Source organism: Chenopodium quinoa, unplaced genomic scaffold (assembly GCF_001683475.1).
Source record: "Chenopodium quinoa cultivar QQ74 unplaced genomic scaffold, ASM168347v1, whole genome shotgun sequence".
Classification (NCBI taxonomy): domain Eukaryota; kingdom Viridiplantae; phylum Streptophyta; class Magnoliopsida; order Caryophyllales; family Amaranthaceae; genus Chenopodium; species Chenopodium quinoa.
This window is the reverse complement of record NW_018742204.1, coordinates 9,276,396-9,348,484: the sequence shown is the minus strand read 5'-3', so window position 1 is coordinate 9,348,484 and position 72,089 is coordinate 9,276,396. Positions and strand designations below refer to the sequence as shown.

Genomic DNA, 72,089 nt, shown 5'->3' with positions numbered 1-72,089 from the left:
AAGAACGCAGTGCCAGCCAACAGAGACCGTTGCCGCAATATAGCCCTGTCGCCTGGCGACAGAATTGTTGCTCGGCGACAGAGCCATATCATCGGCGACAGGCTCTGTTTGCTAGACACCAGTTCCTCCATGCCTCAGCAGCTTTCTGTGTTCGATAAAAATTTTCCAGTTTTTCGCAGCATTATTTCGGTTCTAGTTGTGAAAGATATTCCTCAAATTTCCTACGTGTAAAAAATCCTATGTTTTTAACTCATTACAGATGGTCTTTCCAATGAAACCTTTTTTATGCATATGACAATAATGTTAATCAAAATTACGCACATGAAATACTTAGAACTTTTCGAGTCTTATCCACTCATTCTAAATCATTGCAGAAATAAATTTCAGGGATAAAAATAGAAATCCTCCCCAGTGGAGTCGCCAAAAGCTGTAGGGAATATTTCAAGCATTACCCAAACATGAACCCCACTATGATCATACACTTAAGCATGGTGGCATCTAAAGGGAAGGAGGCTAGAGAAAAAGAGTCGCCAACAAGTTTTAGGAACTTGTAAACCGTTCACAGGGTGAAGGTTAAACCCCTTAAAAATCCATGAGATCGTTACCTCCATTAGGTCTGGAACCATAACTAGAAGTTCGGGGATGAACGTACAAATCCAACCTAAAAGAGATTGAACGTGCCCTAATAATAGACCTCTACTTTATTCTTCTAGTATTCATATGTGCTTTCTGACTAACATGCAATCATTAGGTTTACCCTAAACCTGTTTATCTATGTTGGTTGAATATTAATGCATAAATAAATCTATTATTGGTGATCACTTGAATTATAATTAAATTAGCCCTAAACAAGATTATTAATATCTTATTAAGCGTGATCAAGAAATAGCAATAAATATAATATCAAGCAACATAATAATCATAATAGTAATAATAATAATCATAATCATCATTGTAATCAAAATAACAATCACAATAAAAATAATCATATCAACGCTAAAGCATAATAATAGCAAGATCCTATGCATGATACTAACAAGATTAATAACAAAACCTAGCATGTCACTAAACATTAAAGATCAAATATATATCCCTAACATGATACTAACATGAATATTAGGAAAGAAAATAGGAAGCATCACAAAAATCATAATTGACATTATATTCTTAACCTAAACATGATACTAGGAACTTATTGTTGTCATTCTAAACATCAAATTAAGAAAAGCATCCTAACATGATACTAGGAATCAAAATAACAACCTAGACATGATTTCTATATCATAATATCAATTAAACAAATCAAGCACTTACTTGGACGTCTCGTATCTCTTTCTAATAACAAAATACACACGTTAGTAACTTCAAGAAAAATAATAAAATCAAACAATCAAATTACATAATAGGGATCTAAGAAAGTTTAGACTAGATTTGGGACCAAACCTTCAGAAATATCAAATCTTTCACATCTAGGGCAAAGGCAACTTTGAATTTGGCTAGGTGTGTCTAGATCTTGTGAATGCGGAATTTTGTATTTGAGAGGGCTAGTTTAGAAAAAGAGAGAGAGTATCAAGTATTTCTTGATGAGAGTTGGTCATTATAATTGATGAGAATTGATGAGAAGAATTGATGAAATTGATTAAAAACGGAGGTTTTAGGAGGCTATTTATAACGAAAATCAGCCAGATTATTATAAAAAAGAATCAGAGTTTCGTAAAGAATAAAACACGACTGCAGCGTCAAACACGCCCCTGTCGCCAAACGACTGAGCCTGTCGCCAAACGACAGAGCCTGTCGCCAAACGACAGTCTGTGTTGCGGCGCTGCAGACAGTTTTTTCCACGCGTTTTCTTATTTTGATAAAATTTAAACGTACGAAGCGGTAAAACTGTAATTTCCTTAAAACACTTCTTTTATTCTAAATAAAACTCTTCAAACTCATTTATCAATGCTAATCAAATTAGGATTCATTAGAATCTTCTAGAAGATTCTAGAAGACTATAATCAATCCTAATTTCATTAAGAATGATAAATCATAACAAGCCCTCCTCTAGATCATTGGGCCGTACATCAAACCGGGCCCAGTTTAGTTATTTGGCCATAACTTCCTCATTATTCATCGGAATTGGGCTTATAATATATCGTTGGAAAGCTCATTTTGAGACCGATTCAACTACACTATTATTAGACCCATTCCACGCACCAAACTAAATTAGATTGGCTATTATCATAAAATAGGTTTTTAAAAACAGAGAGAAAGAAGAGAATTAAAAACTAACCGCAACACTAGACCTTCCACACTTTCACTTCATTCGATTATGATTCGACGTAAAAGGTATTCATCACTGGGTTTGGTTTTGGGGAGACACATTTGGGTGTCTACAGTACCTCTTTCTAATAAAAAAATACACAGGTTAGTAATTTCAAGAAAATATATAAAATCAAACAATTAGATTAAATAATTTAAATAGAGATTAGGGACCAAACCCTCAGAAATATCAAACATTTCACGTCTAGGGAGAAAGCAACTTCGAAATTGGCTAGGTGTGTCTAGATCGTGTGAATGCGGAATTTTGTTTGTAAAAAGGGTTGGCTTAGAAAGAGAGGGAGAAAGAATCAAGAAATTCTTGATGAGAGTTGGTGAGAATTAGATGAAGAATTGATGATTAAAAACGGAGGTCTAAGTACGCTATTTATAATGAAGACAATCCAGATATGATAAAAATAATCAGAGTTTGCAAAGGAATAAAACACGACGTTGTCGCCGCAGCTGCCCTTGTCACAGCGCGACAGGGCTTGTCGCCGCGCGACAAGCCTGTCGTCTGACTCTGCAGGACATTTTTTGCGGATTTTGTTTTTATCTTATCTTTTGATACAGAAGTCCAAATAAGGCATATAATATGTCGTTGGAAAGCTTTTGAAGTCTTATTTCCATCCCAATTAAAATCAGATTAAAATATTTTTTAGATAAAAAGATATGGTCGAAATAGTGGAAGGGTGTTAGTTTTGGATAGAGTTTTGTATCTCATTTGTATCTTTTTCGTTATCGCTTGGATTTAATGTTATAATATATCATTGGAAAGATAATTTCAAGATCTATCCAACCATATATGATATGGTTAAATATTATGACTCACGAAAATTATATCTGAATATATTCCATTTCGCATAGAACAAGGATTCTCAAAACGAGTAGTTTTAACCAATTTCAAACTCTTTGAAACATAATTATCAATCCCAACTCCATTAGGATTCAAAAGAACCTTCTAGAGTATTCTATAAAACTATAATCAATCCTAATAGCTTTAGGAATGATTATTAATAATAGGCCCTCCTCTAGATCATTAGGCCGTATGTAAAAACCAAACCGGGCCCAGTTTAGTATTTTGGTCATAACTTCCTCATTATTAATCGGAATTGGGCTTATAATATATCGTTGGAAAGGTCTTTTCAAGACCCATCCAACTACACCATTTTTGGACCCTTGTCATGGACCAACTAAACTAGATTGGATATTTTCATAAAATAGGTTTTCGAAAACAGAAAGAAGAGATTTTTTTATAAAACTAACCGCAACACTAGACTTTCCACACTTTCACTTCATTCGATTATGATTCAATGCAAAAGTTATTCGTCACTGGGTTTGGTTTTGGGGAGACACATTTGGGTGTCTACAGAAGCCCCCACTTTGACTGAGTTAAGAGAAACGCAAGTTTCGAAAAACAAAAGTCAAAATAGCGATAGGGACGGAGAATGATTCAGAATGTTCTGTGATCCTAAATCATTCTTGTAACGTTGATACCTGCAAACTAGCGTTAGTTAAAACAGATAAGAGAGTTAAGAAACTCCTATCTTGCACCGTCAAGCACACGTCTCTGGGGGTAACCGATTTGTGTTGCATTTTGACAGGGGAATAAACGCGTCGTCAATTGTCTATCCCTAGATCAAATACAATTTATACAACCTAAACAAACCTAATACGAGTATAAGGCAAGCATAGGAGTCGAACCACAGAGAACGGATAAACACCACCAAATGTTATCGACAATTAAGCTAGTCCGGAATAAGAGATAAATAAACTAATGTCTAAATATGCTAAAACAAGAAATAAAACACTAAGGGAAATGGTTTAGATATCGAAACAAAGGATCCAATCTAGCCGCCTTCCGGGGTCAATTGGCTTCTCCTAACATAGCCTCTATGTTTCCACATTAGAACCATATACTAGGAGGTATACTATTAAATAACAATCGATAGTAATGAACCTTAACTAAGTCAACTTCCGTTTCTTGTTAGCAAAGATTCACCTTTAATCAACCAACAATGTGCACTTGCAATAAGATTAAATAATATCAAGCATATAAAGACTTCAATAACAAATAAATCAATTCTAAACCCTAGAACATGCTCAAGGTCCAACTACACCACAACCATCCCCTTAATGGGGGAATTACTCACTAAACATGCTAATAACAAGATTAATTAACAAACAATCAAGAATAAACATGATTAACAAGAAATACCAACAACTAAAATAATAATCAAAATAAAGCAAATAAAAATAGAGGAGAGAGAGTTATAGATTCTCATTGATTGAATGTGAAAATCTACAAACAAGATGATCAATCTTCTTCTTCAATATCCAAGCTCAACAATGGTGAAACCCTCACTTTCTCTCTCTAAACTACTCTAATCCTAACCTAAACCTAGATAGAGAAGCTCTCCTAAAAACTAATTAGAGAGTTGAATAAAATGGTAATTGTTTTTTTCTTGTTTAATTACCCCAAAAATGGGTATATATACAAAGATTATAAAAAAATACTAAGTAAATAAAAAGAAAAGAAAAGAAAGTAAAAAGAAAAAATAAAATAAGAAACTCAATATAAAAATAAAAGAAAGAAATAAGAAAAAGGGAAAAGAAAAGAAAGAAATTAAAAATAAAAGAAAAAGAAAATAAAACCCAAAAATCCCCCCAAACCGTTAGACCCTGTTCTTCTTCTTCGAAGTTGGCTGCTTAAAAATGGGATTCATTCCCTTACTTCACACCCTATCAAAATCCATCATCAATGCTCCAAATCAATGGCTATCATCACCAATTGCATCATCATCATCATTATTACACCGGTTGAACTTCATTAAAATCACGTGTGATGCTCGTGAAATGGTTCGATCGAACCATGGGATAGTGTGGCCGAACTACGGGGTTGGTTCGGTCGAACCATAGGTGTGTTCGACCACACCCCTTCAATTTACAGAACTTCGAAAGCTTCTGACTCTTTTTGCATTTTGATCGAACTCCTCAATGGTTTACTCTAAATTGGGGCTGTTGCTTGGGCGATTTGGGGTTGCAATTGGTGGCTGATTTGTTGTTGTAAATTGGTGATGCGGTTGTTAACGGTTGGTGATTGAGAATTGTGGTGCGGCTGGTGGTGGATACGGAGGTGAGGTGATGTGAGAGATGATTAAGGGCAGTAGGGGTTGCTCCTGTTGTTTGGCTTGCGACAGAGATTGATGCGGGCTGGTTTGGTTGGTGGTTGCGTGGCTGGTGATAGTGGTTGATGTGAGGGATGTTGCGGGGTGTTAGTTGCGTGGAAGCTGGAGTGGAATTGGTGGGTGATGGTGGAGGTTGGGTCGATTGGTGGCTATTGTGGTGTAGTTGCGTGGGAGCTAGAGTGGCTGCAGTTTGGTGGTTGATTGTGGGTGAAGGGCTGGTGTTTGATTGTGGGTTTGGTTGTGTTGTGAGGGTGAGTGAAATTGGTGGGTGATGGTGGAGGTTGGTGCGGTTAATTGGTGGGCTGATTTGGGGTTGACATTAGCTGGGCAATGCTGCTATGGTTGGAGGTTGGTGGTGGTTGTTGTTATTGCTAGAGCAGGGGAATTGGTGGTCAGGTAGTTGATTGGTGCGTGAGGGAGCAGGGGAAATGGTGTGGTGGAGGATGATAGGAGGTGGCTGCGGTGGTGTTGGTGGCTTATGCAGTCGGCAATTAACTTTTGACAAGAATTCGGAAACCGAACTCACTTGACTTAAAACCCGAACACCTACACACAAAACCGAGGAAAGGGATTAAGAAAAATAAAATAGAACTAAGTAATAAAATAAAACTAAATAAACTAAAATAGAAAATGAGAGAATTAAAACAAAAACTAACAAAATTAAATAAAACACAAACAAATAAAATATGAAAAACACTCCAAACTAATTAAAATAAATAAAATTAAAATAGAAATAAAAGAAATAAAACTAAAACTAATAAAAATATAAAACTATACAAGTAAATAAAATAAAATTAAATAACAAAATAAACTTAAAACTAATAAAAACTATGAAAGTAACAAAGAAAAGGAACGAAATAAAATATGAAAATAAACTAATTAAATAAAGAAATTAAATTAAAACATACTAAAACTAAGAAATAAATTAGAAACTTTATTAAAAAGAAAACAAGAGAATAAAAGGGAAAATAAGAGAAAATAAACACGAAAATAGCTCTAAAACTACTCCCTAAGAGTGACATAAATGTCACTCATCACATTTACTGTTGTGACAACCTTCAACAAGCTAGGGAACGCTATCTTGCTGTTTTGATGTTCACTCGTCTCTAATCAATGGAGCTTTTTTGGATATGTTCACGCGTCTCTAAAAAAAGAGCTTTTTAATGATATGTCCACGCGTCTTTGAGCAAAGAGATTCTTTTTTTGTTTAACGATCCTCCTCAAGTTAGGGGATACCGCCTGAAGACTGCTACGCCTGTAACCGCCTCCAATTTCCGCTATGATAGTCTTCTGCAAGCCAGAGAACACTATCGAAGACTGCTTTGCCTGAAACGATCTTCAGTTGTTGCGATAATATTCCGAAGAAAATTTTCGAAGATCAACGCCTGTTGATCCTTAATGCTGCTTGAACTTTGCTATCGATGCTTTGGGTGATGACAATCCTCTTTCTTCAAGAACAGTTGCTAACACAACTCTTGTATGATGTATGACAATCCGATTTAGGGAAATTTGTCAATGCCACGTAACAATCCATCCTTGGAAATGTTGCTATAATGAAGCGACAATCCGTATCTCGGAAAATTTGCCAAAATCCATTTTTGGGAAAAGTTGCCAACGTTTCGTAACAATCTGTTATAAGAACCTTGCACGATCGACAATCCACATCTTGGAATATAACTCTTGAAAGCAATTCGCCTTGGAAATTTTCCAATGCTATGCGACAATCCTTTTAGGAAAATATTGCCACAATTGACAATCCACGTCTTGGAACATTTGCAAAAAAGAGTCGATCAACAATACACTTCGGGAAAATTTGCCACTTACTGAAATGAATGACAATCCACGTTTGAGGAACCTTTGCCGAATTTTATGATGAATAGAAACCTACGACAATCCTTTGGGAAATTTTGCCATAGGGAACTATGTGTATGACAATCCAATCTTGGAAAACTTGCCAACGATGACAATCCGAACTCGGAAAAAATTGCCAAACAGAGAAGGAGCACGACAATCCACGCTTGGAAACTTTGCCAGAGATGATAATCCAATCTTGGAAAAATTGTCTTTAAGAAGAATGCGCAACAATCCATATTTTGGAAATATTGTCAGTTGGGGATGACAATCCAATCTTAGAAAAATTGTCGTATAAGTGCTTGCTTTAATTTTGAACCGATGCTTTGGTACTTGTAATGAGCCAATGCTTAGGCGCTTAAGCTAAGTGAGACGATCGTCGTCAGGTCAATCACTTACTGCGATTGTAATCGAGCCGAATACTAATCATGTCAATTTGCTTATAGGGGCTAACTGGCGTACCAAGGAACCCAAATTGTCGTATGAGGTCCGCATAATCCAATATGGGACCACGCATCTCGTCAATGCACCGACGCTTGCTAGAACATATTGTCGCTGCGTTCTCGCTCTGTCGCAAGGCGACAGCCTTGCCGTCTGATGCTGGAGTCAGATTTTCATTAACGGTTTTTCAAAAAAAGTTCGGGAATGTTCTTGCTTGCTGGAATGTACCTACATTTATATTTTGGACTATAGGACTTTACTTATCTTTCTTTAGGGTTGACCTAAGACTTAGTGTTTCTTGACTCATTGATTGAGGTTAGCTCAATGTGACTGGCTGACTTGAGGTTGACCCAAGGTGAGTTGACACGTGTGACTCATGACTCGTGTGTGAATTTTATTGTGATGTGCTTGACTCAAAATGCAAAAAAGAAAAATTTCCGTCATTTTTTTTGTGGAGGGTACCGACTTTCTCCCGAAAAAGAAAGACACAAAAAGGAAGAAGTTTTTTATGATGCATGTTGAATGAGCTTAGTCAAATCTTGTTTGATACTATCTCTCAAGGTTCAAGGATTAATTCATCCTAGGCTATCTCAATTGTTAACTCAATGATGAAAGTATTTGGGTAACTTAGGCATGGAGACTAAGCACTTCATACTTTGTTATGCAATGATGATTGATGATGATATGACAAGGCATGCTTCAGTATTGTGTTTAAGATTTCATGAAAAAAAGTTCCTAAGAGAAGTATATTTGGTCCTGTATCTGTGCAGTGTGTGAAAGTGACACTAAGGTTAGGCCTCAAAGGCTAAGTGTGTAGAAAAGTATATTGAAAAAGAGTCAAATTGTGGTGACTCTTAGGTTGGGTAGGCTAATAATGTACGGATCAAGCCCCTAAGTCTAGCTCTAAGTGAATAAGGATGAGCATAGGAAATTCATTGATATGATCAATTATGAATGCAATTTTTAATACCACAGCACCTCTATGTGAGGTTGCCTACGTATCCGTTAGGAATCAGGCCGAACGTAGCTCTAGCCGAACCTCGCACAATTATGTGTATACCTCAAAGAAGTATTTTAAGGGTTGTAACATGGTTAGGCTAAAGGTTATAGAAGAAAGGGATAAAGGCTCAAGACCCTAGATAAGCCCCCAAGGTGTGCAACCTTGCTTATGAATCTTTATATTTTTATGCTTAAGGCTTTCTACTCTTGTTTAGCTCTCTCTTTTGCTTTAGCATTTATTTTATTTTTATAAGTGTGGGCAATCCCGATCATGCAGTCTATCACTCACTTGGCATTCATGTTTCTCAGGCACGGTACCGAGCACTCGATAAGAGACTCAATCTAAGACGTGTTCATATCAAAGACATGTTCATGTCAAAGACATTGGAACACTTGCCCTTTTGTACACTTTTATTTATTTTATTTATTGCTTTTTTATTTTTTAAAATCGCTCAACCTTTTGAAATTGCATAAGTTACACACCATCCCATCCCAAGGTTAGGTTGATGTAGGTTGAAGAAAGAAAGGTCTATCGTTAGACGAGGCTCAAAGTGGTTTATCAAGAAAAGTTTGTATATTTGAAGGGTGAAAGGTAATATGATGTGGCTAGAAGGGGTGCCTCAAATCATTAGTATACATTGTGCTTAGTTCGACATTTTTTTTAGCGATGTAATGAAAGGATCATATGCAAGAAAATAAATGCTCATTTTATTAAAAGAGAAAAAGAAAAAATCTACAAAGTAAATCTAAGGAAAAAAAGGGGCCTATGCTAGACTCATTGGGGAAAAGAAGAATGAAAAATAAATAGAAAAAGAGGTCATGAAATCTTATTGTCAAGCTCGCCTTGTGTCTTGTTCTCATCATCACCCGGTCTTCTTGCTAGCCAGAGGCAATGGGATCTTGTTTGCTTCTATGAGATCTTGAATGAGATTTTTGAGTCTGTAACATTCATCGGTAGTATGACCATTTCCTCGATGGTACTTGCAATAAGAATTGGGATCCCATCTTGAAGATCGCTTTTCTGGTGTTGGGTCCTCGGTATGGCTAATAGGTTTGATTGATCCTCGATCATAGAGACGATCAAAAGCAACATCATAGATCATTCCAATGGGTGTAAAATCTCTTTTGGGCTTCTTTTTAGATCCTTGATTATCCATGGCTAAGACACCGTTATGATCAAAGGTACTAACATTGTTACTAGAGTGGGCGATTTTGGAAGAAGAAGGATTGTCGTTCTTCTTTCCTTTCCAGCCATTGTGGTTACTATTGTTAGTATCTTTTTGCTTTGCGAGGTCATCTTCGATCTCGATGCCTATGTAATAAACGGCCTTGAAAGTATTCAAGTTGTGTTGATATTTTTAAGTGCTTTGAATACTTTTCTTGTTAATTTTTTTGAACATCCTCACGGATTCTTTTTCAGTAGGGACTTCGATCATGTTAGCGGAATTTTCCCTCCACTTGTTGAAGAAGGAGGTGAACCCTTTGTTTTCTTTTTGTTTTAGATTTCAAGTTGTCTATGGTCAGTTTTGATTTGAATATTACACTTATATCTGTCAATGAAAGCGTTTTTTATTCCATCCCAAGTAGAGGTTTTTTCCGTATCAAGAGAAAAGAACCAATGTTGACAAACGGTTTCTAAAGACATTGAGAATAAAGAGTGAAAAATATTCTTATCAATCCCTTAATGTGCATTATAGTTTCAAAGGCCCTTAAGTGGAAGTAAGGATTATCTGTTGCCTTGAACTTAGGGATGTCATTGGCATTGAACTTCTACGGAAGAAGCTCCTTGTCCATTGAGACCCCTTGTGAGCTAATGCCTTGGAATCTATAGTCATTGGATATTTTTCTCAAGATTTCTTGCATGAGCTTCATTTGTTGTTGTTTCACAGGGTCATTGATTTGGAGGGTTAAGGTCTTTAGCAACTCAGTAACACCAGCCATTTTCTTCTTGAGCTCATTGACTTCTTCTTGACTTGCCATTGTCTTCTTAGATTTCCTTTTCCGACTGACTGGTTTATAAAAAAGTTTTACTTGAATAAAGGTGTTGTCCTTGATTAATCGCCCTTCTCTCCTTGACCAAGAACTGTGGAAAGGGAAATTAGGGATATTTAATGTTAATTATTTGACTTAAACTCTATTCAACATGCATGGATGGAAGAAAGTAGGAAGAATGAAAGTTGTGATATGGAGAAAGCATGTAATGGAAATATGATGTAGAAGGGGATATATAGAAGAATTTAGGAATAAAGTGGACCCTAACTCAAATGACGGAAAAAAACCGACTTATGCATGAACCTAAGACGTGGTCAAGGTGTACATACATATTAGTGTGTGCTTTTATTTGTGAGTGCAAGTGACATGTTTTCACTCTTGTGTAAGACCATGGGACTAAGTGTTTAGACTAAAATAAGGACTAAATAAGATTATTTCCATTAACAAAATAACCAAACTGATTAATAAACTGTTTAATTAGACTCGTCGTGATTACGTACTCGAGCAAAAATTTGAACTGTCGCCGCACACTGCAGTGCAACGCCAGACGACAGAGTTGTCGCTCGGCGTTGCACAGCAGCGTTTGGCGCTGCAGCCCAAATCTTTGCGCCATTACTGAAACATTAATCTGGGACTGCTTTCAGTATTTTTACTCTACGGGATAGGCCTAAAGTCGTACTAAGTCAGTTCTGATTAATTTATTAAAATTTAATTACTCAAATTAATTATTTAATTAATTAGGAAAAGTCGTATTAGTCATTATTAGTTTATTTAAGGCTTAAACAAAAGTCAAACAAATGGTTAGGAAAAACACATAGAGTATGCACAACAAATAATGCACAAATAGTCAAGTAGGCACAATATGATGCAATGAGTTTGCAACCTAACCATAGCTCTAGTTCTTTAAAGTTCGGGATATGGGTTAGTCAAAGAAGGTCCATGGTTATGAGTCCGGATGCACCGCACGGAAGCCTTACCTTTGGAAGGGTTGGCGCGAGTGGATGGGACCCCACGAGTTAAAATCGCTTCCATGGTTTGGTGAATTCAACATTCTCGGATGTACCCTTTGTTGCTTAGAGCGTTCAATCAGGTAGATTGAGCATGAATTCGCAGAGGGTTATGTCCATATGTAGAACACACATATTTCTGGCTCAGTAATGGAAGAACGCAGCGCCAGCCAACAGGGATTGTCTCTGCGATAAGAGCCCTGTCGCCTGGCGACAAAGCCATATCCTCGGCAACAGGCTCTGTTTTCTAAACGCCAGTTCCTACATGCCTCAGCAGCTTTCTGTGTTCGTAAAATTTTTCAGTTTTTCGCAGCATTATTTCGATCCTAGTTGTGAAAGATATTCCTCAAATTTCGTACGTGTAAAAATCCTATGTTTTTGACTCATTACGGATGGTCTTTCTAATGAGAACCTTTTTTATGCATATGACAATAATGTTAATCAAAATTACACACATGAAATACTTAGAACTTTTCGAGTCTCATCCACTCATTCTAAATCATTACCGAAATAAATTTCAGGAATTAAAATAGAAATCCTCCCCATTGGAGTCGCCAAAAACTATAGGGAATATTTCAAGCATTACCCCAAACTTGAACCCCACTGTTATCATGCACTTAAGCATGGTGGCGTCCAAACGGAAGGAAGCTAGAGCAAAAGAGTCTCCAACAAGTTTTAGGAACTTGTAAACCGTTCACAGGGTGAAGGTTACACCCCTTAACAATCTAAGAGATCGTTAAATCCAATAGGTCCGGAACCATGACTGGAAGTTCGGGGATGAAGGTACAAATCCAATCTAAAAGAGAAAGAACCTGCCCTAATAATAGGCCTCTACTTTATTCTTCTCGTATTCATGTGCGCTTTCTGACTAACATGCAATCATTAGGTTTACCCTAAACCTGTTTATTTGTGTTGGTTGAATATTAATGCACAAACAAATCTATTATTGGCGATCACTTGAATCATAATCAAATTAACCCTAAACAAGATTATTATATCTTATTAAGCGTGATTACAAGTACAAATTCCCTTTAAACATGCATAAAAGGCATGATCAAGCAATAACAATAAAAATCATCAAGCAACATAATAATCATAACAATAATAATAATAAATAAAATAACAATTATAAATAAAATAATCATGTCAACGCTAAAGCATATAATAGCAAGATCCTAGGCATGATACTAATAAGATTAATAATAAACCCTAGCATGTCACTAAACAATAAAAATCAAAGCTTTATCCCTAACATGATACTAACATGCTATTAGGAAAGAAATAGGAAGCATCATAGACTTTACCCTAGATATGATACTAGGAAGCAATAAAAACATCCTAACATGATACTAGGAATCAAAATAACAATCTAAGCATGATTTCTACATCAAAATATCAATTAAAAAATTAAAGCACTTACTTGGATGCCTCGTACCTCTTTCTAATAACAAAATACACACGTTAGTAACTTCAAGAAAAATATAAAATCAAACAATTAAATTAAATAATTGAAATAGAGATTAGGGACCAAACCCTCAGAAATATCAAACCTTTCATGTCTAGGGAGAAAGCAACTTCGAACTTGGCTAGGTGTGTCTAGATCTTGTGAATGCGGAATTTTGTTTGTAAAAAGGGTTGGGTTAGAAAGAAAGAAAGAAAGAATCAAGAAATTCTTGATGAGAGTTGGTGAGAATTAGATGGAGAATTGATGATTAAAAACGGAGGTCTAAGGACGATATTTATAATGAAAACAGTCCGGATATGATAAAAAAGAATCGGAGTTTGCAAAGGAATAAAACACGACGTTGTCACCGCAACTGCCCTTGTCGCCGCGCGACAAGCCTGTCGTCTGGTGCTATAGGACATTTTTTTGCGGATTTAGTTTTTATCATATCTTTTGATATAGAAGTCCAAATAAGGAATATAATATGTTGTTGGAAAGCAGTTGAAGTCTTCTTTCCAACCCAATTAAAATCAGATTAAAATATTTTGTATATAAAAAGATATGGCCGAAATAGTTGAAGGGTGTCAGTTTTGGATAGAGTTTCGTATCTCATTCATATCTTTTTCTTTATAGCTTGGATTTAATATTATAATATATCATTGGAAAGATAATTTCAAGATCTATCCAACCATATAATATTTGGATAAAGATTATGAATCAAGAAAATAATATCTGAATATATTCCATTTCGCACAGAACAAGGATTTTCAAAAGGAGTAGTTTTATTCAATTTCAAACTCTTTGAAACATAATTATCAATCCCAACTCCATTAGGATTCAAAAGAACCTTCTAGAGTATTCTAGAAGATTATAATAAATCCCAATAGGTTTAGGAATGATAATTAATAATAGGTCTTCCTCTAGATCATTGGGTCGTATGTAAGAACCAAACCGGGCCCAGTTTAGTACTTTGGCCATAACTTCCTCATTATTCATCGGAATTGGGATTATAATATATCGTTGGAAATGTCTTTTCAAGACCCATCCAACTACACCATTATTAGACCCTTGTCATGGACCAAAATAAACTAGATTAGCTATTTTCATAAAATAGGTTTTCGAAAATAGAAAGAAGAGATGTTTTTATAAAAACTAACCGCAACACTAGACTTTCCACACTTTCACTTCATTCGATTATGATTCAACGCAAAAGGTATTCATCACTGGGTTTGGTTTTGGGGAGACACATTTGGGTGTCTACACTATGGATACTGCCCTTTGTCACACACTTTTAGAACCACAACAAGGCTTGTCCCTTTAGTGTGGTAGGGAAATACTTACACCAGGTGGCCTCGCAACTCGTTTGTAAACTCATTTGCGCGGCATACACGGCTAAGTGCTCATCTAGATCGATAGTTCCAGCGAAAGGCTTTATGGTTGGCATCTTAACCTTGTCCACTTTTGGGGTATTCATCAACTCCTGACTCAATGAAGTTAGTGGCGCAGATAAGTGTGATGGCAACCGTTGTGGCTGCTCATCTTGGTCTCGATTTCTTTCTTCACCCCGAAATCTATGGCTTGTATGGCGTGATACGAGACCTTTCTCAGACCTGTCCTGCCTTGGTTGATCTTCCGAGTCCCCTACATCTTCCCTACGAGAAGGTGATCGATGATCAGGCGACCTAGGGCTTCAACTTTGCCTACGACTTCGCGCCCCATTCTAGTCATTTTCACGGGCCTGGCGTTGCTTTATTACGCCTGTTAATGAGCTCTCGGGCATCCATCTCTCGTCGGTGTAGGCTCATTTCGTCAATGAGTTGCCTAGCATCCGGGTCTCTAACATGATTAGCTGGTTCACCGTCCCTCCGACGTTGACTTGCAGTAGAGTGTTGACTAGTCTCTATGCGGACATGTGATATGACGGGTCGATCTTGGGGTGATCGACGACGATTTCCAGACCTACTATGGACGGATCTAACCACGCCGATAAGCTGTGCCCTACGGCTATTTCCTCCACTTCGTTGGGGACCATCGTGGGGTTGTGCCCTTTGATTGTTCCGCGACGCTTGGCGTCCATGGTCTTGCAGCGACCAGTGAGAAAGACCTGCCTGGATGTTTTTCATAGCTTCGGTAAATTGTTTAAGGGTGTCTTGGAGAGTTGTGTTGAACTGTTCCGTCAGCTTTTCCAGTTCTTGTCTGATCACAGGCTGTTGATCTTCCTAATCAATGGGTTGTTCAACCTCCATGTTGTCACCTTGATCTACACGATTGGATAGTTGGTTATTCCGCGGCTAGCGAGGTGGGCGCGATTGCTCTTGGGTTTGATTTTGCCCACCAGCGTTTTGAGAAGGATCGGTTCGACGGGTGGTAACCATGACTTTTTGCTTGACGAATCCCCACAGACGGCGCCAATTGTTTCTGCAAAAGAATTACAGGATCTGAGTTGTAGGGGAGCCTGCTCGCCTGGTTAAACCGAGTATTGCAAAACAATGAAAGTCAACTGCCTCAAGGGGGTGTTCTCGAGAAAGCCCCTCCGACGGTCAAGTCAGTCAACTGTGTTTAGAGAGAAAGTTTGTAGAGAGAGTGTGTGTGGAGAAAATTAATTACCTCGCTAATATGTGAAGTTAGTATTTATAGGAGAGGATTAACTAACTTGATTGGGGTTAGGATTAGGGTTTCTGGTCGTCTGGGCTGTACTAGGCCCTGTTGGGCTATGTTAGGGTTTCTTGGGATGCGTGATGTGCATGATTAGTTCCCGTTTAGGGTTTCGTAAGGGCATTTTTATAATTTCTGTATTTAATGAACATGGGCTCACAGGGGGTTCAAACAACCCCTTCCCCAAAATCAATTTTACCTCTTTCCAAATAATTTTCTCTCCCTAATTTTTTTCAATCTATCATTTTAATTTCCAAAAAACTCTATATCTTCCAAAATTAATTTCACATTTAATTTGGTTTTTAAAAAAAAAAGAAAAATTTACATTTAAGTATTGAGTAGAGGGCCCTATTTTTTAGAAGTTGAACAAGCTAGCTTAGGCCCCATAAATAATTTTTAATTGTAGCCCTGGCACTACTCTAATAAATTCCTAAGCATGCTAAAAAGATGTGTTACATTTAAAAGAAAATAAATAAAGTATACAAGAGAAATTATAGTCATGTAAGTAATTGTTGGTTTTGTCATAATTTAAATTTTTCGAGAGTGAGGGATAGCTCAAGTGGTTAGAGCTTCCCTCCCGATTCCAGGAGATCTTGGGATCGATTCTCACCCCCGCCCTTGTGGCTCTCTAAACACCAAAAAAAAAAAAAAAAATTCGAATATTAATTTTTTATAATTTATAATCATGGTTGCTAAATACAACCTTCATTTACTGAGCACACCCCCTAAAAACCCAAATATACCCTCACTCTCTCAAACTCCCTCTGATTTCTTACGTTCTCCTCTCTTTCAACCTAAAACGCTAACCCTAAAATTTTCTATCAAAAAATTCATTCAATACTCAAATCAATTTGAGTACTTGTGCTATCATTATTCAAACGAAATTTGTCGCTTGATCTTCCCTACAAATTGTTCTTTGTGTTGCCAAGGTAATCTTCACAATCTCTCATAATATTTGTTGCTCCATTTTACAAATTAGTTTAGGGTTTAATTTCGATTTTTTTAACGCTTGAGTATGATGAATTTTGGGGTTTTTGTATACTCTTTATTCTATTTGTGGTTTTTTAATCTTTGTTTGGATCAAATTTTCATTCAATTGACAAAAATCGAATTGGGATTGGGTAGTATTACCGTATTAGAGAAATTGGCTAATGCAATTTATCCTATTTTGGGTAAGTGGTATGCAATGGATTTCGACTGTTTTGTATGGTTGGGCTAAAACAGAGGAATTTGTTTTGTATAATTGGGATGTAATAGTAGTAGTTGCTTTGTATAACTGGGATATAACAATTCTAGGTGCTTTGTATAACTGGGTTGTAACAGACTATTTCTTAACAAGTATTGTTAGTTCATATGGGTCATTCGAAATTGCTATACTATTGCATTGAGTTCCCAATTTTAGTTGTTTTGAATCCCTTGAAATTCTTTAATGCATGGTATATAATATGCACCTATGTTCCTATTATGCATGGTATCTAACTTTTATTTATTTGAATAATCCCTTGCTTATTGTTCCTATTGCTAACAAAGTCATGTAGCCTACACTTATATCATGAAATTGAGGTTGATTGGTTGCTCCACTCGGGAGGGAAGGGGGGAAACAGCTCACACCGCAAGCTGCCCGCGACTAGGCGAGTGTTGTCGCAGCCTGCCTGCAGCCTGCTACCGCTCACTTGGTCATGGAGCAGAGTGCCCCGCAACCACCCTGCGGCCGCAACCCCCCCGGACCATGTAATGATGTAAAGATTGATTATTATATTAGCATGAATATATATATATATATATATATATATATATATATATATATATATACTCCCTCCGTTACGAGTTACTCGCAACAAAGGGAGGAATTGCGGACTCCTAGGCGAAATATCTTAAGTGTGATTATTGAAAAAATAGGGATGTGCTTAATATTAATTCAATAAAAAAAACAAAAAAAAAAACTAAACACCCAGCACCACAACCACGAAACCACCACCACCTAGCAAAACCACAACCACGAAAACACCACCAGTCAGCGCGCCACCAACAAAACCCAGCACCACCACCACCCGCGAACCCTTTGCGAAGCCGCCGAACCCACTACAACCCACCACCACCCACCCCGAAACCAACAACCCACGAACCTAGAGCCACAACCTCGAAACCCACCACCACGAACCCAGACCCACAACCGCCGAACCCACTACAACCCACCACCACCCACCCTGAAACCCATAACCCACGAACCCAGACCCACAACCCCGAAACCCACCACCACGAGACCACCCACGAATTCAAACCCAGAAATTCGAACCCACAAAACCACCCACGAAATTCAAACCTAGCACCACCAAAACCTGAAATTCGAAACCATAAATTCGACCCACCAAGCACCAAACCTTGAAATTCGACCCACCAAGCACCAAATCCAGAAATTCGACCCACCAAATGCACAACGAACTCAGAAAAAAGTTAGATCTAGAAAAGGAAGAGAGAGAAAACAAAGGTGTCGACAGGGAAGAAGACGACGGCGGTGATTTCCGGCGTTAGGAGCGATCGGTGGTGGTGGTGGTTGTTGCAAATGAAGGTGATGGTGGTGGTGGTGGTGATGATGAATTTAGATGGGAGGTGATTAAATCAATGTTAGGGTTTAAGTTAATAAGATAAAATCAATAGTTTAATTAGGGTGTTTAGGAAAAAAAGTAAGGGTAATGTTGTAATATCACACAAAAAAACTTACCATAAAAGGAAAGAAATAAGTTTGTTGCAAGTAATGTGTACCCGCTATTTTTGGTAATTCGTAATGGAGGGAGTATATATATATATATATATATATATATAAATCAGCTGCTCCAATTAATAGGACTTGAAGAACCATACAACTTGATACTATACATTTGTATGAAATAGTGCTTATTGTTTTGTTCAATATGTATGAAATTTAGTGTACTATTTTGTTCAAGATATACAAAATAGAGTATACTATTATGTTCAATATGCACAAAATAGAGTATACTATGTTGTTTCAATGTATAAGAAATAGAGCATCGATTTTGTTCAATTTAGCCGAAATAGATCAGCCTGTTTCACTCGTTCAGCAGGATGAGTACTCAAAAATAATAACAAAAAAACGAAAAACTTACATCAATTATGAGTTCTTTTAGGTCAAAATTGTCATCCATTGTAATCTCAATTAGTATTTTAAATCGAATTTGGTACTCTTGTGAGAAAAATTTTAAATGTATTAATATGTTTTACCAAGTTGAGAGAGGAGGAGAAAAAAAAATTTTATATTTCTATTCGGGTTATAATATAAGGGGAAAAGGGTTGCGTTAAGCGTTAAGTAAACCTAGGTTGCATTTATTAAATACTCCCTCCGTTTTTAAATACTTGCTCCATTTCTCCATGCGCGGAGTTTCAGGAGAAATTGAAAAAAGTAATAAAATATGGAGGTAGTGGGATAGTTGAGAAAATAAAAAATTGTAAAAAGTAAAAATAGTGGAAGAATAGAAAGAGAAAGAGTATTATGTTTGGTTTTAAGTGTGAGAAATGAATTAAATATTGTAAAAGCTTTCCAAAAAAGGAAATAGAGCAAGTATTTAAAAACGGCCGAAAAAGGAAAGTGGAGCAAGTATTTAAAACGGAGAGAGTATATTATTGTCTAATATCTATATTGACATGCGGGCCCAATTATATAGGGAAGGACAATAACTGAAAACAGATGTTATATTTTTCACTAGTAACTTTTACACATATGAAAATGAATACATTTTACCGTCAACCACATCAAATAACGAATTACCGATCAAAACACCCTACTTTTCAAACTAAATACCAAATCAATTTATTAGAGGATTTAATTGACTTTTATGGACAACGGTAAAAACACTAAAAAGTCAATTGAAAGAATCTTTAAGAACGCATGTATGCAGTCCTAAAATTGCGGGCATAAGCAGGCAAGTAGCCAACCCGTCAACCTGGGTGGATGGGGTCTACTCTGGCATTGTCATAATTACATCATTTGACATAAAAGAAGACACTTCCAAAAGGCTTCCTCAAAGTCAACTCTTTTTCACTAAAAGCCCACCACCACTACCTATTATTTTATCCCTTTTTTAATCCTCAGCATTACCTTTCTCTGAATTTCAGCAAAATTTTATCAGTCTTCAGATACCAAAACGTCCATATCATGTACACATGCGCAGGATAAGGACATTCTTTCTACATTTTAATTTTTATTTTACTCCTTTTTTTCAGCATCTACTTTCATTTTATTGCTCCACCTAATAGAAAACTTACTCAAACATCATCGGTTGCATTGTCTAAACCTCTCATAAGTACCACTATCACTCATATTATAACTATGAACCCATTATAATTATAATAGTATATGCCACTATAAATTCCGAATAAAGTGACACATAAGTGAGAGTACTGAAAGGTTGTTTACCCTGGCAGTTGTGTCTCTGAATTCTATAATACTTCCAATACTGTTAGACTTTGTTTTAAGTAAGAGCTGCTTTTGTCATCCCATCATCATATCTCTCACTTCTCTCTGACTCTCTCTCCTCTCTATTTTTCTACTTCAAAAATGGAGGGTCTTCCCTCAGGTTACCGTCCGAACGTCGGAATATGTCTTATAAACGACGATAATCAGGTACTTTTCCGATAAACTAGGATTGCTTATGCATCACCTTGATGTAAATTGCAAAAATTATGCAATCTATCTTTGGTAAAATTTATATATGCTAGCTGTTTACATATTTTTACGAGATTAATCTGCAATTATATAACTAATTAGGTAGGATTGTTATGTTATTTTTTATGGTGTTGCTAAAACTGTTCTCTTGAAAGATCAGTTTGTCTATAAATAAAATTTTGGATTATATTGTTGATAACCGCTACGGTAGTTTGTCAAAGTCTTGGGCGGTGGTACCAAGACATGAGATCAAATCCCGTCTATGTTTGTTCTTTGTGGCGTTTTATTCGGCACCTATATATTTTCTTGGATCATAAAAAGAATGATAAAATCATGTTTCAATTTTTTTTGTAGCTTCTAAAATGGAAAATCAAGATTTGATTTAAATCTCATTGGTATAATCTATATGACCCTGTTTCTTTTTTGTTTGTTTTAATATATTTTTTTTTTATTCGTCGTTTTTAACCATGGATTCTGATTTGGTCTTATCGTTACATGTTTATCAGATATAATCATTTAAAGCCTAAAATAGAAAGCCATTGCTTTTATCTTTAGTTTCAAAAGTCTAGCATATGGTTCTTTAATGAATGTGGCCATATGGGGTTTCCAACATAATTTGAAAGCAATGGCAGACCTAGGATTTTAATTCATAGAGTCGCAATTATACATAATTAAAAAAAAAAGTGTAAAAGAATTAATTTAAAAAAAAAAAAATTAAATATGAACCCATTTTGGTTCTTGTTAAATAAAGTGGAAGTTGTTGGACATAGTTTTATTATGTATAATATCATGTTGACCAAACATTAAATACTGAACAAACTTTCCTTACATAAAATTGATTTCCAAAATGACTTAAATGCATGTCTATCTTTGTAGATTGCTATCAAAACAAGTTCTGATAGTAATAGACAATTAGACGGTGAGTTCTGAAATCTGAATTCAGATAAGTTGATTATAAAGAGAACATATTTCTTTGCTCTGTAAGTGTTTGTACATGGTGTTCCCTCTGTCTGGAATCAATAGTGACATTGTCTAAGTCATTTACAGTTCCTCCTTTGTTATTCAGAGTTATCCATGAGTGGTGAATGCATAGACACTCACTTGATTGGAGAGTGTCGTCGATCACTCCCACATACTTCATGCACTATGTCACTTCCCTCACTTTCATTTGTTCCTATCTTTCACATTATTGATCAAGTGTCATCCACAACACCTAACAGTCTGCGCTTATTATACACTGCAGTACTGTACTGCACTCTCCTCGGGGTTAAAAAGATTAGTACCTTAAGCTTTATTTTGTGATGATGTGATCCAAGTATTAGTAGTGGATATAATGGTGATCTGATCAGTCTCCTAGAGAAAATCATAACTGCATTTATGCTACGGCTATTTCATGTTTAACTTTCATCTGTAGATTTAGTTTTTGTACTAATGATAAGTGACAAGGACAAAGAAAAGTGGGAAAAAGAGAAGATTCGAAGTTTGTGGCAATCAAACATATTATTGGAGATTGGAGAATATATATATTTATCAAATTTGTTTCGAAGTATTTTTGCCCTGCTCAATTGCTGCTCTTTAGTTTTGTTCTGTTTGAGTTTAACATCGTGATTAATATGTGATGCAGATTTTTGTGGCATCAAGGTTAAATGTCCCTGGAGCATGGCAGATGCCTCAGGTAAATATACTTTTAACACATTTCTTGTAAATTTTTTGGTAGATTGTTAATTGTATTGAATGCGGCACATCAATGTTGTATTGGCACTGCATATGTGTTTTGTCACAAACTATCCTAGAAGCTCCTTTTAGACAGTATTAATATCATTTCTTTGAGGCTGCAATCAGTTTCAATTCTAACAATGTTCAGATAAGGTAATATGCTTTAGCTTTTGGCTAACAAATGTTTTTAATGTGATTGTAAGAGTTGTTATAACTTACTAATCGAGTCAGTGACTTATGTTCCATCAAATGAATATTCAAACCGTTATTTAGCACACCTCTTCACAGACACCAAAACATTATACCAAGTTTTATAGCTTCTATTAGAGTAACCACAATAATCTCTTTACTTTTGATTCTTTTTCTTCCTTTTGGCATAAGTAGCCTGCAATACTGAAATATATCTAGAAAGTTTAGTATTGATCTTTAATTTTTGAATAACTTCTTGTTTTACTATAGGGAGGTATTGAAGATGGTGAAGATCCTAAGTCTGCAGCCATCAGAGAATTACGCGAGGAAACTGGGATAACATCTGTTGATATAATTGCTGAGGTGCATTTCATGAATATTTTTAAATTCTATCATGTTCGAATCATCTTATTAAATATAGTGCAGATAGGCTTGCTCTTTTTTCATTCCGTTCTTATTCTATATGAAGTTACAAAGTATATATTTCTTAACTTTTGCTTATCTATTTGCAGGCCCCAACATGGCTGACTTATGACTTTCCTCCTCCTGTGAAGGCAAAAGTGAATCGCTTGTGGGGTGGAGAATGGCATGGCCAGGCACAGAAGTGGTAAACTATATCTTTTTTTTCGTTGTTATTTGTCTTACCTCTCTTTTAGTAGTTGTAATATAAGGAGTCTCAAGGAAACATATTATCACAGAATTTATTGAGTCCTACGGGCCTACCCAACGACTTCGTGACTACATCCTTAGACTGCAAGCCTGTAGATACGCTTTTCTGGCTACATTATTGTGCTAAAATGTTCGTAGGACTATGAAAATTGAAAACACATTTTTCAAGTCACTTTAGATAAAAGAATATATTCCTGTGCCCTGTCTTTATTACTCTTGAAGCTTTTGCAAGAGAAAATATATTCTGTGCATGCTCACAGTCTATGGGACTTTATGGTGGTGAAACACTTTAACCTTTATTACCATTTATTTTAGAGATAGAAGAGGAAAATGCACATATACATGAAAAGTAAGATGCTTAGTTACATTAATAAACTCTGTGAATGAATATTGTTATAAAAGGGGAAACGAAAGAATGATCCTCAAAGACTTTGCTCATAAGTAAACCTGTATTACTGTATTCATGATTAAGTTATTTGCTGTTAAATGGAACAGATGTATAACAACAGACTGATATCATAATATTCTTCATTCTTATGTTTCTATAGTCGCATACTTTTCTAAGAGGTCTCATACTTTTCTGCTAGAGGTCTCATACTTGGACTACTAATTATATTACATACTAACCAGTAAAGTAATTCTATAACAGAGTTTATCTAGCATCACTTCTGTCGGTTTCAGAACATGCTGTCACTGTTGGATGTACTTCTGCACATTTTTTCTAGTTGTTAGTTTAGGCTTACGTCTTGGTTATTATTGATCAGAATTGATGACACGTGAATTTCAACATGGACAGGTTCCTTATGAAGTTTACAGCAGATGAACGTGAGATCAATTTAGCAACTGGAGAAGCAGAAACAGAATTTTCAGAGTGGAAATGGGCAACCCTTGATGAGGTCATTGATCAGGTATAATAAAACAATGATCTTCAAGTTGCTTCAATTTCGCCGTATTTGTTGAACTTCGAGTAGGATATTGAATTTACATTTCAACAGGCTGTAGACTATAAGAGGCCAGTATATGAGGAAATTATGAACAACTTCAGGTCATATATTGACATCAACCCGAAATCTGCTAAATGCAAGTCAGCTAAGTGGTAAACTATACAGCCTAAAAGTCTGTAATTCACCAAGCCTTCTTAATTTACCTTATTAAATCTTTATGTAAATCTTATGTCAGTCTTCTGTAAATTAATATAGAAGCTCTTTTTTATTTTTTCATTTGAGAATTGACATTGTGTAAAACTTAATGTTTGAGGGATTCCTAGACTGCTAATGTTAGCGCAGCTCGAAAGTGTAATTGAGGATCTGTTCTCAGTTTTCAGTCATTTGATTCTGCTAGTAATATTACCAGAAATGAAAGGAGTAAGAATTGAACAAAATTTCTATCTACTGTATTAGTTTCAATATGTAAGAGGGAACACCAAACAAGTGTTCATTTAGGCATTACAGATTGAGTTGCAACTGCTGAAAATTTTAGCTTGATTGACTTCTACTCTTATTCAGCTATATGTCACTTGTCATTTGTCGCAGACATATACATTATTGCATATATCAATGACACAACTTGTAAACAATTGCGAAGTATATTTAGTTAGTATTTTTTTTTAGATATATCACATTTTGAAAAATCCGAAACCGAATTAATTCGAATTGGATTTTGTTTGGCTATAATCCAAACCGTAAATTGAACTTTCACTACTAATATTTATGGTTCGATACACAGCATATGGATCAGAACATACATCATTTCATCATTTGCCCTTGCTTTTTCAGCACTTGTCTAATTTACCAAATAGCCTTGAATATTCAAGGGATATACCAAAATACAGAATGATGAAGCTATGTTTGTCCTTATTAATTACTACCTCCACCCACGATTATCTGCACCAAATGTATTTTTTTGCGGACTATTAGGCAAAACTTTTAGTGTAATTTAATTTTTGAGTGGGTTTAATTAAGTAAAAAGGAGGAAAATAGGAGAGAGAAAGTGGCTCCATATGTTTTAAGTGTGATGGTGGGTTAAAGTGTGTGGAGAGAAAGTGGTCCCATATGTTTAATTTAAAAAGGTTAAACAAAATTAAAACAAAAAGTAAAAGTAAGATGGTTGCACATAATAAAGAGCATCCATTTATGGCAAATGTTGCAAATAATTGTGGGCGGGGTAGTATGTAATATGACTCCCTAGTCATTTGTTCTTTGTGAGACTAATGAATTTCATTTTCTTTTTTTTTTTTTTTTTTTTTTTTTTTTTTTTTTTTGCGAAAATGAATTTCATTTTCAATTAGATAACGTTTTCACGTTTTCCAGTCCATATGAATAACGCAAACACTTGCTGACCACCAAAGGTGCCTTGTGTTGAATCCCACTAAATACCTCTAGGCGGTAGTCGCTATCGTTGAAGTTTATCAGTATGTTTTCTTTTGCTAAAACTGGAAGTGATGCCCAACTATATGAGGTTTGAATGGAATTTCATTTACATTATTGTTATTTGTGATTTTATCTATACACAAATGATTGATTTTGAAGATAGACTGAACAATTATTGCTTCCTGTATTTTTATTATTATTTTTTTTAATTTTTGTATAAGGTATCCTTTCCATAATTCCATTTCAAACTTTTCTTTTACCTTAAAATTTTTTGTTAAATAATATTGATCAAATTAGAAAAAATAAAATGAAACGGAGTGAGTAATATTTTAGTATTGCTGGGTGGAGAAAGTCAACAAATCTGTAATAAAGAGCTTTGATAAAGAAATTTTGCGCAGGTTAAAAACACAAAGGGTAGTAATTTGGCAGTTACTCTAGGGAACACATTCTTTTCATTTGCCAAAATTTCTGTTATAAGTCACTAATTTTCCTCTAATCTCATATTAATACAAATATACAATGTTGATGAAGTTGCTATATGTAGACAAAATTTACTCTATTTTTTTTCCATTTATTTATACATGGAGTATAATTTTTATTGCTGAGCCGTACTAGGCTTCATTGTTTGTCAAAAAAAAAAAAAAAATGAGACCATACATGTAAAGAGGAAAAATACCACATAAATAAAATAAAATAAAACAAAATACCATACATGAAGCGGGTGTAGTATATATTCCCTTTGTGCTTTTTTTTTTTTAAAATGTTACACTTTGACTTTTTCACTATTCATATAATGGTTATGACTTGATTATATTTTACTTACATATAAAAATATATTATTGTATAATATATTGTTGGATTCGTCATAATGTATACTTTTATAATATGAAGTATTAATATTCTATAATTTACTACTCCGTAACATATAATTAAATAATTTAATGGTCAAAGTTATGTCTCAACATATGTATTTGGTCAAAGGTGTTTCTCAATAAGTGTATTTGGTCAAATTTGTGTCTGGACATATGTGTTTAATCAAAGTATAACACTAAATAAAAGAGAGAGTAACAACCATTCTCTAATTCTTAGCTAACGAATTACTTCCTCCGTTCTTTATTACTTGACCCACTTTGACTTTTACACTATTCACCACCCCTCTTTTGACCGTCTTTTGTGAATAATATGTAAGAAAAATATATTCATGTATGATTTTTTTGGATTCGTCTTAATAAATACTATAATAATATATAACTTTTATAATTTTTACTTACGGAGAATTTAAGTTATTGATCGTTAAAATTTTGTATTGGCAAGCGTGATAAAAGAAACAAGTCAAGTAAAAAAGAACAGATGAAGTATATACAAATTTTGTGCTTGTACACTTTTTCCAACCAGCTCTTGTGCAAACATGTGTTACTTCAGTGTGAAAGAAGCATTATGCCATTATGGTCCCTATCTTATCTCCCAAAAAAGGCCCTAGTTGTAGGGCTATATGCCTATATCCCTTGAAGAGAGGACAGGAAGGCTTTGTATAATTGTATACGGGATAAGTGACTTCACAAATATTAGAAAAAATCCGATGTACAATATCGTTATTGTAAATGGCTCAACCTTTACCTGAACAATGAGAAAGAGTGAGCTAGAGAAACAGTAAAACCTCAACCCAGTGTTCCGGCTAAACCCCCCCCCCCCTCCCGCCGCCGCCTCCACCTCTCCCTTTACCTCCGCCATCACCACCAAAAAACCCAATGTGTGTTGGAACGCGATGGTTACTGGTTTTATATGCCATGGATCATACATTGACGCCTTAAAGACCTTGTACGGAATGAAGGTTGCAAGTATGAAACCACATAAATCAGTAATGGATGAAGGCTCGCCTTTGGTAGTCTGAAGCTAGAAATAGCATGAATGAATACTAACAGGAACAATTTTTGTAAGGACTATAATATCAAATTAACCCCCAACTAAGTAACTAACCCCTGTCCAACCAAAAAACCTTCCTCCAATCTCTCAATAACCCCCAATCGACTGATGTGCCCCCATTCCTTAACCATGGTTTATTTGGAAATTCTTGATCTTTGTATAAAAAAGGGTCACTTTTGTGGGAAAAAAGTCAATTTTGTGGAAAAAAAAAAGAGGTCACTTTTGTTTAAAAAAAAAAGGTCACTTTTGTGAAAATATGGGTTACTTTTGTTAAAAAAAAAAAAAAAAAAAAAAAAAGAGCCACTTTTGTAAGAAAAAAGGATCACTTTTTGCAAAATATTCGATGTACAATAAAATTATTGTAAAGCGGGGGAACATGCAACAATTTTTGAAGTAACTTAAACTAAATCATTACATTACATGCCATTCCTACCATACTGGGCATACTCTAATAATTGATGGTCTAGCAAATTACTCAACTAAATGTACATAAATGATCCGATTATTAAGTCTATTAACAAATACTTCCTCCGTTCATTTTTACTTGACCCACTTTGACTTTTACACTATTTAGTATTTACCACCCCTTCTTTGACCGTCTTTTATGAATAATATATTATTGATCATTAAAGTTTTGCATTGACAAAACGTGATAAAAGAAACAAGTCAAATAAAAAAAACAGAGGAAGTATGCATTAAGACCGTGTTTTAATTACAAACATAAGAGGTGTGTTTTAATAGTAAAGTAGTTATACTTTTGGCTAGAGGCTGAAGATTTAAACCTTGATCATAGGTAAGTTTTGGTCTAAGATATAAGGGTATAACTTCCTATGTCATACCTAACAACCACTTAGTTAACGACTTCACTAGGCGTCAACGATAGCACATATAAATAAGCAATGCATTCCGGGGGCATGTACTTCCAAAGTTCTAAGTAGAGCACCAAATAGTTTATAGTCTTTACTCGTAATACAGACTTTTCAACATCATTAAGAATAGCTAAAAGTTGAAAATTCATTAAACTAAAGATGCTTTAATACGCGTATGTCACGTGAAGACTTTATATCATTGTCCTCATTTTCAATCATAAACTACAATGCTAAATAGTAACTAGTAAGCACCACTTCACAAAAATACACAAACAAACACTATGAAAACATTCATCCTCTCATTATCTATCCTTCTTCTTCTATTCCATTTTACTCCTACTATTAGTTCATCATCCACCCCATTTACACCCGAATCGCTTCCTACTAAATCCGGCTACTTAGTCGTAAACTCGACTTCTAAGTCGTCGATTTACTACACTTATTATGAAGCACAGCAACCTGTTTCAACACTTGAAAAAACTCCACTTCTTGTATGGCTCCAAGGAGGTCCTGGTTGTTCCTCTATGGTTGGGAACTTCTATGAGCTCGGCCCGTGGCGGGTTAACCATAAGATTGAGTTAGAAAGAAATAAAGGCGCATGGAATCGAATATTCGGGCTTTTGTTCTTGGATAATCCAATTGGGACAGGGTTTAGCATTGCTGCTACACCAGAGGAGATTCCAAGGGATCAACATGGTGTAGCTAAACATCTTTTTATTGCTATTAAATCATTTCTTGCATTAGATAAAGCTGTATTTGGAAATCGACCCGTTTATATTACTGGTGAAAGTTATGCAGGAAAATATGCTCCTGCAATAGGGTATTACATAGTAAGGAGAAATAGTGAGCTACCAGAAACTGAGAGGGTAAATTTTGGTGGAATTGCAATTGGAAACGGGTTAACTGACCCGATAACCCAGGTGACAACCCATGGGTTGAATGCTTATTTTAGTGGGTTGGTGAATGAAAAGCAGAGATTGCAGTTAGAGGAAGGTCAAAGGGCGGCGGTAAAGTTGGTTATGGAGAGGAAGTGGACTGAGGCAACTGATGCAAGAAGTAGAGTATTGAATTTGCTCCAAGAGATGACAGGGTTGGCTACTTTGTATGATATCAGAAGGAAAATACCCTATGAGTCGTACTTGGTAGAGCGGTTTTTGAGCAGTTCTGAGGTCAAGACGGCGTTGGGGGTGAATAAATCCATGGTTTGGGAGGACTGCAGTAATATAGTAGGCGAGATTTTACATGAAGATGTAATGAAGAGTGTGAAGTACATGGTGGAAATGTTGTTGCAGAAGACCAAGGTTCTGTTATATCAGGGGCAGTGTGACCTGAGAGATGGGGTGGTTTCCGTAGAGGCTTGGCTGAAGAAGTTGAAGTGGGAAGGGGTTCGGAAGTTTGAAGATGCAGAGAGGAAAGTGTGGAAAGTAGAAGAGGAGGTTGCCGGGTATGTGCAGAAATGGGGGAGTTTGACTCATGCTGTAGTGTTGGGAGCAGGACATTTTGTGCCCACTGATCAGGCTGTTCATTCGCAGGTCATGATCGAGGATTGGATCCTTGAAAAAGGAATTTTCGCAAGAGATGAAATTGAGATTGAATCACGATGTCCAAAGAATTTTCTTTGAAAATGCTGAAGGAATTATTCTGTGAATGCTAGTCCTAGACGCTTCAGCAAGCAAATAACAGTTGCGTAACTCTAGCTTTGAATTGTCAAAATTGAATATATATGTACCATTGTCTTTGACAATATGATCTTGAAAGGTTGTGTGACATATAAAGCAGTGATCTGGGAAAGTTCAAGGATTGGTAAGATTGGTACAGATCATTCTATGACCAATAACTCTTTACAAAAATGGTAAGATCAGTAGATGGGTAAAGACATTGAGCTTTGATCGTGTAATACTAGCAGGCTGTATCGACAATCTTATATTGGTTTCAGATATGAATTTGCAGCCGTTACCATTGGTATGTTATGTCAATTTCATTTAAGTCCTTGTTTTATTCTACACGCATATTCAATTTCGAGAGAGAGGGCAGGATGGAAATCAAAAGAGAAACAGTGCAACAGTGCTTTATTTGATTGCTTTTAGCAGTTGCCCAAAACAAAATCCAGTTAAAGGGCTGCTTGAGAGGGACAGTAAAGAATACTCAATTGTTCCTGTTTTTGGGAAGGCACCATTAGGAATGAGTGAGGCTGTGAGGATGCTATTTTTGCTTTAAAATGAAAACCTGCTTTGCATTCTTAAACCATACCAACGTGCAAGAAGCTCGGGAAAAAAAATTAACTTTAAAATAGGAAATTTTGATATTTACTACCAGTAAAAACACCACTCTTCACATTTGCTACATGTTTAAAGTTTTTTTATACTTTGCTACCACCTAAATCACAGTTTGTTAGAAATTGCTACCACTTAACAGAATCCGTTAAGATTCTGTTAAGTAGGGCCCAATATTTAATTAAATAATAATATAATTTTTTTAAAAAAAAATAAATAAAAAAAAATTTAAATCCCCCAAAACAGTCCGTCAGCCACCACTCCCACCTCCGTCGCTGGCTGCTTGTAGCCCGTCAGCCACTGCTACCTCTCCCACCTCCGTGTCGGCTATTCCCTCGGTGGCGACGAATCCATGGTCCTCCCTCCCACCTAAACACCACCCTTAAAACCGCCCTAAACGAGTTTTAGGGTTTCGTTTTTAGGGTGGTGTTGGTTGCGATTGGCCGCAATTGCTACCCTTAAAACCGCCCTAAACGACCCCACAACCCTCTCTTTCCTCTGATTTCCCACCGTTTTAGAGTGATTGTTGCGATTGGTCGCAATTTGGTGACCGTGATTGGCACGTTTGGCCGCTGTTGCTGCCGCAATTTGCTGTCATGGTGGTGAGATAAGGGAGGTGCGGTGCTGCGGCTAATGGAGGAGGTGTGGTGCGTGGTGTTTTGTGGTGCTGCTGCTGATGGAGGGATGTGCGTGGTGGTGTTTTGCGGTGCTGCTGCTAATGGAGGGATATGCGTGGTGGTGCCGCAATGATGAAGGTGGGTGCTACAGTGCTGCTGCTAACGGTATTGTTGGCCGCCGCGATTTACTGTGCTGCAAGATTTTGCGGTGGTGATGGAAGGGTGGTGACGGTGGAGGGAGATGTTGTGCGCGGTGGTGAGACAAGGGAGGTCGTTGGTGGTTGATTGTTGGTGGTAGCAGGGAGCAGGGGTGGCTGGAAGGTGGGTGGGGTGGCAAGAAGGTGGCTGGACGGTGGTTGAGCCCCACTAACGGAAACAGTAACAGAATAAGACATGTGGTAGCAATTTTTAACAAAATGTGATTTAGGTGGTAGCAAAGTAAAAAAAAAAATTTTAATAGGTAGCAAATGTATAGAGTGGTGTTTTTCCTGGTAGCAAATGTCAAAATTTCCTTTAAAATATACCAGAAACACAGAATAGTTAACAAAAATGAGATACACGTTGCGAAACAGATTTATCTGTATCTAATAGCATGCCAGGCCAACCTGGGGTGATCTTTCTGTAATTATTCACAATCGATATATCTGAAATCAATTGTAAAACGATTTCATGTACTAGAAAGCTTTGAAGTAACATTCAATTGATTCTGCTTTCCTTTCCCTGACCTTTACTTATGAACGGAACTTTTCAGAGCTATACATGTGAGCAACAGAACACATAATACCTTGTGCCAACCCTAGACCGCTGGAGATAAATGAAGGAATATGAATAGATATAAGATGAAGGAGCATCTGTTTCATCACCATCAATATCCATTTTATATACCTTTTCTGAGATTTGTATACAAGAAAGGAACTCGCATCCTGTCTTTGGTATAATGACAGATGGAAATCCCTTGGAAAATTTTAACTGAAGTCTCAACAATTAGCTTATGTAATAATATAACCACCTACCGACGGCGTCTTTGATAAAGTGAATAACCGATGAGGGCTGACATCAAGAAAGTCCATATTACCTGCCAAAGATAGCATAAAATATTGGTTTGATATGTACAGTAAAAAACAATTCGAATGAGAATTAGTGAAAGAAAAAACCATACAGTATTGATTGTTTGCCACCGTTCAAGCCTCTTGATTCTGCACTGCAGCTCTTCAATTGCATTTTCAATTGCTGCCCCTTCTCTGCCTGGAGAGGATTCTGAAGCTGAGCTACTTCCCTTCAATAAGTTTCAAGCATTTGTCAAGGCCACTTGGTACAATGTTAACATTTACATTGAGACTAGGGCATTGACTATGAATTAGAAAAGCTAGCAATTACTAAATAGGGGTTTATCCACACTCCGAAACTTATTATTCCCAGAATACATAGTAATACAAACTACTTCCTCCGTTGAACATGAAAAGTGATATGGAGTATTGCCTAGGAGATTTTTTTTCCCACGTAGTTTCAATTCATAGGAATGCTTGTTTGGTTGAGCATACGAAGTTTTATTTCATATAGTACATTTCCCTTACCTAAGGAACCCAGGCAAGTAACTTCATCCATTTTGTTTGTAAAAGGTATAATTTTCTCGTAAGTGTAACTTCTTTTGATTTTGCAAACCAAATAACTCCACCCCCAAATCCATAGAAGTTTTTATTTTCGGTGAATTTTGACATAAACCAGACAAGCATTAAAAGCATTTATGATGCGTGGAAAACTGTGGCATTTCCTTGGAAATTAATGGTTTGTAGTTGACTGTTCTAGAATACCCATATTAAGATTTGACTTTGCCAACAATTGTTCTCAGTTTCATAAATATTTTTTTCTTTTTTTTTTCGGAGTAAATAAATTAATAAATTGTATCCTAAATTATGTGGGTTAGAGCAATGTGACCAATCCCAACAAAGAAAGTACATAAGAAATCTGTTCAGAGCACAATATATCTTGCAATTGCACTCATCTCATCATCATAAGATCAAGTTCAAACTATTAGGCAGTCAGCACTGTAAATAATGTCCACAGAAATGCATTCTATCATATCACACTAATCAGTGTTCCAATGATGAATTGACCCTACAGCATATCGGCAACTACAAGCACCAAGTTGCTTCTAATAAGTACCACACACCCCCAAATCTGTAAGTACAGAGACATAGAAACATGACAATACCAAATCTTTTTGTTAATCCATTAAACTTATTACTAACCCACCACGTTATCCATAGCCAATGCCAGCCAGTAGAAAGAGACACTTGCAATCAGAGAAACATGCCAATCTCATTTGTTCTTCATTTAGCAAGACTCATCACATAAAGCAGATTAACAAACAGTCAACAAACAAAATACCTGAGACTGAATGATTTCCACAAGCTCCAGTAGTCTTGCAGATTGCTGAGTGTGGACTCCACTGGAGTCTATTGCTAGGGCTGGTAAGCTCTCTAATATTATTTGCAAATAGCTCTGGAACAATAACACATATTAGCTTTTAAAGCAGGCCAGAAAATATTCTGTTTATAAAACTACAAATATTACAACTAGAAAACCATGGAGGGGTTAACGACAAGTACAAAGTCAGAACCTTAGTAGTGTATGAACCATCAAGCCCTAGCATTGAGCCTGCAGCCACTACAGCTTCTTTGTCAACTCCTTTAATTTGGATATAAGGACTTGGCACATCTTGCAGATTATCAACTTCAACAAGAATCTGAAAGAAGATATCCAAAGAGGAATTTTCTATAATGAAAACCACAAATTTTACGGATAATAAAACAGCTTGGAACTATCAAGTATACATATATAGCTATCGTGGAAAATTAAAGGCAAGAACATATACTAATCAATGGAAGTGGGTCATGCCAGCAAGTAGGCTGGCAGCCTGGCATAATCCAGCACAATTTCGCCACAGGGCCCCATGGCAATGCCTGGTAAAAGGAGCAACCAAAAAAATAGACCCAAAGACCTATGAGCCAGGCATATCTAGTGGGCCTTCATTAAAATTATTTTTCCATATCATTATTAGTTTTTGATTCAATTAAATTGCTTTATTCAAAATGCATTTTTATTAACAAACACAATGTTTCAAGCTATTTTCAATACCATATGAACATTACTCCCTTTGTTTCTGATTAATCTCAACACTTTCCTTTTACTTCATCACTCTTTGGAACAGCAAGATACCATTTTATGCATGGTTTAAGCAACTATTATAATGGGCAAAAAAGGGCGAAAAAGTTGTATCAAGCCATAGAAAATCATCCCAACTTCTTATTTTTTCATACATAGCATGATAGCAGTATGTCAGGAACCTAATATCTGTTAGATAAAAAAGTTCAATATATTCATTCCAGCAACAAGCTCAAATTCCAAATTCATATAATAAAAAAAACTTATGAACTCAGGTACTGTCTAACCTTTCCATCTTGGTATATGTACGCTGAAGCTTCAATGTATGCTACAGCTTGATACCTGGCAGCAGATTATAAATAATTTAACTACAGCACCCTAGCTTAGAAAACTTAATGAACAGCCAATGGTTTGTACAACAAGCTACAATCATAATCGCTCAATGCTACAAAAAAAAAAGAAAAAAAAAAAAAAAAAAAAAAAAAAAACCCACAGCCAGAAAAAGGGATAAAAACCAAAGCACTAAAATGAAACAAGATTACTCATAACAATACAGTCTTTCACGGGCATATCCGAAGGCCACATCCCACAACCAAAAACCAAAATTAAAAAATAAATAAATAAAGAGAAAAATATTGACTACAATCCAAAGCATCCTGTTTAGGGTATTTTTACCCTAGACACGTGGACCAATGAGAGGTCGCCACGTGTTAAGGTCAGGATGGCTCATGTGGCTCAACATCCTCTTGACACTTGGTGCCCTCAGATATGTTTCTGAATTGGCAGCTTTCAAAAGGCCCAAACTCCTAGGAGCGCCGTAAAACGGCGCAGCCCACTAAAATCTAGGTCAAGTGACCTAGATAGGGGCGCATTTTCCAACGACCTTATAAATAGGGAGATATTTCCCCACCTTGAGGGGGACATTGAATCATTAATTACACCCTTATTCTCTTACATTAGAGAAAGACCTGAGCTTGGAATCCGAGCAGATACCCACCTAAATTTTCGTTCTCTCTATTCCGTTTCAAGTTACTGACTTGTGCGTCGGAGGCGGAGCACCATCCAACCGGTGTCTCCGTTTGTTTTGCAGGTACAGCTCACTGCGAATCAGTCTTCGCGTTGTAACTCTCCCAAGGGACAAAAACACCCAAAACATTTGGCGCCGTCTGTGGGGAGAGTACCTCGAAGATGGTTCAAGAGTCTGTACCACCCCCTTAACCGTCTGGGTGAAGACCCAGAAGTTTTTACAGACCATGAGGATGAAGATCCTCAGGTCGAAACTTTTACAGCCGGAGACGGCTCTCTCAGAACTAAGCGCATCCGGCCCAGAGACACTCTGGAGCGGGGTGCTTCCCAGGCGGGTCCGAGCAGACCCCCTGGGCAGCCGGAAGGGGCAACCCAAACGGCAGCTGGATCAGCCCCTGTTACCCGAGACGAACTCATGAGGTTCATGACGAGTTTCAAGGGTGAAATTACAGAGCTGATTACCAAAAGCAGGGCTGGCCAAGTAAAGGTCAGTCGGCGAAGAAGACTCCTCCAGAGAAGGGGAAGTGAGTCAGAAACCGGCAGCCCACTCCCCATCCAAAGGAGAAGGCAGCCGGGACCATTGATTGGTCAAAAATTCTCCTTCCTGGAGGGAACACCAATAACACTCGCGGCCTCAGCAGCCGGTGAGAAGTAAAAAATCAACTCTTGATGCCCAGGAGATTATTAACCGGAAGAGAAACCAATCGCTGTCTGAGTCGGCTTCAACGTCGAACTTTCCAGACAGCTTCAACAACATCTCTGCAGGGAGTGCACCCTCCTTGCATGAGAGCCAGACAGGCGGTAATACCGTCCATTCTGGCCCTCATATGATTGGAGCCGTCCCGTATGTGCCTACTCAGGCTTACGGGCAGTATCCTCCTCACTTCATGCAGCCGGCCTTCTTTGGGGGTCAAGCGGCGTATCCAAATGTCCAGCCATTGGACTGGCAGCTTCGCCTGCTGCGCCTGGGTGAACAACCTTCTGCGTTCACTCGGGAGATAACCGAGGCGGCTCAGCCGGCCAAGGTTAAGAATGTGTTGGTTGGTACCTATGATGGTACCACCAATCCGGAAGACCACCTCATGGCTTACACCAACCTCATGTATCTGCAGGGGTTGGATGATGCCACTTGGTGTCGATGCTTCCCGGCTACATTGAAGGGCATTGCCCAACAATGGTTTGGCAACCTGCCAGCCGGGTCCATAGACAGCTTCAGGAAGCTTGCCTTCCTGTTTCCTTCCAACTTCTCAATGAACATCCCTGCTAAGAAAACAAGCCTTGATTTGAGCAGTGTTAAGCAGGGAAAGAGAGAAGGGCTACGCTCATATGTTAGGCGGTTCAACCTAATCAGAATTCAGATTCAGGGACTGTCTGATGAGGTAGCTTTTACAGACTTTTTTAAAGGTCTGAGAGACGGGTCGACCTTTAAGTTCGACCTAGTCAAAAAAGGGGCTTTCACCCTACAGGCGGCCCTGAGGGAGGCGGAAAGCTACATTCAAGCAACCGACCTCCTGGTAGCCAGTCGGACTCTAAGAAGTCTGACAAACATTGAGATAACCGGCCTCCTCAGCCGGCAAAAAAGAAAGAAGAGAGCAAGAAGAGAAAAGAGGTCTGGGCGGTTAGTGACTCTGACCAGCCGTCCCAGAAGAAGAAGAAAGAATTTAAACCGTACGTCCCAAAGTACGAGTTTAACAAGGACTGCAACTCCATCCTCATGGAGATAAAGGACCGGCTGTCCCTTGAGAAGCCGAATCCAATGAAAAGTTCCGTTCAATCCAGGAACAAAAATAAATTTTGCCAATATCATGAGGAAGTTGGCCATGACACCAACGACTGCTTCAGCCTACAGCGGACGTTGGACCGTCTGGCTGACAAGGGGATGTTGAAGTCCTATATTTCCAAGTCCCCAGCCGGGGCAAAAAAGAAAAACAAGGGTCAGTCCTCCAAGACTACCCCCCAGCCTGCTAGTAGTTCGGATACCGACAAGGAGCCGGTCTACACTATAGCAGGCAGGTTTTCATGTGGTGGCCCTACCATCAGGGGCACCAAGAGCCATCTTCGAAAGATGGACAAAGATGATGATGAGCAGGCGGAAGCCAGCTCCTCCTTCCCAGACGTCTTAATCACTGAGAAGGACAGGGGCAGCGTTCGCCGCCCGCATGATGACCCGATGGTCATTGAATGTAAGATTGCCAACCAGCTGGTTGGACGAATCCTTATTGACACCGGCAGCTCATCAGACATCATCAGCCTCCGGTGCTTGCAGAAGCTGAAATACAATATCAGCAGCATGCATCCGGTCACCCACCCCTTGGTTGGTTTTGGGGGTGGCATGGTCTACCCAGCCGGAAGAATTGATTTACCCATCCGGCTGGGGGAGAAAGGCCAGGGACGACATATTGTCGTCAGATTCTTGGTCGTTGAGGAGCTGACCGCCTACAACATTATTTTAGGCCGGCCAACCCTCAACGTAGCCAAGGCAGTAATCATCCCATCTCTCATGCTCATCAAGTATGAGAAGGATGATGGCACTGTTGGTTCCCTGAATGGGGATCAGAAGACGGCTCGGGAGTGCTACCTCTCAGCCGTCAGGGACACTGTAACCCCAAGTGTCCAGGAACCAATAGACCTTGACAATGTCAAGGATGCCGATCCAGCACCCGCCCCACCAGCAGCCGGTATGAAAAGAAAGGCACCCCTGCTGGTGGAGGTGAAGAAAGAGAAAAAATAGCAATCACTGACCGGTGAGCGGTCAGGTGAGCTCCGTCCCCAACCGGCTGGCGAAAGCATTGATCTCGTTCTGGATAACAGCCGTCCCGAACGTACTGTTAAGGTTGGGACGGTTGCTCATGCTACTTTGGGTGCAAATTTGCACCTTCTGCTGAAGGAATTCAAAGACATCTTTGCCTTTGAAGTGGAAGAGATGCCAGGCGTCAGCCTGGACCTCGCTGTCCACAAACTCGCCGTGGACCCCAAAAAGAAGCCCATCCGGCAAAAGAAAAGAAACCACGGCGAGGAAAGAAGTCAGGCGGCAGCTGCCGAAGTCAAAAAGCTGCTAGACGCCAGGTTCATTCGGCCTTGTAATTTTCCCGACTGGGTGGCCAATGTGGTCCTTGTTAAGAAACCGAATGGGACCTGGCGCATGTGTGTTGATTACACAGATCTTAACAAGGCGTGTCCAAAGGACAGTTATCCGCTTCCAAAGATCGACAGTCCGGTCGACTCTACAGCCGGTCACGCCTTGATGAGTTTCATGGATGCCTACTCTGGCTTCCATCAGATACCCCTGTGGAAGAAAAATCAAGATAAGACGGCCTTCGTCAGGGGCTATTCTGTTACACGGTGATGCCATTTGGCTTGAAAAATGCGCCGGCTACATTCCAACGGATGATTAACACTGTCTTTGTTAATCAAATTAGGAGGAATGTAGAGGCATACATTGATGACATGATAGTCAAATCCAAACAGCAGACGGATCACCTTGCTGATCTCCGAGAAACCTTCACCACACTCAGGCGGCATAAGGTCATGTTAAATCCTAAGAAATGCGTCTTTGGTGTTGAGTCTGGGAAGTTTCTCGGATTCCTGATTGATCAAAGGGGGATAGAGGCTAACCCTGAGAAGATACAGGCGGTGATTGACATGAAGTCACCCCGCACTGTCAAGGAAGCATAGAGACTAACCGGTTGCCTGGCCGCTCTGGGAAGATTCCTCAGCCGGTCAGGTGACAAATGCCTTTACTTCTTCCAGGCAATCAGGAAGAAAACCAGATTTGAATGGGGGGATGAGGCTGAGGCGGCCTTTCAACGGCTGATAGAACACCTCCACTCTTTGCCAAGACTTGTTAGTCCATTGCCTAGGGAGGTGTTATACATGTACTTAGCTGTCTCAGATCATGCCCTCAGTGCCGTTCTCCTTGCTGAGATAGACGGTGTTCAGCTTCCGGTCTATTTCATTAGCCATGTCTTAAAAAATGCTGAGCTCCGGTACCCCATGGTAGAAAAATTTGGCCTTGCCCTGTATATGGCTTTCAAGAAATTGAAGCCATACTTCCTGGCCCATCCGGTGGTAATCTACACCGACCAGCCCCTCAAGCGGCCAATGTCTACCCTGGAGTCATCCGGAAGAATGTTGAAATGGGCTATTGAAATGCAAAGTCTTGAAATCACTTTTGAACCTAGGAAAGCAGTGAAAGGTCAGGCGTTTGCCGACTTCATTGTTGAAATGACCCGACCGGTGCAACCGGAAAATCTTGACCGGGTTTGGAAAGTGTATGTAGACGGAAGCTCAACAAAGAACGGCTGTGGTGCAGGAATTATATATGAGTCCCCAGTGGGGAACAAATTTGAATATGCACTACGGTTTAAGTTTCAAGCCTCAAATAATGAGGCAGAATATGAAGCCCTGCTAGCTAGAATCCGCATGTGTAAGGCGGCAGGGGCAATGAAGATTGACGCCTATTCTGATTCACAGTTGGTCGTTAGCCAGTATGAGGGAGCATATGAGGCAACTCATCCGGCTATGATCAAATATCTTCAGGCAGTCAAGGAAGAGACTAGGGCACTTGAGGAATTCCGTCTGAATCAAGTGCCCAGGTCAGATAACAACCAGGCGGATGCCTTGTCCAAATTAGCTTCATCCGCCTGCTGTGATACTCCTCGGTCGGTTTTTTGGGAAGTTCTTGAAAAAAGAAGCATACATGAAGAGCCTATTGGAACCTTAGACCGAGGCTCCACTTGGATGGATGCCATCCGGGCTTACCCTCCCTGATTCACCACAGGAAGCAGCCGTTCTGAAAAAGCGAGCCGCAAGCTTCGAGTTGAAAAATGGAAAACTCTTCAAAGCGGAATTTCTTAAACCCCTGTTGAAGTGTGTCACACCAGAAAAGGGGAAGGAAGTTCTCGAAGACTTACACTCGGGATTCTGCGCCTCTCATATAGGCGGCAGGTCCCTAGCCGTCAGAGCCAGACGACATTACTTTTGGCCCACTCTTGAGGCAGACGCCAAAGAGTTGGTGAATAAATGTGACAAGTGCCAAAAATTTGGCAAACTTATTCACCGACCGGCTACTGATCTGACGGCCATCCACAGCCCAATCCCGTTTGCAAAATGGGGAATGGACATTCTAGGTCCTTACACGCCTGCTCCAGGCGGAAAGCGCTACATCTTGGTGGCTGTGGATTACTTCACCAAGTGGGTGGAGGCTGAGGCGGTCAAAAACATCAAAACCTCAGACGTAATTTCCTTCATTTGGAAGAACATTATCACCCGGTACGGGGTACCTATGTCTATTGTGTTTGATAATGGTCCTCAGTTTGAGACGCCTCAGCTAAAAACTTGGTTGGGAGATCAGGGGATCTCAAGCTATTTTGCATCTGCTGGCCGGCCCCAAGCAAACGGCCAACTTGAAGCCTTCAACAAACTTATCTCAGACGACATTAAAAAGAAAATAGAAAGAGCCGGTGGCTTATGGGCAGAAGAATTAATCCATGTCCTATGGGCCATCCGGACAACGGCGAAGGGGACAACCGGCGAAACCCCATTTCTCATGGTATACGGTGCTGAAGCCGTTTTGCCTATTGAGCATTATGAGCCGACTCTCAGAGTTTTGCTCTATGATGAAGAGGCAAATTGGGAGGCCATGCGGCTGGCATTGGACTCCCTCCCGGAGCGTAGGGGCAATGCTGTCCTGCGCCATGAGATATACCGTCTGAGAATGACGAGAGCCTACAACAAAAAAGTACACAAGCGTCCTTTGAAAGTTGACGACTTAGTGTTACGAAAAATGGAGGCAACCGGTAGGGCCAATGAGCTGGGAAAGCTAACTCCAAATTGGGAAGGCCCCTACCGGATCTATGAAGAAGTAAGGGATGGCACCTACCGCCTGGAAACTCCAGAAGACAGGCGCCTGCCTAGAACTTGGAATGTAGACAATCTAAAAAAGTACTACTTCTGAGAATGTAAACTTTTTGTAAACAGTGAGTCAATTAATAAAGATTCAGACTTTGTTTGCAAAATTGAGTTATCGTTTGATTATCCATCCGGGTAATATCCAAGCGGATTCCCCATTTACCTAACTGAGTTAGACACTTAATGAAGGTTACATTTGTTTATCCGCCTGGGTAATACTCGGATCTCTTGTTTATTTAAGTTTAATACTTTGTTTATTCAATTGCCTGACTATCCGCCTGGGTAATACTCAGACGGATTCTCTATTCATCTAACTAAGTTTGATACTTAGTATGATCAAATATTTTCCAGTCCGTCTGGGTAATACCCAGACTCGTTTGCTTTAAAAACTAAGTTCAATACTTAGTGTAAATTCAATACTCTGACTAAAAACTAAGCGCAAAAACGTTTAGTGGCTATACAATCGGTCTCAAACAAGGCCAGAGGCCAAAATGGCCGGATGGTTGCTCATTTTATAAAATCGCCTGTCCCAACATGGACAAAGGCGTCCGGCGAACGGACGATTTGTCGGTTCTACCCATGCAGACGACAAAAATTGAACGACCAAATTGGTCAACTCATAGCCGTCTGACCAAAATAACCTAGGAAGTACGAATAAGTTTCCAGATACCGGATGCCCATAGGCATCAGTCGGTCATTGATAGAGATTCTTGGGTTATTTATTCTAAAGTTGCACTCACTTTCCCTATTGGGGCAAAGGATTGTGTAATGGCTACGCGTTAACCTCAGACGGAATACTGGGTAAGAAGCTCGAAGCACCCGCTTTTATGGCCGGCTGTGCACTTGGTTTGGGGCAATCACCATTGTGATTGATTGGCCTAAAAACACTCCATACTTCTCAAAGTATCAAGTGTTTTCAAGCCAATCAATCAGCCTGACATAAAACAAACCACACAGCCGGCCAGGGGCAAGAGCACCCGGATTGCAAATTGCCGCATGCTTTTTTAAGTTAGGCAAAATACTATAGAATTGCAAACAGAGGAATAAAAATTCAAATCGAAAAAACTCAAGACGTATATAAAATCCGACTGAGTCGGAATACTTCATTCGTATAAAATGGACACATCCGGTGAAGAAAGAAAGTGGAAATGTTAATCCAACCCCATGGTTGGTAAAAAGATAAAACAAAACACGGCATGCAAGCCGGTAAACAATATTGATTGGCATATTGCCGCAGAAAGGTGGGAGGCTCGCCTAAGGCTGAGGCGGAGTCTTCTCCGGCTGAGTTTGGCTGGCTTGGCCCTCTTGATGATCATCCGCCGGCTCCTCATCATCCGAGACTTCATATCCCTGCTTAGCAGCCCAGTCTTGGAAGCGAGGCAGAAGAGCATCACCCAGTTGTTGGGCATCATACACCTCAGTGGCATAATCATACCTCAGCTTATAGACCTCAAAGTCTATTTCTGGGTAGAGGAGGCCCCAGGTGATCTTCAACCGGGCCAAGTTGTCCCGCTCATTCTCCTCGGTCAGCCGGGTTTGCTCCTTGGCCAGCTCATCCGCCTGCTTGTTGCGCAGGGTCATGAGCTCGAGCTTCAGGCGGTCATTGTCAGTCCGGAGTTGGGCATTCTCTTTGTCAGCATCCTCTAATGCCTTGAGATCAGACTTGGCATCCTTCAGCTGCTTGTCAAGGTCATTAGCCCGGCTGTTAGCTTCATCGTTTGCAGCCGTTAAACTCCGGATCAGCTCCTCCTGTTTCAACTCTACTGCTTTAATCTTTAAATTACACATATAATCAGAATGTTCAGCAAAGTAGAGGTTTTCTAGGGCCCTCCGTTTGGCGTCATTTACCTCTTCCTGTTTCCGCCTGAAGGGGCCCCAGAGACTGTCTACTCTTACCATGGCCTGAATCAATAACAGCCGGTTTATGAGTTACTTAGTCAGAATAAAGATTAAAGACATCAAGGTAGAGGAATCATGTACCTCAGTCACAGAGCCCATTATCCGGTCAAAGTCCACGACCTGCAGACAGGTATGGAGGCCTTCTCAGACCGGGTGAGGGTCCTCACCATCCGCTTCGCGAAGCCGGCGAGATCCAGCGGGTTAGGAAGCAGATCTGCATCAAAAGTAGGTCTTTGTGAGATAGAAGCAGTGTAGCTGGCATTCATCCGTTGCCGGCTACTGGCTGACCCTTTTGAAGAATCAACCTTAGTCTTAATTCTCATAAAATTAAGTGGCCAAGGTATTTCAATTTGTTTCTTACCGTGAACTTCCGGATGGGTCTCCGGCTTGTCCTCCCCCCCCCCCCAGCGGTTGCCGCACCGCCTGCAACCTTAGGTGGCTCGCCACCCTTCGAAGCCGTAGAGGCCTCCGGCGCTTTCTGCTGTTCTGAGCTTTCACTCAGTTTCTTCAGAACAGCAGGGGATTTGCCCCCACTCGTTGGACGACCAGATTGGGCAGAACTTTGCTTCTGGGGGATCCTTCCTTGCGGCTTTGGCACCCGGAGCCTTCTCCAGATCATCTCCCTGCCTCTTGAGAAGCTTGGAGAATGATCGAGGGATTCTCTTGGCGGACTTTTGAGAAAGAAGCAAAATATAAGTATACCCAACCGGTATGTTTAAAAAAAAAAAAAAAAAAAAAAAAAATATGCAAACATAAAGTCAGGCGGTCTTACCCCGCCTTTCTTCGTAGCCTCGACGGCTGCCTTTTTGACAAGGGCCGCCTCCTTGCGCAGTAGCGCCGCAGATTTAGCAGGAGTCTTATCCTGGTCAACCATCCACAGGGCTTCTTCTGCAAAAACAAGAATGTCAAGTTAGAAAGAATTAAGGCAAGTTTGCAATAAAAATAAAATGACAATCATTTCGGATGAGAAGTATTCTACCCCTGGAAAACATCGTACTCAGTCCGCAGGCGGACAAGAAGCACTCATCTTTGAAGAAGTCCGGATGGGGGATCCAGGTCTTGGGAACTATGATGTGAGTCCCATCCCCCATGGGCTCAGTTGTTGTCTCAAAAAATCCCGGCTCCATGATTTGCTCCCGGGCTTTAGTAGATAGTTCCGGGAGAGGGCATTTACGTCCAAGTAGAGCCGGCTCAGTGTTGTACCGGCGTAGTGTCCGGTTGTGTTGTGTCTTAGGGTTGGAGAGGAAATCAAATACAACTTGTCCTTCCACCCGGACCACTTGGACACTTTGTCCAAAGTCATTAGATATTGGGGCACGGTAGTCAGCGTATACCATGCCCCATGGCCGCCTGGAGCCTTGCTCAAGTAGTGCATATGAGCGAAGGCAGAGAAGCTGGGGTTCAAGTTTTGGAACTCGCAGGCGGCAATGTAACTTAATATGTTCACCCACGAATTAGGGGTGAGCTGCCAAACCCCCCCCAGATCATACCCCTTGAGGATTTTCCTAATCCCGGGGTGGAGGAGGAACCGGAGGCCGGCTTCTATTACCGCCTCATAGAAGATGTCAATGTCATCCCCCCACGCCATCACAGCATCAGCCGGAGGGACAATAACTTCCCAACCCTTTCCAAATGGATGTTTCTCTTTAAAAGCCCTGAACCCGCTATTAAGAAGGGCAATATTACTCGGCAGCATCCGGGTTCTTTTGGGGTTGGGATGCTCAGCAACTTTGGGCGGCTGCTGATAGTCAGCCGCAAAATCTCCTTAGTCAGGAGGATTCCGCTCTTGATCCCAAGCCGGCTTCAGCGTCGCCGGCTTCATTTGAGGAGGCGGCTCCTTCGCCGTCCACCGCTCTTACTCCCGAGCTCCCGGAGGTAGAGGGAGCCTCCTCGTCAGATCCGCTCTCCTCCAAATTCCTCGGATCCCCTTCCGGGAAAACCTCATCGGCAGGCACTCTCATGGTGCGCCGGCTCTTAAACCGCCTGGCCGTTTGTTTCGTTCTGGCCATTGTGTCCTGCACAGACACAAAGAGGGAGGAATTCGGAGATGAGCATATTGGTTCCGATAGTCCAGAAGAGGCACCCCCTGTTCTAGACTCAGCCGTTCCTGGGGATCGGCTGAGTGTCCTAGGCAATGCCGAGTGGGTGGATTGGGAACTCATTTATGTTCTATTAAGAAAGCCGGGTATACAGGCGAAAAACGGTATGCAAATTGAAAGGGAGAAAAGCTAAAATGGTACAGGCGGTTACCTTGCTTTAACTCTGGAAAATCTGAAAACCGCTACAGCCGGTGAGCCGGGTGATGAACTTCTAGCACTCGGAAGCTTGAAACTTGTTGTTATGCAGGCGGGAGCAGAGAAAATTCTCTCTCTAGAAATCTCTCTTTTTCTCTCTCTAAAAGGTCAATATGAACGTTAAGAGTGAAAAGGAGGGGGGTAACTTTCTATTTATAGAAAGTAAAAGTGGGGGGAAATTTTGATTTGAAATTCAAAATTTTACCCGTTACTGTTCACCTATGAAAGGTGGACACGTGTCACAGGCCCCACGTGACATGCACGTGCGACCTCTGAGGGGCAAAAATTTAGGGTATTTTTACCCTAGACACGTGGACCAATGAGAGGTCGCCACGTGTCAAGGTCAGGATGGCTCATGTGGCTCAACATCCTCTTGACACTTGGTGCCTTCAGATATGTTTCTGAATTGGCAGCTTTCAAAAGGCCCAAACTCCTAGGAGCGCCGTAAAACGGCGCAGCCCACTAAAATCTAGGTCAAGTGACCTAGATAGGGGCGCATTTTCCAACGACCCTATAAATAGGGAGATATTTCCCCACCTTGAGGGGGACATTGAATCATTAATTACACCCTTATTCTCTTACATCAGAGAAAGACCTGAGCTTGGAATCCGAGCAGATACCCACCTAAATTTTCGTTCTCTCTATTCCGTTTCAAGTTACTGACTTGTGCGTCGGAGGCGGAGCACCATCCAACCGGTGTCTCCGTTTGTTTTGCAGGTACAGCTCACTGCGGATCAGTCTTCGCGTTGTAACTCTCCCAAGGGACAAAAACACCCAAAACACATCCAATTTTAAGAACTGCCATAAATTAAGATTGTGGAATTACTAACTGAAAACCATTTTTGGTAGCTACAGGCACTTCAATGAGGTTCTCATACAAACCTATCATTGGGCTAGAGTGCTAGACAACTCTTTTTCGTAAATTAGGAATCTATGCAATTTATCTAAACTACACCCTCCAGCCACCTTTTCAGAGGCAGGACCCAAACAAACAGAAATTATATCCTAATGCCAGAAATTATACAAGTGATAAAGTTCTTGTGCAATAATTCAAACTAGCAACTCCACTAGTCCACTTTTCCTCCAATCTCTTCCAAAACTACTTCCCTGTTCCCCACAACTGTGATCTAAGACATTCCAAACATTGCCAAACAGAAAGAAGCTTTATTCAATGTCTCCATCTACTTACTGTCAAAATCAACCTTTAGAGATCTCAAAGTAAGATAGGCTGGAAGTAGCGAAATACCAGTAACTAGATGATCTTTGCTGCTACAATATTTGGTCAAGCCAGCTTATCAGGCAATCAAATTTTCAAATCCATCATAGGCGATTATAGGCCATATCAATCTATCAACTGGTAATAATGATAGACTAATTGATAAGTTACATCAAGTCAGATTTTTATGGAGTAGATGTAGGTCAAACCAAGTAAATTAATAAAAACCAAAATTACTGGAAGTGCTATTACAGAATTATGGAACAGCTTACCCAAGGTTAAGCAACCCAACCACTGTGCTACTACTGATATCAAAATCAACTTTCGGTTGGATAATAAAGTTCCCTTCTCGTATTGGCTGAAACATCGTAAACAGATAAAGAAGGAAAATTACAGGCCCGAAGGAAGAACTACACTAATTAGACGTTGATAGATGGAGATGGAGATGTAGATATCAACCTCTCGTATCAGCAATGCAAATCTTCCCTCACACATTCTGACTCGTATACAATCACTTTCCGTTAAGTGGCCATTAGAAGGTATTCCAGGAAGCCTAAAATATATGTCAGTAAAGTTCTGTACAGAGCTGCAGACCTTAATAGAGTCAAGAATCTTCAATATATCTTGATAAGCAACCTGTTATTAAAAAAATTGAGATAGTCTGTTACGAAAAAAAAAAAAAAAAAATTGTATATAAATCAATTCTAGGAATAGAGTATCAGATGTACGTACTTGCTTGTTACTTTTCAAGACAAATAATGAGCTTTCAGGGGATAAAACAGGATCAAAGTCATTTCGAATTTTGAGCTGCATACAGAAATGAGAAAAGTGTTATCATATCTTCTGTTTTTATCACCAAATTTGTACTCTGATAAAATTGTCATAGCAACTTATTCTAATTTTGGATACCAACAAAATTGAAAATTCTGATTAAAGTGACTCTAAATTTTGTTCTCATTTCATATATTCCATTTTCCTCCCTCTTTAGTTTATCTTTTTTTAATATTTATAATATATATATTTTTTTGTTTGCACCAACTTGAAACTTATAAATGACAAACAACGGGAACTTTGGGGGGATTTTAACTCTGTACAAAGATCTACAGCTTAAATTGAAACCAGTTTTGGCCATTATTCAACAACAAAAAAAGAGTACAATATTCATCACTTCATCCCTCTTCCCCCCCCCCCCCCACCCCCCAAAAAAAAAAAAATTTAAAAAAAAAAAAAGGTAGTAGACATCAATTATCTAATAATATTGTTTCTCTATTTTCAAATGCATAAGTAGTCAAGTAGTACTAACTGAAGGTTTTAAGCTCTGCAAATTTTGGGCTGAGCAAGACAGGCTTTGGGTCATTTGGGGTTGCTCACACTCATACCAATATAAAAAAAAATTAAAGAATAAAATTATGGAAAAAAAAATTGTGAAATTTGTTATACCTAAAGACAATACTGCCATCCTGCCAAATGTAACCCCCTCTTTATATCTAAAGTGGCAAAACATATGTATAGAAGCAATATCCTCCTAAATAAAGTTTAGTTCATGTTAGAAAAAACATATGCTTGGTACAAGGTTGGATCCTTGCTTCCCTTGCATCCATAAACATCATAACTACACAATACCACCAAGCTACCAAGTCAACTAAATATAGGAAAGGGCTAAAGTATATATTGTATATCTTTCACTACAAATCAAAATTTATACTAAATAGGATTACTGTTATTCTAGTCTAAACTATTAGACTATTACTCTAAGTTTCAATGGGTAAATCTTTCCCAATTTATTCATCCCTTAACTATAGCCCATAAATGATTGCTTACAATTTTAATTGCCTAAACTTTCATCACTAAAGATTATTAATACAATCAATATAAATTTTTCGTCCCTCAATTTATATTTGAATAAATATAGTTGTTTGTTAACCGCTTTGCTCTACTCAATTCCACAATGATATTCTCACTATCTACAAAACACAGAAATTTCTAAGATGAGGATTCCCTGTTACCAAAACCCCAACCTTTACGTAATAATGGCTGGGAATTTTTCTTAATTTGAAACACTCCCATTGCTGAAACTCAAGTTGTTTATGAGCTACATAGCTTAGTATTAATAAATATATGACTAAATAAATAAACAGAATATTTGACTTCATTCATATGTTTATTTATGTTGATACATAAAATGTTCCCATCACTAATTTAAATTTTATACTGAGACGCTATGAGAAAATGAGATTATCACAGCTACTGATCCTCCTATGATTAGAAAGAAGAAATAATCTTAATGTTACTTGTAGCTAATGTGGAAAGCTGTATCACAATTTAGCCTTATTACTGTTTGCAAATTCGATTCCACTCTATTTATTAAGGTGAACAAAAATATCTTACCAAATTTTCATATACCAACAAATATGACAATTCAAGGCATCACTTGGGCATATAACTATATCATTTTTTCAAGAAGCTAAATAAAAGAATACCAACATGTGCATGAACAAGATGAGGTTCAATATGCTGCTGGAACATGGGGAACACTGCCATCATTACTTCATTTTGAGACATAACACAACCAACTCTGCTCTTGTCCCTTTGAACTCTAGAAATTAGGTGTGAATGGACACCTCCCACCTGTAATTATCCAATCTCATTATATACATTGAGCACTGTGCCCAACAAACAAGCAACATTCAAGAGAATGTGGAGAGTAATTCTTACAACAGCAATCCACAAGTCCAGTGACCTTCTAATATCAGGATGCAGAGCATAAACCCCTTCAAAGATAACCTACAAAAGCAACACACAAAAGATTTTTTTGAGCACACAAGGCAATATACCACTAAAACTACAAATCAAAGCAAAATAAATAAAATAAAATAAAATAAAATAAAAAAAGTACTTTAACTGTGCAAATTATCATTTTTGGATATGTAACTATGGAAGGAAAGCTTAATACACCACACATTACCAGAGAGTAACCAAAAAGGACTCCCAACTCCTGAACACAGAAAAATCCTACCTACCACCCTAAACAAACACCCATAAAATGGCCAAAAAAAAGCAGCCTGCAACAGAACTCGTGCCACTTACACCATTCAAACCTCATATATTAAACCCACAAATGACTCCAGATCCCAACCAAATCAAATTAACTTTGCCAAATGAAACAAAACTGAGCGAAAAAGCAAAGACAAATAAGACCTTGTGTCCTCAATAACAAAATACAAAGTGCACATGTCATCCTGCATAATTGCATATTACCTCCTCTGGTGCTTAAAGATTACCCCAATTTCATTTTAATTTGCCCCTTTGAGTTTAGTTCCTTTTTTTGTTGATGTATCCCCACAGTTTTTCTCTACTATATTTACCTCACATGCTACAAGACAATACTACCTACTCACTCAATACAACTCTTAATAAAGAGAAATATTGATGAAGGGACAATCTTTAAGGGATGGAAAAGGTACTACATACTGAGCTTCCCCAAACTAGCAACCCAGACAAATGCTTTCACTCGCTTTGGGATCTTAACCTTACAATCAGAATTATAGAAGCATTAACATGGAAGGATTAAGTACTTGTTGATTTTTCAAGTGTTAGTAAAAGAAAATACAGGAAAAAGACCCCCAAAGGACCCCAGGAATCAGTCATCCATACATTCCTTACGTAGGAACCTAACAGAGCATAATCAAAGGATCACAAAATTTCAGTAAGATAAATGAAGATTACACGATTATTGGCACCTTTACTCAACCAAAAGAAAGATAAATGAGTATCATGTGTAAAGGACAATCTATAGACAAAGGAAAAAAAGGATACTAAAAGACTGCTACCAAAAATCCTTTCAATTTAAACAATGTGCTCTTTAGTCTTTATCATCCACTGAGTACTTGACCAAGGAAAAATAGAATGAAGAGCCTAAGAACCTAACCACCTGTAAGTCAAAGGAAACCAAACTAGGGCGGAGAATGCCACAATTACTTCCCAACTGAAGATAAGTTTTCGCTACCAAATTATCCAAAATCCAGACCATCATTACCCTTATACCTAAAAACAAAATTACATCCCACAATATAAATCCTCTTCTCCTAACCAACCTCACACCACATGGAATCCTCTTCTCCTTTAAGATAATCACTAAAGGTGGGCATCATGCCGTGCCAGGCCGCCGCGGGCCGTGCCTGGGGTGGCTCGTGCCGTGCCTGCTTCCCGGCGGGCCGTGCCAATTTTTGGCACACCCCAGCCAATTAATCACATAGAAATGTTAACTATACAGCACCAAACTCTTCCAATAATTTGTTTGAGTCCACTTTAACTTCCATCATCTTCTCTAGTATCAGATTAGAAAAATATACAAAATTATTTTAACACATCAAAAAGAACAATTACCTGATAACTACCTTTACATCTAAATAGTAACTACTAAGCTCACACTAATATAACACCGTAAGCACCAGACATTAATTTTAACCCCCACTAAATACCTAAACAATAATAAAGTAAACAAGTACGTTGTGATGACCCTCTTCAACTGCTCAATTTAAATGCTATGACATTTAAAAGAAAAAGAGAGGGTGGGGGGGGGAAAAGCCAAAGCGCGTTCATTATAGAAAAAAACTACTAAGAAAATAATTTTAGAATGTACACACTAGTCAAACTAAAAGAAAGCGACACTTGCAAGAGAGTAACCAAATCGTTTTTGCAAGTAAAATCTGCCCAGACCAGCAATACCTCCATCATGAAAGATATTCCCAGTAGGGAGGTTGTAGTAGGATAAGGGTTACCAGGTTTGAAGTACATAAATGTTGAAAACCCACAAAATATAACCAAAACAATAAGATATCCTAGTCAACCACTAATGTCCTTAACGCTAAAATAAATTCACAATAATAGTCCACCGTCATTTGAAATAAATACACGGAACTTGGAGATCAGTTTCCAATTTGAAGCTTTTATTTTTTAACCAGCTCTTTTTTTTTAAAAAAAAAAAAAAGAAAAAAAAAAGTGCACTTTACCACTCCACAGTCTTCAGAAACTTCTAGGTCCCTAGAGCCACTCCGAAAACCACTCTCCAAATCAAATATGGGTATTTTTGTTCTCCTACTCTTCCGTATGTCATCAATGTTCTACAACAATAACAAAGATGTAAGAAAACAATGAACAATATACTATATATAAGAAAAAACATCAAACTGCATTAATAATTTGAAAAGCTCCAAATTCCTTAGTCCATAGAAGAAAGATGCTAGATACAAAATAGCAAGGTAAATAGTATAAATGAGCCACCATCAAAAACAATTTTGTTACAAAAAAGTTATAAATTCTCACCTTTGACAGCAAAGAATGATCAAGTGAGCTGAAGTCATCATACTTATAGTCCTTTACATGCTCAAACTTGTAGTAGCTCTCAAGGGAAACAACCTCACAACCTATTATGTTGGCCATTTTGTGAGCCAGACTTGTTTTGCCAGAGCCACTAGGACCACCTACAGAAGAAAAAGCAGAGAAAACAGAATAAGAGAAAACTTAAGGATAAAATAGAATTGAAAAAAAAATAAAATATCTTATAATTGAGGCCATCAGAGCACCAGCTGACAGCCTGACACAAATGTGTACATCATCAAGGTTGCTCTCTCCACATGCCTCACCGAAGCCCCTTGCACTGCTGCTCAAAACTCTTAGTCTGCTGATTGAACAAAGCAGAATCATGCTCCAACTTTGTCATAAGTCCCTCTCCCCCAATACACATGCATGCCCGAAACCCTCAAAAAAGGCAGTGCCTCCTGTAAGCTTATATAGTATCCTAAAAGATCAAACTCTGTTTTATATTAAAATGTTGGAGCATGATTGACCTCTGTAATTCAAACACTGCTTAGTATTGGCCTATAGGGCAACTTTACAAAGACAATTTGCAGTCTTGGCCACACTCAAATTGTTAAAAGGGTTGCAGGCTGGCTAGCATTGGAGAAGTATCTTAGTGGTGCATAATCAGGAAACTTGGGTATAATATTCAAACATTTAAGAGTGGATACAGATTCAATTTATGGGTTATGACAGGGAAAACAGGAAGTTGCTATGGCAAGATGCATTGCTGGCAATCTTGTGGTACATTTGGCTGGAAAGAAATGGTTGAATTGCAATTACCATCCCACAAAATATAATGTAAAATATAGGGAATGTTGGCTTTATTATGGGCAACGTAGCTCGGGCTTTCCCCAATAATTTCTAGGAGAGATACAGAGGAATTCGGATAATCTGTAGATAATTTAAAATTTCTTTTTTTAGATTTATATGATTTAATAAAACAAATTAATTTCTCATCAAAAAAAGTGGAGCAGCCATATTTGTTTGGGGTTGATATTAGAGCATGAATAAAGGCAGGTGAGGAAAGATATAGGGGACAGGGTAAAATAAAGAAAGAGAGATCACATATATACCTATCCCAACTATGATTGGAAGTCCTTTATTCTCTAACAGAGCCTGAATCACAGCGAAGGCAAAACCATTACTTATTTGAGTCAAAATAGGTAATAAAACTTCATGAATAAGAACAGCAAAAACTTTCCCTCGATTCTAACCTGTATAGCTTGAACAGCAAGTAGCAACCCTCGATCAAAGTCATATGAATCAGGCATTGGAGCAAGCTGCATACTGTCCCTGCAAGAAGAGGTGTCTGCAGTTGTTTCATGAGAGAGCTATAGATAGACAAATAAGGACCTAGTCTAAACAATGTAAAACAAAAAAAGAAAAAATCGCTTGATAAAAAAAACATCCATTTCCAGGTAGAGATTACAAACCTAAAACAGAAGCATCAACACTTGATGGAACTGTTGAGATAAAATGCCATGTTGCTAAGACAGGTTCCATCTTGGATTTGGTAGGTGATCGAGTCCATGGTTGAGACAGATCTTCAAGCTGACTAACAAAATTAGGAGTAACACGAATAGGCCGTGGTGTAGACATTGCTCTTTCCAGAGTAGGTGTCGTCGAGGTACTAGTTAAGGGTGGTGGTGTATTAAGACGTGGTACTCCTGTAAGTTAAATGTTAAAATAGAACACATGTATGGACCTAGCACAGAAATTAATTTCTTTTGAAAATATAAACAACTTGATGCTAACCATTTTGCTCAAGGATTAGCTCTAAATATGATTTAATTATCCAAGGCCCGCAAACACCCAGTCTCAAAGCTTCAGATCCAACAGTCTAGAGAAAGGAAATCAAGCAAGATCAGTTAGGTAATCTCCTGGCCCTTTTATCTGGAGAACAATTCTGTTGAGGCACAAAAAAATGTATGCCGCATATGCAATAACCTAGTATATTAATGTGTGCAGAAAAATAGTAGAACACTTGGAATATAAAGGTGCGGACATGGGGTATGGGTCCAAATCACATGGAGTAAAACATTCTTCAAATTTCTAAGAAAGAGGATGCAACTTACCTTCTTTCCCAATGTGTTTAATTTTAGTTATATTTTCACAGTTTACGTCATTATCGCATCTAGTTGTAGCCTAGAGCAGTAATTCAGTTGAGCTTTCATAGCCTATTTGACTTCTTGAACAAATGGTCTCTTTTTCAATAACATGTTTATGAAACAAAATTAGTTGGCCTTTAAAATTCTCCAATTCAGTCCAATCAAAAGAGCTAAACATTCAACAACATTTATTTTAAGCCAATTTTTCAAAATAAATAAAGAAAAATTGATAATATTTCGAAAGTTACTGCAAAAAATTATCTTAAATCCAAAAAAAAAGTATAAACAAAAAAAATAAAATAAACAAGGCCAAGTCCTAATCCACATTTGGGATTCTACTAACATATGTTCCCAGGTCTTTAATTTTGATATTGGAAGATCTCAATAGGTAAAAGAGATGAGCAAACTTCTAATAATTTTAGCAATAGGGCATCTTCTTATAAACAGCTTGTGATAATATGTTGACAAAATTTCATCAAGGGAAAAAATTAGGTTTGGCTGGGAACCATCAAGCATATCAGATAAAGATCAACTAACAAACAAAAAAAGATAACATATATAGATATGGGTTAAAATGGGAATCCATGGCTTACCTTTCGATTACTACCCCTCACCACCATGAATGTTTCACCAAGAGAGTCGATAGTTTCAAAAGCCAGTGAAACCTCTCCAAAGTTGAAAGTCATTGATGCCCTTTTATAGCTGACGACAACATTATATCCTAGTTGAAGCAAACCACCAAGTGTCATCTTCCCGACCTGCTTTCACATGATACAGGGGATTACAATCAGAAATAAGCATGATTCTTTATGATTTAATTTCTATAAACAATAGTCACATTTTTAGGGACCAATTGCTGAAAGGTAAGAACATACTTGACGTAGATCACATGGGGTTATTTTACACAATAAGTAATAACTGGATTACAAAGAAACTCCAAGTTACAATTCTTGTAATAGCATCAAAATGAACGCTAAAAGGATTACAAAGAAACACCACTTTGATACATGTTAGTAGGTGTCATATAGGACAATTTTTCATAATCCTAATATAGCCTTGAGTTCAACCAAATTGGCCACTCATTTTTTACAATATTAAGATAAAAATTGAAAACATAAATACAATTACTCCTGAAGTAAACAGTATTCATATGATATCATAAGGAAACATGAGAAAGGCAGGCCCTCAAAGCATAATATTTGTAGGGATATCACCTGTGATAACAAAAGTTGTTAACCTTAATTATTAAGGACATAATTCATATAGATCACATGTGCTAGTAGGCATTTAAATTAGTCTGAAATTGCTCATGTATTTATAATGCTATGCTTGATACGTTCATCGATAAGAGCCTCATAACTTACCTCAAATTCTGCCTTAGGCCGGATGATAAAATGTTTATCAACAATCCTCTGATCACCAAGTGAAAGGTAATAACGGATTCCAGATTGACGCACTTTGATCCAATCATTTATCCGAGCTTCTTCGTTTGCTGAAGGGGGCCGAAGGTACATCTCAATAAAACTAAAAGAAAATAAAATAGTCACAGGTTGACTAAATCAAATCAAGATATATGTATACAGTGACTTGAATACTAAGACATGATGCAGTTCTGCACAAAAATTAGCCATGTATAGACAATAGATGAAGTTCTGCACAAACATTAGCCATGTACCAACCCCAGAAAATGATATAGCACCGAATTTTTTCTAGTCTTGTTGCCAAACTACACAAGTGTCTAAACATGATCATTTAGTGTTCAATATATATTTGACAATGCCACATTTTTAAGGCATAAAATCATAAATAATGGCCATCACAAATAGACATGTTTATCAACTGAAAAGGGTCAATCTGAATGACCATAGAAACAAGAGCTTAGTTAACACTCCCTAGGTGACATAGAAAACTTTCAGATGTTTCAAACCTACTGAAATTATACGTGTTATAAATAGCACAATAACTAAAAAACACAGCAACCTCAGCACTTACTTATCTGTTTGCGCCTCCTGCCCACTCAGCGTGTAATCAGAATGTCCATTTGGTGACTGTAAAAGGGGCACTAATATCAAAAATAATTAAATAAATAAACAACATATAAAATATATATACATTTACACACGCACACACACCCACACCCCCCCCCCCCCACACATATATATAGGAAAAATTGACGATTACCACCTACAATTGTTGCTATTTTAGTAATTACCACCTGCAGTTTTTTTTTTTTTTTTTTTTTTTTTTAATTTTACCACCAACTATTTTTTAAAACATCAAAATTTCCCACCTACTCGACTCTCAACTCAAATGTGATGTCATGTGGGGCCCACTAACTACCTTTTCCCTCCCTTTCTTTCTTTCTCACTGGATTTCTCATTCCCATGTATTGTACTCCTCTCAAAATTGGGAAAAAACTTCAATTCGTGAAATAATCAACATGAATATGTAATTTAATTTGATGTTTTTCACCGATTTTGAGAGGAATACAATATAGGGGAATGAGAGATTGAGAGAGAAAGAAAGAAAGGAGGGAAATAAGTGAGAAGGTAGTTCGTGGGCCCTACATGACATCACATTTCACTTCAAAGCCAACTAGGTAAGAAGTTTTGATGTTTTAAAAAATAGTTGGTGGTAAAATTCAATATATATATATATATATATATATATATATATATATATAGAGAGAGAGAGAGAGAGAGAGGGAGAGAGAGAGAGAGAGAGAGGAGGGGGGGGGGAAGCCTCATGTAAGAACCCTCCTCTATATAAGAACTCATTCTTAATAAGAACCAATCTTAGCCCTATATATATATATATATATATATATATATATATATATATATATATAGAGAGAGAGAGAGAGAGAGAGAGAGAGAGAGAGAGAGAGGAAGGCTCATGTAAGAACCCTCCTCTATATAAGAACCCATTCTTATATAAGAACCAATCTTAGCCCTTTATTAGTTTTAATCTAACCATCTAAAATGATCCTTTAGTAATGGCATATCTGTAATTTTGAGGAGTTCATATTTAGAACAAAGAAAAAAAATTTAGAACATTGGAAAAAATTTAGAACATAAATAGAAAAAAATTAGAACATAAGAAAAAAAAATTCAAACATAGCAAAACTTTAGAACATGCAAACAAAAATTTAGAACATATGAAAAATAATTTAGAACATAAGTTGAAAAATAATTTATAGCATAGGAAATAAATTTATAACATAAGCTAAAAAAATAATTTAGAACATAGGAAAAAATTTTGAACATAAGTTGAAAAAATCACTTAGAACATTTGAACAAATTTAGTACATAAACTAAAACAAAATTTAGAATATAGTAAATAATTTGGAATATAAGTATAAAAAAATTACAGTAGGATATTGGAAAAACTTTAGAACATAGGTTGAAAAAATTTTAGAACATAGGAAAAAGTTTAGAACATACGGTGTTTTTACATAAGAAAGAATTCTTATATAAGGAGGGGTTCTTACTGGATCCCTCCCCCTATATATATATTATATATATATACATACTGTTTATAAGTTTTGTCATTTATTTCCAAGGAAAGCATGAGGTTAGATGGTCTAAAATGCAAGTCGAGAATGGGCACATCTTCATAACAAAAGCAAAAAAAATCTATACCAGGTACATCTTCCTATGGAAAGGTTAAAAAATTAAAGCAGAAACGGGTATCAACATGTGGACTAATTAGCTGTCTTCAACGTATTACATGATATGAAAAGGCAATACAATCATGAAAAAAGCTCCCTTCAAAACAGCCAGGAAGTGGTTTAAACTTTGAATAAGAAGCCATAGAAATAGTCCTTTCCAGGTGCTCACAAATTCTGGCCTTCAGTGTCATCATTCATCCAAAAACACCACCTGCCTGCAGAAAAAAAACATGCTATCCAGTCCACCAAAAAACCTATCCTCCACTTCATGACCAAAACCTATGGAACAAACCCTGTATATATCCACCCCACAAATACCAGGCAAAAGTTTAATGTTCTTCCAACAAATTACACCGCGCATGCAGAACTTAGCGGCAAAGAACATCGGTACGAGTCTTACAAGAAAACTAGAATACTAAAAGGCAGAAAAGGATCAAACATTTGTTGTTCCCATGAGTCCTTAGCTATAATCATATACTAAATTAAACCCCGTGCTATGCACGATTTTTAAATAATTATAATGACAATAAATTTCACAAAAAAAAAAAATAAAAAAAAAAATTGATATAAAATATTATGGGAAAAATTGTCCGGAATAATCCCACCTTTGGCTCATCCACCCAAAATAATCCCACCTATCGATTATTTTTAAATAATCCGACTTTTATATACAATTCGCTCCCAATAGTCCCAAGTGACTTGAAACCGGCTAAACAAGTTACCATTTGTGACTTGGGATTATTTCCACACGTGTCATTACGTGAGTGGTCTCATCCAAAAAAAAAAATCAAAAAAAAAAAAAAAACAAATTATTGAAAAAGAAATCCAAAGGCCACCCTCGATCTCTCTAGCAGACCCACCGCCGACCACCCCTACCCAGCCCACCAACCGAACCACCCCCTCTACCCAGCCCTCCAACCGAAACTAACGACCTCTAGCTATGATAGGTTTGCGATTTTGGGTCTGATTTTGGGGCTGATTTGTGGGGATTCGAAGCGCTTGCGACTGCTCTAGTTTGTGGTGTTTTCCGGTGATTGTTGGTGCAGTTGTGGTGGGTCGTTTGGTGTTTGCTGCGGGGAGAGTGGCTATGATGTTGTTGCAGGTTTGTGGTGGCGCGTCTGTGAAGGAGAAGTAGCAGCATTAGGGCTGCTTTTCTGGTGGTTTTGAGCGATGTTGCAGGTTTGGGTGCTAGGTTCGGGTCGGGCGGAAACGGCGAGGGAGAGGGAGGGGGTGGCCAGAATCGAGAAGGGGAAGGGAGTTGGTGGTCTGAATTGTGGAGAGGAAGGGACATGGTGCCGGAATTGGGTAAGGGTCCGGTTGCAAGGCTGCTGGAATCTGGGTTTTAATTTTTTTTCTTCTGTTTTTTATTTTATTTTTGATTTTTGTTTTTTTTAAAAAAAAATTATTTTTAGACCAATCATAGGCTAACACGTGTGTGGTAACTTATAATAATAAGTTAGATGACTGGATAGGACCATTTAAAGCGGAAGAGGTATAAAGGTCGGATTATTAAAAAATAATCGAAAGGTGGGATTATTTTGGGCGGATGAGCAAAAGGTGGGATTATTCCGGGCAATTTTTCCAATATTATGTATAGACTTAGTATTAGAAAGTATGAAATATATGTGAAAGAAAATAATTAAACACCTAATAGTTATAATAATGGACAATTTGACATTTAAGGAAGTTTACTTTAGATTTTGTACAAAGTAATAGTCATAATTTAAATACAAAGCTTAATTTATGTAAAAAAATAAGTTTTATTTAGTAAGTAAATTTGGAGGGAAAACTTTTTTTTATTATGTTGCCAAGTGTCCCTCCAAGTTTCGCCTTTAGTATTAATGTAATTGATTGTGATAGTGTGGTACCAGAAAATCATTCATGACTTGTGGACAAGCCAAATCCAAAACCTGTACTTCTTCTATGGTTTTGAACTTCCTCTTTCAATTGTTGTCTCTTGCTTTATTACTTGTGCATTGTTGTATGCTTTATATTTGTTTCAATCATTCAATCAAAGCCTTAATCTCATAAATGGGTCAGCTACATGAACCAAAAGTGATTATTTTGTATAGTCATCCACAAAAAATCTTCCTCCTTCATCCCTTACGATCAAATATCTCATTCTTATGCAAATCCATATGTTTCATATCCTTCCTAACTCCTTCCAACCAAGTCATTTTCTATTTCCCTCTACCTCGTTTAACCTCTCAATGATCCCACTCTTCGTACCGGTACACCTTGGGGTCTTCGTCTTACATGACCGAACCAACGAAAAATATTTTCTCTTAATTTGTCTACAATGCCTGCAACACCCACTTTCTTGTGAAAAACTTACGCATTTCCAACTTCCATCTTTTAAATGTGCTCCTTATTAAAAGCTCAACTTTCTGTACTATAGAGTCTTATGGCAGTCCTAAATAATTCCCTTTCAACTATAAAGGAATGTTTTGGTCACATAACACTACCGTGCCCGCTCTACATTTAAAAATCATTCAACTATAAATCCTACAAGTCCCCAAATACATAAAAGTTGTCATATTGTTGACTTCACTCGTGTTGCCAATAGGCAAGAGTGCTTCTAACTCAACATTCGCTTTTGTTGATTGGTGCTCATAAGACCTTTTCACATCCGACTTGAGCCCTTGTCGGTACTACAGGAATCCGATGCCAAAAGACACAGAGAATGATGCAAAATACACGGACCAAGAGACAAAGACACACTACAAGTCATCCTATTCACATAGATAGAGCTTGGCATAAATAGAAGATGCATTTGCCTAGTAGCTTTTATTTATGTATCAATATATTATACTATTAACATAGATAAATTTGGGGTTAATCTAATGTCACAATAATGGTAATATGGTATCATCTGTATCATCTATATAGGTCCACCCTTGGCTATTTAATCATCTTTAAACAGTAAAAGAAGCTCATTTTGACAACTTCAGTCATATAATATTATGATATATAGTATGTAGCATAACACAAGATATCTCAGATGACCACCAAAAACAAACCTTGCTTTTACATTTCAACTTGTAGATTGCCTCTCTAAAAGATGAAACAAAGCTGTTGTTAATTCTGATCTGCATAAAGCATCTCGTACAATAAAGATTATATAAGAATATATGTGGCAACACTTAAAAGCCAAATTAATACATCATTCATAAGGAACCTGTGCGTGATGAAGGTCTGGCTCAATGTGCTTTCTGAACAATGGAAATATGCTGTCAATGAGATTATCCAGGGAGCAAGAATCTCCAATATCATATCGAACCTTAGACAGAAGACTAAAATGAACACCACCAACCTGCTTCAAAAAAAAAGTGCAAAGGCCAGGCATGTAATTTTATACAAAACTGTTGAAACAAAAATAAAACAGAGAAGATGTAAGAGATGCAATCTCAAATTCTCACAAACATCAACACCAACAACTACAACAACAACAAAAATTTTACAAAAAATTAGATAAAAGAACCTTAAGGTCTTGGTAAGCAAAAATTTCTAAAAGGAAAAAAAAAACATAGAATACAAATGAAAGGAAGACTAATTACCACTGCAACCCGAATGTCCAGCAATGACCGCAATTTTGCATGCAAGGCATATGTACCATCAACAATTACCTGCAAACATGAAACATAAAATGTTGGGCAAAATATTTTAACAATTTCCATTGTAAAATAAATAATCCCTCTTTTTTTTTCTTTTTGGTTCTACCAACTTTTTGTTTTGAGGTTTCTCTTTTGTTCTATGAATTCTACCCACTTCTATTTTATTCTATATTTGACAAACACCTTTTACCAGCTTACCCCTCTTACACCATCAAATAAAAACCTTTTACAACCTCGCTTTTACTTTATCCACTTTTTTAAAACACAAACTAACTCCTCTAGAAACAAGAGCCTAATGCAAGTGGCTCAAGAATGAAAATAGGAGTAGAAAAAATTAACCCACCACTCCAGATGAAGTCCCCCTTATGATTGTTGACCCAACACGTCTCTTTTCTTGGAAATCAAATACTGGTACTGCAGTATCTTTACCTTTCATTAAGTCCTATTCCAAAAAGAGAAGCAGGCTTCAATATACAAATTTACATGATTAGCTTCAATATAAGCTACTTCAACAAATGATATGTCCAAATCAAGCAAAGCATAGTGAATGGATATAAAGCTTAAAGTATAGGCAATCAAGAGCCCTAAATAATTACAACTAGATAAAAGGCATATGAAGGCTTCTCAGCTAAGAAGGGAAAAGCTAATGTCAAATGGATAAACTAAAGAGAAAATCATTCACAAAATAATTTACAACAAATCAATAATTATAATTCTTTATCCTATGTAGATACCGATGACCCACACTAACAAGAACTCTAAATGAAAAAAAACTTTTGCTTAATAAAAATACCAAAATAGTGAAAGTATCAAGTCAACAAACCTACAAAGGACATACCACAGCTTCATTTCTTCCTCATTTAAAAAAATAATAATAATAATAATAATAAAATTAAAAAAAAACCCAAACAAACAAACAAAAACAAAAACAAAAAACTAACCTAATATAGTGGTTCTTTTTGAGGACCTAAGGGTTAATCAATCATTGCTTCATACAAAAACCCTACAAAAATATTGATTTAAGCCCTATTTGGTAATTTGCCAGCCAATTGATATAACTGGTTATATTAATTTGTTCGACTAGCTATTTATATATAGTTAGTTGTGTAAAAGTGTTTGATATATAATTATTAATAGTAAGCTAATTTAATGTATGTAATAACCAAAAAACTAAACGTACAATACAAGCTAATGAAAAAGCTCCTATGCTCTTTCATTTTACCAACCACAAAACCTCTATTGGCCTCAACAAGCTTAAAGCTCACCAAAAAGCTCTTAACCAAATAAGGGTTTGATGACCTTAGCACTAACTTCAATTTCCTCAATACAATTAATTTAGGGTGTTAAAACCCTAAAGTAGTGAAATCCCTAGCAAAGGAACCTTATTTGTAAGAAAATTAGTGAAGAAGATCAGAAGATTATCAAACATCAAAAAGAAAGGACATTTATGACAGGATCAGATTCTTACCAAAGCCAAACCATACAACATGAACAACATTATTATTCTATTACATATAAGGTCCTTCAAAAGAGGTTTTGACACTTCATGATTAATTGAGAGATTCAAATTCAAAGAAATGTGCATAATCAAGCTTCCTCCCCAGCAAATAATAACAAGCTAAATACAAACCTCCATATTACTAACTAAAGCTTCAAAGTCTATAGAATCCAAATCATTTGATTCTTCAGCTCCTTTCCGATAGTTCTCCATCAATATAACAGTACAACCAATCACAGATGTCACCTTTTCTGCCAAGCTTCATAAACCAGCACACGTTACAACACTATTAATTTAGAAAAGAAAAATCATAAAAACTGACATTTAGTTGATGAAACATCTTAGTAAATATCCTATGTCCCCTAAAACCTATAATCAAAGACTTAATTAATCAAGGATTCAATCTCCAAGAAATAATTGCAGTCACGACTCACGAGAGTACACAAGACATAGTGATGAGCACATCTCAAATTTTCATCAAAAGTTCTAAATTAAAAAATGTCCATAAACATAGTGATGAAGATGAACACACCTAGTTTTGCCCGAGCCATTAGGACCGCCGATTCCCACAGTCACAAGACCTTTTCGCTTCTCGCGAAGTTCTTGAATTGATTTTATTAGCAAATAACATCCATGGTCAAAAGACTGTCATTGTTCAAAGACCAACAAATTAAACTAACAGCAGATGATCATACATTTAGTATGGGAAACCAGTTATAACCACAATAATCATCCAAATTGAAAATTAAATCTAACTACTCCGTAACAAGTTCTAAGAATTCGAATATGGCTAAAAACAAACAAAATTCATATAATAATAAATTAAAAACTATTCATTAAATATAATATATACTACGTAATACCTAGGTTTCTAAACTTCTTAGATAAACAATTCCACAGTATATAATCGAAGAGAACTATTAATTCATCCTAAGTAGTTAATATCCATAATCCCACATTTAATTATACCCAGAAATTAGGAAAATCCACAAATTAATACCCAAAATTCCATATTTAATGCAAAAAACAGAAATACAAATAATCAAAGGAGAACAATTAAACCCATCCTGAAAATATTGATCAACATTGAAATAAACCAAAAAAAAATGATCAAACTACATAAAAAATATGATTTTTACATAATCGAAGAAAAGAGCCGTACTACATGAAGAGGAAGAGATTGAAGAATGGAAGAAAAGGAAGAAGTAGAAGGTTGCTGAATATAATCTCTGCCTCCTTCTTCAAAAACTCGCTGCACCATTGTATCATCCATCAACTTTCTCTCTCTTCTTCAAAACAAAAACAAACACCCAATTCAAGAGAAATGAAGATTCTGCAAATAAAACTAGTCCTTTATTACAATTTATATGAGATTTTTGCTTTTGATGAAACTTGAGATTGAAAAAAGTAAATGGGTGTTGTATTTGAGTTGTATTGCCCCCAGCCCCCACTAATAGAATCGGTTTTCCGTTGAGTTATCGGAAGTTCTACAATTCACTACTATGAGAAATGGAATTGAAAATCAATTTTATTTGTACTCCCAATCAATTGGGAAATTACAAGTTTATCACGTCGAGGTGTCTAAACAATACCCGACTCGACTCGACTCGACCCAATTCAATATCGATCCAAAAAACAAGATTTCGACTCCTGTGGTTATAATAATTTACCATAACTCAATTTTAAAAATTAATTTGATTCGACCGAACTCAATCCGATCATCCAAATTAACACCTCTAATCGTGATAAACGACAAAAAAATGCTTATTTAGCTCTTTCCACAAATAATGCTAGGAAAACTCGCAATTCCCAAATTAAGATCATTATTTTATTAATTCCCATTATACTGTCTACGTTAGCTTAAGAAAATAAATCGATTCTATTAAGGAAAAATTGTTAAAATAATATAACGTTTGAGCTCGTCAAAAATAAGTCAATCTTTTGATTATTTTTAATAATACAACCTTTTGAAGGTATTCGTTTTAAACAAGATATTTTACCTGCAACCTTAATAAACCGGTCAATTTTTTTTTCTAATAAATTCATTTAACAATCTAATTAACTCTTAATTAAACTTGAATTATGGATATTTAATAATTAAAAAAAATAAATGGATAAATGGAAACTAAAAATCCAACTTTGCCCAGTCTTCTCTTAAAAGTCCAACATTCCATTAATCTCATAAAAATCCAACCTTTATACCCCACCTTCTTCAACAGATCCATTTAACCTATAATCGGTAAAACAAGTTAATTTTTTTTTTTAATCTCTTCACTTTCCCTTCTCACTCCTCCTCTTTCTCTCTCCTCAAGGCAGCACGCACCTCCGCCACCCGAATATTTTATGATTTTATATAATATATTTATAAAAATATAGTTTATTTTTATTTAGTATATAACTTTTCTAATCTCATATTTTTAATTTAGAGTACGGAACGTTTAAAACCCTATTTTGTTTGGATATGATTCTACAATTATAAACTATTTTAAACCCTATAAATATTCTCAACCCTCAAAAGATATTTTATATTTTAATTTTTTTTTGAAGAAGTCGTTTTCTTTTTGCCGATGCTTTAGATTTGTAAAACAAAGTCAATTTGTTTCTTCTGGTAAGTTTTTGTTTCATACTCCAATATCTATCATATGTCCATTAGTTTAATTTATATGATGATTATATTGTGGGTCTAATAGGAAATTAAAGCTCCACAACATATTTGTATAATGAAGGCTGCAATTTACACAACCTATGTAGCTCGGTTTGTTCAATGCGATTTTAATTCGTCGAAAGGTAATCACACTAAATTTTAGAGATGTTTGTATTATATTTCGTATTATTATTATGTGTGATATGATTTATTAATGGTACTCCTTGTATATATGATTAATTATTATGATATTGTATGATTTGATTTGAATATCATATTACTTTTGTTGAACACAATTGATTGTACAATTATTTCTAGAGTTTTAATGTTGTTGTTATAGGGAGTATTGTTTTATCAAGGTTTTAGGGTTGTTAATGCAGAGTATTATTTTTGGGTGGAGATTTGATTAATTTTGGGTACTAGTATTAGTTTTATAAGAGTTGAGATATTTTATGAACCGAATATGTCGTCATATATGAATTGGGAACCTGTGCCAATATTGAGATATTATTTATTATCATGTGAATGGTTATTTGATCGATGTATGAGATCAAATGGTTGAGAATTATTGTTTTGTTCTTGGTTTGAGACTCGGCGTTATATTACTTAGTCCTTGGCTTGTTGGTAAGAGGGTAATAATCATGAGTTAAGAATGAGGTACAATCTTTATTATTTATTTTTCTATGGTCCCCTACAGTGGGAATTAGCCCGTATGTGGTCTGGTTCAAGGTGTTTTCTGGTTATAGGGAGTATTCAAGTTTTTATACTTGTTGGTTTTATTCGAATTACCCATATCCAAGGCTAGGTATAGAACAAAGAGCATGGCACACTTATGGGTTATATGAGTTAATTGAGTAAAAGTTCGTATTATTATTCGAAGTTGAGTAAGACAAAGGTTATTTTCAGAGTACAATGTGTTATGTAGTTTTGAACTACATTATTTAATTGAGCTAGTAATGTTGATTATCCTATTATACTCTGTATTATGTTATGTGGTGATTACTTAGCTTTTTGCTGACGAGTGTGTGTTATTTTGTTGTGCTACTTGTGTTTGCGGCCATAACTTTTTCTTATGGTGGCCCTGCGACGATCTATTCTGGAATTTGTCCTTAATGGTGAGCAGTTAAGTTTGTGTAAGCAGGTTAATCAAGTGATCGTAGCTAAAGGGAGCTCAAGTGATCGATTAGTATGCTACAACGAGTTTGTAAAGTTGTAAATAGCTCACCTAGATTTATTGGGTTGTAATTATTGGGATTTTTTTGTAAGCCTTAACACTTGACAGGTTGTTGAGTGTGGCGGTGATACCTCCGATTTAGGTGTATGCTTCCGCAATTTTATTCAAAGCTTGTTTATTTTCCTTTAATTCTTATTTATTATCAGCTAGTAAATCGGAGGTTTTACATTTAATCTCTCACTTTCCCTTCTCACTCCTCCTCTTTCTCTCTCCTCAAGGCAGCACGCACCTCCGCCGCCACCACCACCTTTGCCACAACTAACCTCTCCCTCACTCTCATTCTCCCTCTGTATCACTCTCTCACCTCCTTCTCCATGGATCAACCCTCACCCTCGGCTCCAGCGACATCAAGCTTGCGGTTTTTAGGAGGGGAGAGGGTGTTGAGAAGTGGTTTTCAGGTTGATGGAGGATGTTTTGGAGGGTGGCTTGGGCTGGGATCACATAATTGGTCATCAAGGGGGTGGTTTAGGGGTCATTGGTATTGTGGGTACGGTGGTGTTGGTAGAGGCAGTGGCGATGGAATCATTGGAGGGGGTGACGGTGCTGGTGCTTGTGGTGGTGGTGGTGGGTTAATGGGTGGGTCATACATATAGCTTTGGTGGTGGTGTTTTATGGTTGTCAAGGTTGATTATGGCAGTTGGTGGTTGTGCGTTTTTATTGGTGGCTGGGCGTGTATGTTGGTGGCAGGGGAAGGTGGTGATGGTGTGTGTTGGGTTCTGGTGGCTGTGCGGTTTTGTTGGTGGCGGGTGTGTTGGTGTCCGATGGGCGGTGGGCGTGCAAGGGAGGGAGGGGAGAGGGAGTGGTGGCTGGGGAAGGTGGTGATGGTGGAAAAGGGGTTTTTGATTTTTTTTTTCTTTTTCTTTTAATTATTTTTTTTAATAATTAAAAAGATAATTGACCTATTACTAGCTAACACGTGGCATATAACTTACTAAATCGGTCTTCAATAGATAATGGATCTTTAGATGAAGGTGGAGTATAAAGGTTGGATTTTTGTGAGATTAACTAAAGGTTGGATTTTTAATTTCCATTTTTCCAAAAAAAAAACCTACCTCCACAACCGGCAACCCCTCCCCCAGCGCTAGTGCCAACCCCAACCCCAACCCTTGCGTCACGCCCTTATCTCTTACCCACAAAACCACCATCCATGAAACCCTCCCTCCCTCACAAAACCACCTAAAACCAGGGATGGGTTTTAGGTGGTTTTGTGGTGGAAGGAGGGGATGATGGTTTTGTAGGGAAGAGATAAGAGAGAAAGTGGTGACGCGTGAATTGATGTGATTAAAACTATATGATATACTTCATTCGTCTTTTTAGTTGACACGTTTCTTTAGTCATGTTTGCCAATGCACAAATTCAATCGTTAATATCTTTGATTGTCGATAAGCAAAAATTATAAAAAGTTGACATTTTGAAAATATATACCGTGGCGAATCTAACAAGACCCCGCATGACTATATTTTTCATTACGTATAAATCACAAAACACGGTCAAAAGGAATTGTGTGAATAGTGGCAAAGTCAAAACGTGTCAACTAATAAAAAAAAACGGAGGTAGTATATTATATAACGAATCAAAAATCATACTTCTTCCGTTAATCTTTAATTGCAATAAAAGGGTTGCGCGAGGACTCCAATGCAAAACTTTTAGGAGTTCTTAATTGTGAGATGAAAATTCTAAAATGATCAAATAAGTTTTGATCACCCTAAGCTATCCTAGATGGCACACTATACACCACAAAAAAGAAATCATTTAAATGATTTAAGAAAATGGTTTAAAATCTTTTTAAAAATAGAAATTAATCAGAAAATAAATAAAAATTAGAAAAAAAAACAAAATTCTGGAAAAAAAATGAACGAAATCCCAGCCACCACCGACGCTAGCAACCACCAATTAGCTTTCTCCACCCACCGTCGGTGACCGATTATCTTCCCCAGCCAACCCACCGCCTTCCTCTGCCGGTGTCGACCTACCACCGCCCTTTCCCTGCTTAGCTTTTTGCCATCTCCGGCGATCCCCAAAACCTTCTCTAAAAGCAAACCCGCCCCACCCTCTCCCATCGCCGGCATGGTGAACATTAGATCGGCTTTCCCCTTACCCCGACACCGCTGACGATCCGCCTAAACCTAATTATAACCCGAAACCCACGACCATGAAACATCTGCGATGGGGAAGGTGACGTTCTTCTTTGTGACGGGCTACGATGAATGCTCTGTCAGTAGAGGAAGGTGGGGCTGGTCACCGGTGGGAATTCGCAGTTGGTGTAGTTGGTTGTGCAGTGGTGATGATGGTGGTGGTGGTTATTTTTAATTATTAATTAAATAAATAAATTGTAAAAATCTAATCATGGTTAAAGATGTAATTAACCTTTTTGTTTTTTTTTTAACCTTAAATGATTAGTTTTTTTTAATAATTAATATCTTTGATGTATATTAATATTTGAAGTTGGACAAATATGGAGTTGTTTTCAAATAGCATTATCAAGTATAATATTGATAATACAAGAAACAATTATTATAAATTTATAATAAATATTATTGTTCTTGTTATTGCTTATGTTCTTGTTATTATTGGCTGTTATTATAATTATCATTGTTGTTCTTCAGTGGCAGACCTTCAGTAGGGGCCTATTGGAGCCTGGCCCCTGGTACAGCCCAAAAAAAGTCCAAATAAATTAAAAAAAGCCCAACTAAAAAATAAACATAAAGCAACTGTATTGCTGACTTCTAACTTGTTACGTGCTAACTTATCAAAAAATAAATAAAAAAAATGTTGACCCCACTGTGACCCACATTCCCATATGCTGTACATATCTCATTTTTACTTTCTTATTTATTTGTCAGTCTCATAGATTAAACACATTTTAATCAATTTGGATTTTTTTTTCAAAAAGTATAGTACTTGAAGGAAACTAAGCGTTTTATATTTCGTAAAGTTGATCATTATGAATGTTATGACGAATTTGATTGGGAAGTTCAATGGCAAAAAGAAGGAGATTCATTAGCTCGTTATTTAATACGAATCGATGAAATGTTAAGAAAGACTCATGACAACCATTCGAGCAGACGAAATTAGCAAAATTGATGATTTTGAACTAAAAGAAAACTTTTTGGGGGAATAATCACATTATGTAGAATATTCAAGGTCAGGCGCTGATGGGCACATTGAACTATCCGTGTGGTTGAGTGGTATGATTGGATCGAATAAACCCTTATGGAATAAAAATTCGGCTGCTTGTGGCCGCAAAAAAGACAGCAGCGATACTACTAGAAAGAACGGTTTCTATCATTCGATTTCATACTGAACTTCCTATTTTAATCAACTTTGTCGCACAAAAAAGATTTTTAAGTACAAAAAATAATACTTCCTCCGTTTTTATTATTGCACCATAGGGGTTGGGTACAAATATTTTGGTAGTGGAAAAAAGTAAGAGAGAAAGGTAAAAATATAAAAATTGCCCATGTGACATATTGATAGACTAAAAAGTAAGTGTGAAAAAGCAAGGGTATGTTGGGTATTTGTAGTGTGAACACAAATTTTTTTTCCTAAAGAGGAAATGGTGCAATATTTGTGAAACTTCCTTAAAAGGCAAGTGTTGCAATAATAAAAAAACAGAGGAAGTATGAAATATTGAAACATAGAAAGTATAATATATTTCGTATGAATCACTTGAATTACTTTTCCATATATAGTACTCATTAACCGAGACCTCTTATACGACTATGTTAAATATGTGTATCATTGATTTATGTTAACTTTAATGTTGTCTGGTTGCAACAAATCATTTTAAATCTTTTAATTATGATTTTTTGTAAGAAAACTAGAAAATATAATTTTTTTTTTTTTTTTTGTAAAAAATGATAATAGATATTTGTTTTTCCCTTCATATAATATGGAGTAAAAATAAATACCTTGAATTTAACTCATACTCTATAATAAGTTTTAGATTACAATTTTATGTCATAAGTTTATATATATTTGGCCCCGAAAAGTAAAAATTTTTCAAGATCCGCCACTGTTGTTGTTGTTGTTTGTTATTATTATGCCAATGTCCTTTAGAACGTTTGCGGATATTAAGAACTCATGCAACTGAAAAAATAAAGGGGTGGGGATTCCTTTGGAATTTTTTAGCGTTTTATGTTTGCGGGAAATTAAACTCTAAATTGATTGCGCATCGTAGAGTTTAAGTATCATTAGGACAATGTTTCAACCGTTTAAGTATCAACAGGACGATGTTTCGGCTGTAACATATTATAAGTAAAAAAAATAGAAAATTTGTGGCTAAGGGTAGTGTCCAACCACAAACAGAATAGTCATCGTCAAAATTGGGCGTATACGTAATTTGACCACAAGGTAAAATTAAAAAAGCTAGATAAAGTAAATTTTTAGCCTAAATAAATTTGGGCCCAAAATTATCAATTAGAGCCAATATTAATATAATCTAAGCCTAAAAAAGGGCCCCAAGGTATTTGTGTTTTTGCAAGAAGGGCTTAATGTCCCTTTTATAACCTCTCCATCTTGATATTCCTCTTGTTTTTTCCAATGTGGGACATCTTGGTAGGATGTCAGTTTGTTCTTTGTTTTTTTTTTTTGAATGGTGTTCTTTGTTTTATTTTGCTAGGTTGTTCTTCATTGTTTTTTTCTTTTCTTTTTCAAATGGATTTATTCCTCTTTTGGATAAAAAAAAAGTAATTATATGATACTATCAAAAATAATATTCATAATGAATCTTGTATATACTTTCATGGACCCCCTTACATGTATTTTGGGGGTTCGTCAGCATACATATATAATAGCATAGACGAGTTTATAATATGCTTTGATGGGATACCATAACTATTGGAAAATCCTAAACTGGCATGGTATGCATCAGATCTGGGTACGGTGAAGCTAGCCGCAAAAGTCGTAGTTGTTGATTCGGGGTGGAGGAGGAATAAAGGGAACAACAGGGTTAGGGAGGGGCTGGGGATTGCGACAGCCGGGGAAGGGCTAGAATCGTGCATGCCCGGGAAGGTGGGTGATGCAGTCCTTGGGAGTTTCGTCGATATGTATTTGCGGTCAGGGGGAGGTGGCTATGCGGTGTGGGTGAAGGTGGTTTTGGTTTTTCTTTTTTCTTTCTAAATTATTAATCTTTATTTAACTTATTAATTTAAAGATTAACATAATTAAACTTTAATGTAATTGATTGACACATAAATATGTCTTGTCTTTTGAATTTATTAGGGGTGAAAGTGATCCCGATTAAAACCGAACCGAACCGAAA

General features: G+C 37.4%; 3 protein-coding genes across 6 annotated transcripts; 2 read left to right on the top strand and 1 right to left on the bottom strand.

Moving 5' to 3' along the window:
- Positions 1 to 20,181: 20,181 nt before the first annotated feature.
- LOC110712772 (nudix hydrolase 25-like) lies at positions 20,182 to 24,620 on the top strand. The gene is made up of 6 exons (XM_021891253.1): positions 20,182 to 20,520; positions 22,187 to 22,237; positions 22,738 to 22,830; positions 22,980 to 23,074; positions 23,933 to 24,044; positions 24,132 to 24,620. The coding sequence occupies exons 1-6, from the start codon at positions 20,455 to 20,457 to the stop codon at positions 24,234 to 24,236; spliced, it is 522 nt and encodes a 173-aa protein (XP_021746945.1). The 5' UTR covers positions 20,182 to 20,454; the 3' UTR covers positions 24,237 to 24,620.
- A 3,868-nt stretch (positions 24,621 to 28,488) lies between these two features.
- LOC110712689 (serine carboxypeptidase-like 50) lies at positions 28,489 to 30,273 on the top strand. The gene has a single exon (XM_021891169.1). The coding sequence runs from the start codon at positions 28,579 to 28,581 to the stop codon at positions 29,917 to 29,919; it is 1,341 nt and encodes a 446-aa protein (XP_021746861.1). The 5' UTR covers positions 28,489 to 28,578; the 3' UTR covers positions 29,920 to 30,273.
- A 1,396-nt stretch (positions 30,274 to 31,669) lies between these two features.
- LOC110712494 lies at positions 31,670 to 64,464 on the bottom strand. 4 transcript variants are annotated; one of them, XM_021890978.1, is made up of 26 exons: positions 64,111 to 64,462; positions 63,481 to 63,593; positions 63,081 to 63,207; positions 61,794 to 61,892; positions 61,394 to 61,462; positions 61,015 to 61,149; positions 60,857 to 60,925; positions 56,159 to 56,214; positions 55,531 to 55,690; positions 54,760 to 54,924; positions 53,814 to 53,898; positions 53,492 to 53,725; positions 53,273 to 53,367; positions 53,132 to 53,174; positions 52,023 to 52,180; positions 51,710 to 51,820; positions 49,413 to 49,481; positions 49,182 to 49,325; positions 47,430 to 47,504; positions 47,157 to 47,333; positions 46,970 to 47,055; positions 34,640 to 34,694; positions 33,808 to 33,933; positions 33,576 to 33,689; positions 32,347 to 32,463; positions 31,670 to 32,262 (listed from the first exon to the last, which is right to left on the bottom strand). In XM_021890978.1, exons 1-26 carry the CDS (start codon positions 64,219 to 64,221, stop codon positions 32,197 to 32,199), a joined length of 2,859 nt encoding a protein of 952 aa, XP_021746670.1. In that variant the 5' UTR covers positions 64,222 to 64,462; the 3' UTR covers positions 31,670 to 32,196. The 4 variants fall into 4 exon arrangements, 2 of the variants coding, with proteins under 2 accessions (XP_021746670.1, XP_021746734.1); XM_021891042.1 differs by having other exon boundaries at positions 63,081 to 63,199; XR_002509630.1 differs by lacking the exons at positions 31,670 to 32,262; positions 32,347 to 32,463; positions 33,576 to 33,689; positions 33,808 to 33,933 and adding exons at positions 43,269 to 43,401; positions 43,549 to 43,858; positions 43,960 to 44,075 and having other exon boundaries at positions 34,637 to 34,694; positions 64,111 to 64,464.
- Between the last annotated feature and the right edge of the window lie 7,625 nt (positions 64,465 to 72,089).

Excerpts from the sequence above, each read along its gene's own strand:
- LOC110712772 (XM_021891253.1), top strand. The coding sequence starts at position 20,455 with ATGGAGGGTCTTCCCTCAGGTTACCGTCCGAACGTCGGAATATGTCTT. Across the intron at positions 20,521-22,186 it reads TTATAAACGACGATAATCAG|ATTTTTGTGGCATCAAGGTT; the intron begins GTACTTTTCCGA and ends TATGTGATGCAG. Across the intron at positions 23,075-23,932 it reads CATGGCCAGGCACAGAAGTG|GTTCCTTATGAAGTTTACAG; the intron begins GTAAACTATATC and ends CAACATGGACAG.
- LOC110712689 (XM_021891169.1), top strand. The coding sequence starts at position 28,579 with ATGAAAACATTCATCCTCTCATTATCTATCCTTCTTCTTCTATTCCAT.
- LOC110712494 (XM_021890978.1), bottom strand. The coding sequence starts at position 64,221 with ATGGATGATACAATGGTGCAGCGAGTTTTTGAAGAAGGAGGCAGAGAT. Across the intron at positions 47,505-49,181 it reads CTCATCTTGTTCATGCACAT|CTCAAAATTCGAAATGACTT; the intron begins GTTGGTATTCTT and ends TTCTGTATGCAG. Across the intron at positions 32,263-32,346 it reads GGTGGCAAACAATCAATACT|GTAATATGGACTTTCTTGAT; the intron begins GTATGGTTTTTT and ends TATCTTTGGCAG.